The sequence below is a fragment of the Podarcis erhardii genome, assembly GCF_964252035.2.
Source record: "Podarcis erhardii genome assembly, chromosome: 7".
NCBI classification, from domain to species: Eukaryota; Metazoa; Chordata; class Lepidosauria; order Squamata; family Lacertidae; genus Podarcis; species Podarcis erhardii.
Window position 1 is genome coordinate 74,220,893 of NC_138511.1, and position 50,810 is coordinate 74,271,702.

At 43.8% G+C, this 50,810-nt stretch overlaps 2 protein-coding genes across 4 annotated transcripts; one reads left to right on the forward strand and one right to left on the reverse strand.

The window, feature by feature from the left end:
* The first annotated feature begins 472 nt into the window (after positions 1-472).
* Positions 473-17,854, forward strand: HCST (hematopoietic cell signal transducer). Of its 3 annotated transcripts, none has more exons than XM_081869898.1 (4): positions 473-710; positions 13,281-13,304; positions 15,948-16,085; positions 17,780-17,847. In XM_081869898.1, the coding sequence occupies exons 1-4, from the start codon at positions 671-673 to the stop codon at positions 17,818-17,820; spliced, it is 243 nt and encodes an 80-aa protein (XP_081726024.1). In that variant the 5' UTR covers positions 473-670; the 3' UTR covers positions 17,821-17,847. The 3 variants fall into 3 exon arrangements, 2 of the variants coding, with proteins under 2 accessions (XP_081726024.1, XP_081726023.1); XM_081869897.1 differs by having other exon boundaries at positions 482-710; positions 17,777-17,854; XR_014158413.1 differs by lacking the exon at positions 13,281-13,304 and having other exon boundaries at positions 490-710; positions 17,777-17,854.
* Positions 17,855-25,739: 7,885 nt separating this feature from the next.
* On the reverse strand, positions 25,740-39,148 carry TYROBP (transmembrane immune signaling adaptor TYROBP). The gene is made up of 5 exons (XM_081869885.1): positions 38,921-39,148; positions 32,515-32,535; positions 31,911-32,042; positions 27,820-27,857; positions 25,740-27,064 (listed from the first exon to the last, which is right to left on the reverse strand). The coding sequence occupies exons 1-5, from the start codon at positions 38,979-38,981 to the stop codon at positions 26,996-26,998; spliced, it is 321 nt and encodes a 106-aa protein (XP_081726011.1). The 5' UTR covers positions 38,982-39,148; the 3' UTR covers positions 25,740-26,995.
* Between the last annotated feature and the right edge of the window lie 11,662 nt (positions 39,149-50,810).

Below are 50,810 nucleotides of genomic sequence, written 5' to 3' on the forward strand. Positions count from 1 at the left end.
AAACGGCCCTGTGATCTTCAGATGAAGAATGGTTTAGAAATTTAATCAATAATACTTTTTAAAAAATGTATATAAAAAACCATCTCTCGCCACCAATGAGCAATATATTTTACATTTTGACAGAAACAAGAGAAGAACAAGACTTAATTCACAATTTTGGTATATGTGTCTGCTGGAGATGGGCAGAGAATGCATGTTTGGTTTTTTGTTTGAAGAATTATTATTTACAGATAGGGGTGCCAACTGACCAGAAAAAAGCTCCTCTTGAGTCCCCCATCACAGCGAAACCTGCAGAAATCAGCAGGCAAACCTCTTTTACAGAGCAGCCTGCAGATCCAGCTGCTGCTGCGAAAGACAGAGCCACAGAGTTCAGCTGGAAAGTTGGCAACCCAGTTTGCAGCGCTCTCCTTTCATCTGCCGCATGCAGCCACCGCGGAGCCAGCTGAAGACAGAGACTTGTGGCTTTGGGGAAGTCAGTGGGATGCAGCAACACAGATGGCAGGGATTGCCTGCTCTTTGGCTTCGTGGAACTCAGGTCTCATGATTCTCCATGGGCCATCCCACATCCTGCTCAAGCATCAGAGGATGAGGCAACCCATTTTTTTTTCCTTTTTTAAAAAAAGAACCTCATATCTGGTTGTGCAGTCCGGAGGCCAGTCTCAGAAACACCATGTGGGGCTTTACTGTTTGCATTTTCTCCCTGCTTGCCGGTGAGTGTCTTTGGATATTTTTTTTTTAATGGTTGGAGTTTGTACATATGTGCTTCCAGGTTCCCTGTCCGGGAATCAGCGTGTTTTTACATGAGTAGAATGTGCCCTTTTATTTAAAATGCATCTCTGGGTTATTTGTGGGGCCTGTCTGGTGTTTTTACGTGAGTAGAATGTGTGCTTTTATTTAAAATGTGTTTCTGGGGTATTTGTGGGGCATAGGGATTCGTTCATTCCCCCCCCCTTCAAAATATAGTCTGCCCCCCACTCTAAGGTCTGAGGGACAGTGGACCGGCCCCCTGCTGAAAATGTTTGCTGACCCCTGTTCTAGAAGCTTGGCTACAAATAGTCCCTTCATCTGGTTTGATGCTTGTTGGAGACTCAGCTCATGAACGTCACACTCTCTATACAGTGGTACCTCGGGTTACATACGCTTCAGGTTCCAGACTCCTCTAACCCAGAAATAATACCTCGGGTTAAGAACTTTGCTTCTGGATAAGAACAGAAATCGTGCTCTGGCAGCACGGTAGCAGCGGGAGGCCCCATTAGCTAAGGTTAAGAACAGTTTCAGGTTAAGAACGGACCTCCGGAACGAATTAAGTACTTAAACCCGAGGTACGACTGTACTGCCTTGAACAGGTAGGGCCATAGCTCAGTGGCTCAGTACATACTTAGGGAAAAATCCAAACCCAATATACCTTGGGATGAGTGAAGTTTGGATAGCAGAGATCTCAAGCTGGGCTAAGCCAGGGCTATGCCAGCCAAAGTCCTTCATCCTAACTCAGCTAGAGATTCACTGGTTTAAGTCCTCCATCCTGGTTCAGCCTTCTCAACCAGGGCTCAACCAAAGCAGGGCTAAATCTAAAAAAAGAAAAGAAGGGGGGGGGTGTTTTAGGGGTGTGGCCAAATAGGACAAGGGGAGGCTTATTTTTATTCCAAACTTGGTTCAGATTGTTCACCTGTAAAGCTCTGATATTGTGATGGACATTGAAAAAGATGTGTTCTGCATTCCTTTCTTTTCCTCTGATTACTTTCCTTGTGTTGCTTGGAAGCTTAAAAATAAAAATTACTAAAAAGAAGCACCTGAAATATCTTGAAAAAACTTCTCTGCCTGAGACCATGGAGAGCATCTGCAAGTCAGAGTATGCAGTATAGGCTAAAGGAACTAACTCAGTATACAGTTACAGATAGGTAGCCGTGTTGGTCTGCCATGGTCAAAACAAAATAAAAAAATTCCTTCCAGTAGCACCTTAAAGACCAACTGAGTTAGTTTTAGGTATGAGCTTTCGTGTGCATGCACACTTCTTCAGATACACTGAAACAGAAGTCACCGGACCTTTCTATATAGTGAGAAGGTGGGGAGGGGTATTACTCAGAAGGGTGGTGGGAATGGGTGATTGGCAGATAGCTGTGATGAGCCAGTTGACGACTCTTAACGACTGCAATAGGTCTAACAGGAAAAAGCAAGGGGTGAGAAGGTGAAAAATGGCTTTGTCATGTATAATGAGATAAGAATCCAATGTCTTTATTCAAACCAGGTCTCTCCATAGTTTTAAGTTTGGTGATAAGTTGCAATTCAGCAGCTTCTCTTTCCAGTCTATTTCTGAAATTCCTTTGTAATAGAACAGCTACTTTGAGATCTTGTATAGAATGTCCTGGGAGATTGAAGTGTTCTCCTACTGGTTTTTCTGTCTTGTGGTTCCTGATGTCGGATTTATGTCCATTTATTCTTTGGCGTAAGGTCTGGCCTGTTTGTCCAATATAGAGAGCTGAAGGACACTGTTGGCATTTTATGGCATACACAATGTTAGACGATGAGCAATTAAATAGTCCCGAGATGGTATGTGTGATGTTGTTGGGGCCAGTAATGGTGTTGTCCGGGTGTATGTGGCAGCAAAGTTGGCATCTGGGTTTATTGCAGGCTCTGGTGCCAGTGTCCGTGTTAAGTCTGGTTATAGTATTATTGTGGGTTAGGAGTTGTTTAAGATTGGGGGGCTGTCTGGAGGCAATGAAAGGTCTTCCTCCCAGAGCTTGAGAAAGAGAACTGTCATTGTCCAGGAGAGGTTGTAGATCTCTGATGATGCGTTGTACTGTTTTAACTTGGGAGCTGTATGTGATGACTAGAGGTGTTCTGTTATTTTCTTTTTTGGGTCTGTCTTGCAGCAAGTTCTCTCTGGGTATCAGTCTGGCTCTGTTGATCTGTTGTCTAACTTCATCTGCTGGGTATTTTAGTTCTAAAAAGGTTTGCTGTAGATCTCATTCTCATCACAGCTATCTGCCAATCACCCATTCCCACCACCCTTCTGAGTAATACCCCTCCCCACCTTCTCACTATATAGAAAGGTCCGGTGACTTCTGTTTCAGTGTATCTGAAGAAGTGTGCATGCACACGAAAGCTCATACCTAAAACTAACTCAGTTGGTCTTTAAGGTGCTACTGGAAGGAATTTTTTTATTTTGTTTTAACTCAGTATACGGCAGCCATGTGTGAATGCGGCTGATGTCTTTGCCCACTGTCTACTTCTTGTGCTCCAACAAGATATTTGGTGGATTGTTTTTAATGATAATTGATTCTGAAAAAAATATGACCATTCTTTATTTGGTGCTAGAACCTATTTGTTTATTTCATAAAAATTATACACCGCACAATAGTTGCTAGGTTCATAGCAGGGGCAATCAGAATAAGGGCCACTAACTGACGGCAGGACTTTAAATTGTGCTCTTATATCAATTCAGGACTTTAAATTGTGCTCTTATATCAAATTTCCTTTTCTGCGTATACTCTAATGTTTTACTGTTGCTACGGCCATTGGCTAATGCAAATGAAGTCTTATCTATCTATCATCTCAAAATGGTTTACAAAAGATGAAACAGTAAAATCAAGAAAAAAATGCAACCCTACCTTAAAACATACAGAAGTTGGAATACTAAAACAGATTGAAATGACCTTGACTTTCTAAGCATCTGGGTAGGCTCATCTCAGCAGCAACGGTTTTAGTAGGTGTCGAAAAGAGTACAGCGAAGGCAGCTGCTTAATCTCTCTCTCTTTTTTTGAAAATAATATTTATTAAAGTTTTAAAGGTTACAAAAAGAAAAAAGTTAGGCAAAAACTAGATAACACATCACAATAAGAAAGAAAAAAAGAAAAAAAGAAAAAAAGATTATAAAAAACAGAAAACAGAGAAATAGGAACAATTAAAAAAACACAACAAACCTTCCCATAACTTATCTTTCATTTGCTTGTTTCCTTGATCTTCTCACACCTCCTTTTTTTGTATTCTAGTTCAGTTAGCTATTTCAGCAAATCCTTTCCATCTTTTCCAATTTTTATTATAATTTATCTTAATAAAGTGTAACTTTACCTTCCCTCCTTTCATCCATTAACAGTCTATTTTTACTTAGTCCTTTATAACATTTCTGCTAAAGCCACATAACTTCATTCCATCCTCCTTCTAACATTTCTTAATTTTACAATGTTTCTGTAAATAAGCTTTAAAATTCTTCCAATCTTCTTCCACCGACTCTTTTCCCTGGTCTCGGATTCTGCCAGTCATTTCCGCCAATTCCATGTAGTCCATCACCTTCATCTGCCATTCTTCCCGGGTGGGTAGATCTTGTGTCTTCCAGTACTTTGCAATAAGTATTCTTGCTGCTGTTGTAGCATACATAAAGAAAGTTCTATCCTTCTTTGGCACCATTTGGCCGACCATGCCCAGGAGAAAGGCCTCTGGTTTCTTCAGAAAGGTATATTTAAATACCTTTTTCATTTCATTATAGATCATCTCCCAGAAAGTCTTAATCCTTGGGCATGTCCACCAAAGGTGAAAAAAAGTACCTTCAGTCTCTTTACATTTCCAACATTTATTATCGGGCAGATGATAAATTTTTGCAAGCTTGACTGGTGTCATGTACCACCTGTATATCATTTTCATTATATTCTCTCTTAAGGCATTGCATGCCGTGAACTTCATACCTGTGGTCCATAACTGTTCCCAGTCAGCCATCATAATATTATGTCCAACATCTTGTGCCCATTTAATCATAGCTGATTTCACTGTTTCATCCTGAGTGTTCCATTTCAACAGCAAGTTATACATTCTTGACAAGTTCTTAATTTTGGGATCTAACAGTTCTGTTTCCAATTTTGATTTTTCCACCTGGAAGCCAATTTTTTTGTACAAATTATATCTACCAAATTATATGTACCAAATTATATTTGGTAATAATGGAGCCAGTCTCGCACTCTATTTTTTAGTTTTTCAAAACTCTGTAGTTTTAATCTATCTACCTCTTGTTCCAAAATTTCCCAATATTTCGGCCATTTGGCCTCCATATTGAGCTTTTTCTGAGCCTTCACTTCCATTGGTGACAACCACCTTGGGGTTTTATTTTCAAGCAAGTCCTTATATCTTATCCAGACATTAAACAGTGCTTTTCTGACAATATGGTTTTTAAATGCTTTATGTGCTTTGACCTTATCATACCACAAATATGCATGCCACCCAAATACATTGTTAAAACCTTCTAGATCCAACACGTCAGTGTTTTCAAGAAGCAGGCATTCTCTCAGCCAGCAAAAAGCGGCTGATTCATAATAAAGTTTAAAGTCTGTCAGGGCTAATCCACCTCTTTCTTTAGCATCAGTTAATATCTTAAATTTTAGTCGGGGTTTCTTGCCCTGCCAGACAAATCTAGAAATATCTCTCTGCCACTTCTTGAAACAATCCATTTTATCCAAAATTTGCAGTGTTTGAAATAAAAACAGCATCCTAGGCAATACATTCATTTTTATCACAGCAATTCGGCCTAGCAATGATAGCTTCAGATTTGACCATATTTCTAAATCCTTTTTCACTTCCATCCAACATTTTTCATAGTTATCCTTAAATAAATTCACATTCTTGGAAGTCATATTAACCCCTAGGTATTTCACTTTCTTAACCAGTGTTAATCCTGTCTCCTTCTGAAACCTCTCTCTCTCAGTTACAGATAGGTAGCCGTGTTGGTCTGCCATAGTCAAAACAAAAAATTCCTTCCAGTAGCACCTTAAAGACCAACTAAGTTAGTTCTAGGTATGAGCTTTCGTGTGCATGCACACTTCTTCAGTATCTGAAGAAGTATCTATCAGGTATCTGAAGAAGTGTGCATGCACACGAAAGCTCATACCTAGAACTAACTTAGTTGGTCTTTGAGGTGCTACTGGAAGGGATTTTTTGTTTTGACTCTCTCTCTCAGTCACTGTTAGATTTTTCTCGGCAGCTGCTTAATCTCAAGAGGCAGGGAGTTCCAATGTCTAGGTGCTGCCACACTTTTTAGCAATGTGGAACGGGTATTATGGGGTACCTATAACAGTGCCAATTCAAGTTAATACATAGAGAGGAAGGGCACCCTGACACAGAATCATACTATTGTCGAGTTGGGAGGGACCTCGAGGATCATCTAGTCCAACCCCCTGCAATGCAGGAATCTTCCACCCAACATGGGGCTTGAACCCATGTCTAGCTGTCTTCTAGTGGTTTGAAAGTGCATTAGCTTACATCTCAGCTCAGCCCTTTACTCATGAGGTGACCTTAACTCCTCCACATGCAGCTGCTGGGTGACCTTGGGCCAGTCACACTTCTTTGAAGTCTCTCAGCCCCACTCACCTCATAGAGTGTTTGTTGTGGGGGAGGAAGGGAAAGGAGAATGTTAGCCGCTTTGAGACTCCTTCGGGTAGTGATAAAGTGGGATATCAAATCCAAATCCAACCAAGCTGTCTCCCTCTCAGCCTCAGCCTCTCCCCTGCCACACCCGAGTATTATGGACAACTTTACACTAGTGTTATCAGGATTAATGAGATATCATATAAACAAACACATTTGAAGCGCCCTCTGCCCCTGGTCCAAAGAATATTGGGAACTGTAGTTTTTTTAAGGCTGCTAGGGATTACTGCTTGGTGAGGGGCAAACTACAGTTCCCAGGATTCTTCAGACAGGGAGTGTGTTTTAAATGGGATTGAAATGTGTGATATGTATGGAGCCATAGTTTAAGAGGGATCTTGTTTCAGCAAGTGCTTGTCCTTATGTAGCTGAAACAGTGCCAGCTATGTCAAAGAGGGAGGTAACTTCTTCAGGGGAATCCCAAGGTTTACAGAAGTACAAAAAAAGAGAGAAACCATAAGAGGAACCTTCCTCCCCCAACCCTTATTGAGGACTGAGCATGCTCAGTGACTGTTCTAGAGAAGTGGGGAACCAATGGAAAGCTAGTGCAATGGGAAAAAGGCCAGTGTGCCAGCCATGAAAAAGGAGCTCCCCATGCTGCAACATTTTGTTGCAGGTCCCGCTTAGTATTCATCACACAATGTGCCTTGTGGATGAGTGGGGATCCCAACCCCTGTCTCCTCAGCCTAAACCCAACACCCGAATCACTACTCTCTTGAGACCGTGCATGCAAACGGCTTTGAACACCCGTGCAACGTGCATAAAGTCATGTTGCTGTTATGGGTGGCGACGATGATGTCATGTGCCTTCGGCTTTGTGCCAATATAGCTGTGCAAAGCTGAGGTTAAGCTGAGGGGGTTGTGGGTCTGTCTTACGTGGGGGGGGAGAGGGTCCCCTTCTCAAAGCTGTTCTTTGCAGAGTGTGACGGGGGGGTTGCCCATGTGTCGGAGGAACTGAAACTGCTAGCGGTGTCTGTATTCGTGTGTGTCTGGTGGGAGGAAAGGGGTGGGAATGCAAGATGGTGTGGCAAGAGGAAGTCGCAGCAGCTGACAGGAAAACTATATGCACTGTAACCACCACTCTTTCAGCCTTCACACAGTCTAGCGTCCCAGATAACCTCTCCCTTTCCTTCAGTGCATCTAGTCCCCAGAATTCACAGCTTGCCTTAATCCCACAAAAAAATAGAGGCGAGGAACCTCAAGCTCAGGGGCCAAATGCAGCACTCTGGGCCTCTGTGATGGCCTGGGATTCCGATTCAGAGGCTGAACCAGAGGAATCCTAGCCTGCACAGGAGTCCCCGCCTCCAGGGCCGGCTGAATTGGGGCAGGGCCTTGATGCTGAAGCGCCTGCACCTGTGTCGGAGCCTCAGGAGCAGGCACCAGGTGATCCCACTCTGGCTTCAGAGGTGGTTGAAGACTCAGTGCCTGCAGGTGAGTCTCCCCCTGGGCCCAGTAACCCTTTAGCCTCTCCTGAACTGCAGAGACTCAGGGCAGAGAGGTGAAGGGAACTGGTTGCTCCCAGGAGGAGTGCTCGCCTTAAGGCCAAGAGAGGCGGGTCTCCTGGGGGCCGGGACCGCCCCTGGCCTCAGAACAGATAAAGGCCAGTTGGCCCGGTCCCAGGTTGTGGGAGCAACGTCGTTGTTGAGTTCCTGTTCCTGCCCGGACCCAGACCTGACTCTCCAGTGCTCCTGTCCCCACCCGGCTTCCTGTTTCGGACCTCATCCCGCTCCTTGTGGACTGATTCCAGGCTAGTGACTCAGGACCAGACTTTGACTACGCCTATGGTAACCTTCCCCCCGGGATCAGCACAGCCTCTTTACCTGAGCCTCAGGAGTCTCCACAGGTGAGACCTCTTCTTCAGGCCCCATTCTCTCTGCCTAGGCCACCCCCCTCACTTGTCATGTTCTACGATCTTGTCAAAGACCCAGAATTGTGGCGATGCGTCTCATTCGGTGGCCTGCATGGACCCCCGGCTCTTGTCATACCATGGATAGCTCAGTCGGTTAGAGCATGATACTGATAATGTGGGAATGTTCAGGGTGGCAGGAGAGGATATATTGCTTATTAATATCCTTCCGAACTTGCGTTACCAAGTTCCTTTACTCAGCAGAGTTTACATTCCCCTTCTAACGCACAGCAGATAGCTGGTTGCAGGCTTGTGTAAGCCTCTCACTATCGTACAGTTCATTATTGAATTGTATGTTCCTGGTAAGTTCCCTTTTATCCCTCTTAAAAAGAATAAAGGCACAGCAATCTTATTTAAAGCCAGTAAAAGTTGTTTACTCACATCAGCTCACAGTTGGATCCCTGAAGGCAGACTTAGTTACAAATATGTACATGTGGATCTGCCCCATATACATGTGCTTAATGTTAATCCCAGTGCTTCTGCTAGCTGGGAAGCTAGCATTTCTAGCTGGTCCAACGACGAAGAAAGTGAAAAAGAAAGTGGCAGCATGCCTTGGCCTTTTGTTACCTGGGCAGGTAAGGTCACGCCCACCTCTAGTCACATGCAAAAGGAAGGATGTTCCAAACCAGGAGGAAACAGGAAGTTCCGACTGGCTGGACCAAACATCCCTTTGCATGCCCACTCTAGGAAAACAAGGAATGTTGTATTTGACTGCTCCCAGTGGATTACATCCCACAGATAATGCCAGCATTGCAGGTTCTGTCCCTGACAGCTGAATATTCCTGCATTGCAGAGGATTGGACTAGCTGGTCCTCAGGGTTCCTTCCAACTCTATGATTCTATGAAACAGAATACTCTGAGCATGTTTTTGCCTTTGGCCTTGCCAGCCAATGATATGCAGACCCCAGAAGGATGCCCAAGAGGGAATGCAGGCCTCAAACTGAAAGTGCTTCCCCATCATTGCATGAGAAATTAACTACTTGCAACTGCACCCCACTTTTCCTTCAGGGAAGCGATGCATGAGGTTACGACCCATTTTGTTTTCAACAGAGCCTTAGCGAGAATGACTGGCTGTAGGGCATGCATGGAGCTTCATGGCTGAATGGGGATGTGAATCCAGGTCTCCTTCAAAGGGATGGGGAGAAATTTGATTCAGTTCACATTTAAAGCCAACTTTGTCACATTTGCACTTTCAGAAACAGTGGGGGAACCGAAACACAGCCACCCTTTGAAATTTGCGCTCCTCCGAATTTTGCAATGACTTTCTCCAACCAAATCATCTTTGCAAAATGCATTGATTAGGAGAAAGTGTTCCCCCAAATGAATATATATTTGAAAATAATATACAAAAATGTGTGTGTGTGTGTGTGTGTGTGTGTGTGTGTGTGTGTATATATATATATATATATATATATATATATATAGCTTTGCAAAAATGTGTACATGTGTCAAAACTGCATAAAATGGGGTAATTTTGCAATAAAATGATATATAAATAGAGAGAGATATACAAATCACTCCAGAAATGTGAAGAACCAACATTAAGATTAGAAAAATGAGAAACTGAGAGACCCAAAATGACAGATCCTTCCATCCTTGTTTCATCCCAATGTACCACACCACGCTGGGTATACCCAAAATAAAGCCAACCTTGTTTATTTTCATGACAGTTCATTCAAATTGCTTATTGTGAAAGTCACACATTTTTCCTTTGAATATATACAATTATTCAAATTGTCTAAGGTTGGCCAGGAATTATTATTAACCCTTTCCCCACTTCCCCTCAAATACTGATGTTGATGTTGATGGAAAGTAGCATTCTGAAATCATCTAGCAAACTCAAGTTTTAAACTGGCAAAAACAATATAGGGTAATACCCAACGTTAGTCACACTCGAAAGCAAACCCATTTAAATCAGTAGACTCTGATAACTTGTCCATTAGTTACAGTGGGTCTACTCTACTTATGATAGAACCAGTCCTCAGGCAATCTTGTGACACCTTAACAACACACATTTTAATTTTGATACAAACTTTCAAGCTATTATGAACCTGTTAGTTTCTAAACTGCCACGAGACTTCATGATATTTTTGCTGCAGCAACCTATTTCACTACTGTTTTGGAAGGTCTGTGTCTAGGCATTCCTGATTTCGCACTCACAGACAGTGCTATCCTATGAGTCACACGTAGGTCTGCGTAAACACCATATATTTAAAACACATGCCCCCCCCCAAATTCTGGGAACTCTAGTTAGTTAAGAGTGCTGGGAATTGCAGCTCTGTGAGGGACAAGCTACACAGTTCCCAGGATTCTTTGGAGGAGATTGTGTGCTTTAAAATGTGTTTAAAATGCATGGTATGTACACAGCTTGGACCCTATTAAGTTCAGGCTGAATCCCAAATTAATGTGCTGTGTATAGGATCTCAGCATCAGTCTCTTAGCTACTACACAGAGATTCCTCTCTGTATCAAACCTCCCCACAGACAGAGCCTGTTCCATCAACCAATAATATAGGGCGGTATATAAATTCAAATAATAATAATAATAATAATAATAATAATAATAATAATAAGGGACTCAGCTACATTAGTCAAAAAACAACGATTTGATTGCGTTATAAACACACAACCCCAGATGGCACCAGAGAGCACAAAACATTTCTATAGCTTTTTTACATAGGTTTTCCCCCTTTTCATTCTAACAATTTAATTTCTGACTTATTCATAACGTTTCCCCCCCTGTGTGTAGTTCCACCCTTGGTTGCCACCATTTTGTTTTATTCTATTTTAAAATGTCCTTTACAAGTGACACTCCTTTGCACAAACATGATGCTCATATATATCTTTTTAACAACAGACTGTGAGCCAGCCTCCCCTCTCTCTTCCTCAGAGGTGATTGGTGCCTATCCATCTAGGGACATATTTTCCCCTTAAAAAGGAGAATTTACCCTAAGAATGGTAAAAGTGATGATCAGAGTGCCCTTCAATAAAAGTTCTCAGGGTGGTGTATGGCACGGTCGGAATGGGATCATACAAGTAATTCTTGAATTATATAAGTGTTGTCCAAAAAACTCAGGGCAGTATAATTGGCTTCTTCCCCCATCTCACTTTCTGTGGTTAACTCACCGTTTAAAGTTGGCAAGGCAGCATAATATTACCAAAAGCCTAAGAGCATAAAGGAATTTTTCCAAAATGCTTCTGATAAAAAGCTTTCTGAAGGTAGCTGACAAACTTAAACATAAAAAGCATAAATAGTAAAATATGTGTAAAATACAATTAGCTAAAATAACAGCTGATAGGCTATACAAATTTAATCCTTTGAGTTGTGTGGGAGCAGAGGAACTGCTTGCAACTTGATATTGATTGGGGAAAGGCTAGCAGGCTTCTTCCTCTCTAGAAAAAGCTGAAAGGAACCTATTATTATTATTATTATTATTATTATTATTATTATTATTATTATTCCATTTGAAGATGTACCAAGGAAGTTCAGAAACAAATAAAAGTCAACAGCAAAATACCAGGAATAAAACCAAAACCAAAAAATAAAATAAAAACACAACTACCAATAAATTAAAATATATAGTAAAACAACAATAAAACATCCATAATTAAAATACATAATAAACAAGCCCATTAAAACAGCAGAACAGTTAAGGCCATTATGGCTGTGTTGTATACTTATCAGGCTATCTATGTTGGGTCAGAAAATGCGACAGTAGTTGCAAGTTAGGAAGCCACTCCCTTCTTACGAGAAGCAAGTTTGCAGTGCACAGAGAACCCCTTCAGGCGCAGCTGGCCCTGTTGTTACCAAGAGGGAGGCAGCTGCCTCAGGCAGCAAATGTGGAGGGCGGGGAGCAGGAGCGAGGGGCTGGAGGCCAGCTCTGTGGGTGCCACGTGGCCTTCGCCCGTGCCCTGTAAACTAGTCTGGCTCCGGCATTGGGGAAAGATTCAACAGGCATTCTGGGCAACTGAAATGGGGGGAGTGGGGGCAGCTATTTTGTTATTCGACACAGGCAGCAAAATGCATTTCATGAGTCACTCACCCCTCTCTCTCTGCCATCCCCGCAAGCAAAAGGCAAAATCAGAGTTCAAGGACACGTTCCAGCCAGGCAAATACATCGAAAGCAGGGCAAGCAAAGAGGAGTTCCAACGCTGACATTCAGGGACCTCCAATGAAGCTGAACATTGGAGGAAGATTCAGGGCAGTACAAGAAAGTATTTCTTCATACAGTGCCTAGTTGAACTCGGGAACTCACCCTAGTGGTGGTCACCAACTTGGATGACTTTAAAACAGGATTATGGAGTAGAAGGCTATCAGTCAGAAGCAGTAAAGCTTCTGAATACCAGCTCCTGGGATCCACAGGAGGAGAGCGTCTCCACCCCGATTCCTTCTGGCGGTTCCCTCACTGCGAGAAGCCAAGTTACAGGGAACCAGGCAGAGGGCCTTCTCGGTAGTGGCACCCGCCCTGCGGAACACCCTCCCACCAGATGTCAAAGAGAACAACTACTACCAGACTTTCAGAAGACATCTGAAGGCAGCCCTCTTTAGGGAAGCTTTTAATGTTAAACAGACCACTGTATTTTAATACTTTGTTGGAAGCCGCCCAGAGTGGCTGGGGAGGCCCGGCCAGATGGGCGGGGTATAAATTTATTATTATTATTATTATTATTATTATTATTATTATTATTATTATTATTTGGTCTTGCTTGCAGTGGCTGCTGACCACTTTGAGAACAAGATTCGGGACAAGTTGGGACATTGAGCTGATCCAGCAAGCTCTTCTTTTGCGTTTAGGCATGGCTGGGAGTGGTGCATGGCCTTGGGAAAGTCCCGAGGGCCTGACAGAGGGGCTTGGAGGGCCACATTTGGTTCCTCGCCCCTGGGAGATGGAAAGAAGGCTTGCCTTGTGGGAAGGGATTGTTATACCTCTGGAGTGACAGCGTTGTTTTCTTTCTCTCTATCCTTTTCAGCAAGCGCTGCCACTGGGACAACAGGTAAGAGATTTCAGCACATCGTCACGGGGTCCGGAAGGACGGCTTCGTTTTCTACAAGTGATTCACACATATGGAAACAGCTATGCAGCCAAGCGTGTGAAAAACAACAAGTGCACTTGGGCCTTCGAAACCACTGGGTTTCCCCACCCCAAACTCAACCTGTACCCCTGGGGAATTGGCCTTTGAGTCAATGCTTTCGAGCTGGGAAGGTTAACCCGACTTTGCCTTTGAGCAGCAACTGAGGAACTCTTTGTCAGGTGCCACACCAAAGCAAGACTCACTGGGTTTCCCCTCTCCCTCTAGGCACCACTCCTTGTTGTGATACGGTAGTCTGATTAAGGCATCCGTGTTCTTAAAATCTGGGGGAAGTACGAGGGAAGCTGCCCACCCAGAAGAGAACTCCCCTTCATGGGCACATGTTAGTCTAAATGCATCCCGTTGCGTACTGTCAGAGGTTAGGGAGGGAGCCACAATCTGACATCTGTATTTATGCACGGCTATGCAAAGGAAATGGGACGCGGGTGGTGCTGTGGGTTAAATCACAGAGCCTAGGACTTGCCGATCAGAAGGTCAGCGGTTTGAATCCCCGCGACAGGGTGAGCTCCCTGCCCCTGCCAACCTAGCAGTTTGAAAGCACGTCAAAGTGCAAGTAGATAAATAGGTACCGCTACAGCAGGAAGGTTAACGGCGTTTCTGTGCTCTGCTCTGGTTCACCAGAAGCGGCTTAGTCATGCTGGCCACATGACCGGAAGCTGTACGCTGGCTCCCTCGGCCAATAAAGCGAGATGAGCGCCGCAACCCCAGAGTCGGTCACGACTGGACCTAATGGTCAGGGGTCCCTTTACCTTTACCTTTATGCAAAGGAAGCTGCCTTATACCAAATCAAACCATTACTCCTTCTAGCTGAGTACCATCAACACTGACTGACAGTGGCTCCCTGTGGTTTTAGACAGGTAGTCTCCCCCAGTGCTACCTGGAGATGGCACGGTTTGAACCCGGGACCTTCTGCATGCAAAGCAGATGCTCTACCACTGAGCTATATGGGGTGTGTGTGTGTGTCCAGGTGAACAGTGGATAGATCATTAGCAGATGTAAAGAAGTTTTATTTCAGCAGGTGCTACTTTTTCCTCCGGAACCCACACACCAATCTTTTGTTGCTCTGCTGAAATTTCCCTTTACAAGACAGAGGACAACTCTGATGTGAAGTTACTTGCTGCTTTGCTAAATATTATTTGGGGCTGAGCAAAAAAGACCCCACCCCAGTTCTGTGCCCTGTTTGCAGGTGGTGAAATTGGGGTCAAGGCATTTTGTTGAATTTTGTTGTTTTTGGTGGTGGAAGGATTCATCAACAATTTCTTGTGAGGGTTCACCATTCACACCTGTGGCAGGCAGTTTAATTTCCTTCTTGTTCTCTTGGTTTTGTTATCCCTCCACCACAGGTTACAGCAGCAGCAACAGCAGTTTAGGGCAGTCTGGCAGCCATTTTGCGGCCCTCCCTTCACAATACCCTCAAGTAATTTTGTTTGGGGGCATTGTGTGGGATGGGGTGTGTGTGTGGACGGCCTCCACTATAAAAATGGTGGAGCAAATGTTTGACAAAATGACCTCTTCTTACAAGGGGGCAGGGGGCCGAAGAGGGAAAATCTAGGTGAAAATTGCATTAAAACTCTTCTGAAAATGCTTGGTCTATGTCTCCTTCCTCATGAGGTCATCATGAGCCTCTGATACAGGCTTCCTCAACCCCAGCCCTCCAGATGTTTTGAGACTACAATTCCCATCATCCCTGACCACTGGTCCTGCTAGCTAGGGATCATAGGAATTGTAGGCCAAAAACATCTGGAGGGCCGAGGTTGAGGAAGCCTGCTCTGATACCATGTAACCTGGAGATCATGAATAGGGGAGGGCTATTGTATTCACATTTGCGAGTGGGAAAGGGTTATCATGCTTTTCCATTGAGATTGGCCTGGTCACTGTGAGAAGAGATTGCTAGGCTAAATGGGCTTTTGGCCTGATCTGAATCAGAATCATGGAACTGTAGGGAAGGGACCACAAGGGTAATCTAGTCCAACCCTCTGCAATGCAGGAATCTCTTGCCCAGTTTGGGTCTTGAACCCATGACCTTGAGATTAAGAGTCTCATGCTCTACCAACTGAGCTGCTCATCTAATGAGTCCCATAAGATCTTAGGGCTTATACACACTTTTGTTTTTTGCACTATATTTTCCAGTCACAGCTCCACATTAAAAAGCTCCGTCTCTGAGTGCCCACCCCCCATTCTGGTGTTCCCCTCACGAAAACCTGCTCTTTAAAGCTGAAGCACAACAAACGCCAATTCAGGTTTTCTGCAGATTACCGTTCGCTCCGATTCAGCAGTAAAGAGTGGGATTTTGCGGGGAAAGCTCTGGAGGAAAAATAAAATAAAGAGTGCTCAGACATGCAGCTTTTAAGCACAGACCATGCCTGGAAAGCATGGAAGGATTGTGCATAAACCTGATTCTCAAAAGGAGGGACAACTTGACGACAAGTGGTGACACAGTGCCCTCTGGTTGTGATCTGGAATCACTGCATTTTGCTGCTGCCTTGACTCGAATGGGAGAAGAGAAGCTGATAGCGTCCATGACTGGTTCTTTCCTCTCACATACAGGGCATTATGAAGACTGCTACCACATCACCACAGGCATCATGATTGCAATTGTGGCCGGAGATGTTGCTCTCACCTTGCTCTTCCTCATCCCTGTCTATTACTGCATACGTCCAAAGGGCAGCAAAAACAGTGACTCTGGTAAGTCAGGCACACTCAAGCTGGTCTCCTGCGAGAAGCAAGACAGGTGAAATGGTGGGATCCGTTCTGGAGAACTGTGCCAGTTTGAAGGAATGGCTCTTTGGAAGAAGGGGCAGAGGAAGGGGGGTGCAGTGGGGGCGGACCGCCCCGGGTGTCTTCATTGAGGGGGGTGGCATATGGCGCACCGCCAGTGACTCCCGAGCCTACTCCAAGCCGTTGGGGGAAAGGGGGAGCTGAGCTGTTTTGCCGGCGGCATTCCCCCCTTCCCCCTTCATTTTGACATCTTGGGGGATGCTTGGGAGTTGTGGGCGGGCAGTGTGCCAAATGTCCGCCATTGGTGACTCGCTCCACCCCTGGCTGCAGGGCATGCACGCCACTCCGTACACCTGAGCGGCTATTCCGCACCTGGGTGGGCACCCTCCGCATCCCACCCCCCTCAGGAGTGTGCCCTGCCCCCCCCCCGGGAGCGTGGGCATATGCTCCGCCACTGTTTGGAAGAAGGGCAGATTCATAGCCCTTAGCGTCCCACAGGTGGTTTCTGAATCCTGTTTTGCGGTAGAGTAATTTTTATTGATTGACCTCCCACTTTTCGGCCAAGGAGTTCAAGGTTAGCAGACTTAGCACCTCCTCTTTCATTTTCCCCGCACAATAACTCTGTGGAATAGGTTAGGCTGAGAGATCATGACTACACTAAGGTCGGCCACTGAGTTCCATGGCTAAGTGGGAATTTAAACCTTGGTCTCCCAGGTCCTAGTCCTTTGCTCTAACCTCTACACCATGCTGGCTTTCATAAAAGGTCTGATTGAAAGTGCTAATAATTAACACACACTCCCCCCCAAAAGGGTAGGATAGATCCAGGGCAGAAGTTATTCTCATTTTTTCTTTAATTCATACGTTTCAAGTTTCTACATTTCACTAATTTTACAATCATTTTGACATTTCAAAACTTGACTTCCTTTCCCCTTTTTCTGTGGTTCCTTAAATTTGTTTTTAATATCTTCTGCATATCCAAATTAACTTAATTTACTCATTTATTTGTATTCTTTAAATATATACTCTTATCAAACTGCAGGTTATTACAATAATCCTGTCCATGTTTTTATCTGTTTATAATTTACCTGTAAATAATTTTGTTAAAAAATTCTTTTGTTAAAAAAAGGGTTATCTTTATTTCGTATTCTTCCGGTAAGTTTTGCCATTTCTGCATATTCCATAAGTTTTTGTATCCATTCTTCCTTTGCTGGGAGTTCTGCTTCTTTCCATTTTGGGGCAAGTAACATTCTTGTCGCTATAGTAGCATACATGAATAAGTTTCTATACATTTTAGGTAGTTCTGTCCCTATAATTCCCAAAAGAAAACCTTCTGGGTTGTTGGTTTGTTTTTTTTTTTTTTTACAAAGTTTATTTTAAACATCCTTTTCATTTCATTATAAATCATTTCCCAATATTTCTTTACAATTTTGCAATCCCACCACATATGAAAAAATGTCCCTTCTGTTGTTTACATTTCCAACACTTTCTTTTGTTTTGTACATTTTTGCTAATTTAACTGGAGTTAGATACCATCTATACATCATTTTCAGGGAGGGTAGCTCCTGTGCCCGCTATGCAAACCATTGCTGGTGTCAACCCTCTGTGCAAACTTAGCCCCCATATCCAGCCTAATTGTGAATCTTTCCATCTTTCTCCAGGAGAAATGCACAGTTACGTGAACGTGATTGGAATGAATAAATGACACTCCTTCCCATTTGGAACTCACCACCTCTACAATACATTTGCCGGTGGTGGGGAGGTCCTCTTTGGGTTGGGTGGGCTGAAACATGACATTTTGGGTGATGGAGGGCTTTTGCGTTGTGTCTCTTAATGGGCAGAATTTAGCTCCATCTGTTGATGTGCATTTTATTGTGAATTCCCACTGATACGGTGATTTTTTGTGTATTTTTTATCACTAGCAAAAGCCTTTTTATCCAAGCTTTATATGTGTTTTTGTACATACTGAGCTGTCTTCAACTAAACATTACTCAGAGGAGACCTGTTAAAATTAATAGGCCTAAGTTAGTCATGGTCATTTATTTCAGTTGGCCCTCTTTAAGCAGAAGTTAGTCGAAAACAACCCATAATGTGGCTGGAGCTTTGTATTGCAAAGAAGTGTGAATTTTGAAGAATGGCTGTATTTCAGTTTGTGTATTGTTTCGTAAAGCGCAAATTAGAATAATTGAATAATAGAATTGTAGAGTTCGAAGGGACCACAAGGATCTCATAGTCCAAACCCCTGAAATGCAGGAATCTTTAGCCCAATGTGGGGCTCGAACGCACAACCCTGAGATTAAGAGTTTCTTGCTCTACCACCGTATTTACTGGCACTGACATAATGGGTTGAGGGGAGGGGAGAAATGATGGAATCAGTCACTGATGGAACCCAACCTAATAAGTGGTCTGCTAATTAAAAAGGGAAAAACATCCTTGCTGCTTTTACAGTTAAAGAATTGTTAGTTAACAGACAATAGAACCAGTAAACATGGCCTAAAGGAGATGATTTCTAGACCTTGTAATATAATGCCTGGTTTTGTGTGAAATGTAAACTGACTTGATACCTGATCCCCTATCGCATGTACAAATGCAACTAACTGGAAGCTGTCCGCCTGGAGGCCGGGCAAATCCCTGTTAGCACTCGGATATGGATTCTGAAGATCCATTATTGGTTAAAACTTATATTTTTCCCTGTTGTGTTGGCACCCTTAACCCTACTGGATTCCTACCAATCCAAATGGAAAGCTACACTGCATGAAAAGTTAAGAGGCTTGGGGTTTCCCCCCACAGGCCCTGATAGCTGTAGGTTATGAGAAAGCCAAAGCAATAATCCGCCAACAAATTTGGGATGTGGAACTGCAATGCCACGTGAGCGAGATGAATAAACACCCAGCAATAAAAGATAACGGGAGAGGATTTACCCCAGCAAATTATTTGTCAAAATTACAAATACCAAAATACAGACGGTCATTTACCCTTGCTAGATTCAGCTTGCTGCCATCTGCCTTATTGCAAGGCGGATTTGAGGGTAAACCATATGCAGAACGACTCTGCCCCTGCGGCTTGATGGAGGTAGAAACTGTCTCTCATGCCTTGTTATGCTGACATTTCTACGGGGATATACGCTTGGTATTTATTACCCCTGCTATGCAAAAATCTCCAAATGAATCTGAACTTCAATGTCTAAAATACCTGGTAGAGGACAAGGATCCTGAGATCACATTAAGGGTAGCCAAATTCTGTGTGATTGCCATAAAACTTTGGGAACAAGCTATGCTATCATAATGATTAAGGCCTTAAATGATAATTTTAGGTTATATTTTAGTGACTAAGTTTTAATTTATATATTTTTAAACTGTTGCTGTATCTGTATTGTCCCTGTTATACCTAATTGCAAATTCAAATGTATCCCTATCGTGTTTTATGACTTGCTTGATATTGTATGTGAGCTGGAATTGGTCTGTGACCAAAATAATAAATTCATTCATTCATTCATTCATTCATTCATTCATTCATTCATTCAACTACTAACTGGTTGAGTCATAAAGCTGACTTCTGCAATTTCTAGCAGAAACATGTTCTAAAATTCCTTGGATTGAGACTGTTATTTTGGTACAAAAAATGCTTCTGTGTGTTTCCTCTGAAATATAAGGGCACAAGGGGAGTCCAGGTGGATCAGACCAAAAGCTCCATCAAATTCAGCACCCTGCCTCCTGTAGGGTCAGGGCCGACCCGATACATTTTGCTGCCTGAAGTGAAGGGCAAGTTGACACCCTCCTGTACCATCTGCAGAAGCTCACTTGACTAGCAGTTAAATTTTCAACACTGGCAATAGGACATCTTCCAGTGTATCTGAGGGCAGTGGGTTGCACAGGCACACACCTCCAGCACCTTGCCACCGCTTCCTGCCTCTCAGCATTTGCCGCCTGAGGCAGTCATTTCCCTCTGCCTAATGGTAGGGCTGGCATATGGATTGGCCTGCCCTGCTGGAAATAATAGTAATTCATGAACAATGTGCTATTCCACCTGAAGCCTCAAGATGGTGGTACTGCATACCTCAACTATGATGATTCGCATTCAGCTTATCTTCCCTTCCTGCATCAGGCTTGCAGTTTGTGGAACTGCATTCTCTTCCACAAGGTCACCTTTGGGGGTGAAGTTAGCAGTCAGACCTCTCTGCAATGCTGTGGGATGTTTATATTCAGCATATGTGATCCAAAGATAAAAACGAGCATGACAAGTTTCTCTGTCTCGTTGCGATGAAGGGTTTTCAGAGGCCCATCTTTTTAGCAAAAGGAAAGCGATGAGATCTTAGGATGCAACATTTAATTGCATCCAGTCTTTGATATACTAAACTGTGTGAAAAAGTCCATAAGAAGGAAGCACAGAGAATTTGTAGCTTATATAGTAACAGGAGCCAGAATAACACATGCAAAAAAAATAAAAATAAAATGAAGGCAGATGGGTATACAGTGGTAGCTTGGTTTGCAACCGCTTTGGATTACAACCGTTTTGGATTACGACCATGTCAAACCCAGAAGTGTGTGTCCCTTTTTTTGGATTACAACCAATTTTTTTTGGAATTACAACCAATTTTGGGGGGGAGGTCCCATTGGCGAAAGCGCACCTTGGGTTACAACCTGTTTTGGTTTACAACCGGACCTCCGGAAGGATTATGGTTGTAAACCAAGGTACCACTGCACCTTCTCATGGTATGAGAAAGTCTGTGAATTGCTACAATGGCAAAAACAACCCTGAAGTAAAAAAAGGGCAACAGAAGCAAGATACTGTCAGGAGGGAAGTTGAGACATTTGTATTCAGTGTAACAGGACTAGGAAGGACATATTGAACATAGGTTATGGATTCATACTGTTTTGAATATAAGTTCCAGTGGTGGCTTCATTGCTGATTTGCAATATAATGCATGCTTGATGCTGCCTGTAGTTTTTTTCCCCTTGTCATTTATTTCTCTTTATAGTCATCATAAAATTAAAAAAAATAATGATACCAGGATCCAAAGCAGTGCCTGAAAATACTGGTTGATGGAAATATACAAACACGGCTTCACAAAGACATCTTTGGTTATGCAAAGCCAATGTGCCATGTCCCTGTAGGATGCGCTGGTCTGGGTTCTGGCAAGCGCAGGAGAGCAGTCTTGTGTTCAGGTGCTGCTTAGGGTCTTCCCATAAGGAATCTGGATGGCTGCTGTGAGAGCCAGATACTGGCCTAAAGAGGCCAGTGGCCTAATCTAGCAAGCTCTTCTTCGTTTGTATGCTTTTTTGCATTTTGGGGAAATGGAGGGTGGCTGCAGCCTTGCCAGGCCCTTCGCTTTCCAGGACGAGCACTCCTGGCCTTTTGCCCTAGTGAGAAAGTTGGGGAGGGGGAGAGAAAGAAAGGGATGCCTGACTCTGCCAGTACCCATCCGCAATCGGCAAGCTTAGCAGGGAGCAAGTGGGTGGTCATGATGAAGAGCACACTTTGCTTATGCACGGTTGTGGTCCTCATTGTGTAATTGGGAGCATTGCTCAGTGGCAAAGCACCTGCTCTGGATGCTAGAGGGCCTCAGTTCAATCCCTGGCAACTCCTGTTAAAAAGAATCAAAGGGTCAAAGAAGCTTCTGTGATCACAGGTAGGGATGGACAGAGGCATCATTTTTGGTTCTCCGGGTTTTTGCTTTTCCCAATCTTAAATCTATTCTCCACATTTCTGCAGTAATTTGCAGGGTGGGTTTGTTTGTTTTTTTAAATCCTCATGCATATTTGTAATCATTCTAATGTGATTTTCTCCCAATAAACACATTTTCATTTGGAGTTTTGACATACCAAATTTGCAAGCAATTTTCTTTAATACAATGCATCTTGGCATGCCATTTTACCAAAATATGCATTCGTATGCACATTTCACATTTTTGTACCTGTTGTCCGATTGGAGAACTACATTGCAAAATTCAGTGCAGCGCAGCACGAATTTCAGAGAATACCTATTTCAGTTCACGTATTTGTTTCAAACATCCAAATTGGGTAATTTCTTGTTAAAATTCTGCAAACAAAATTGAATTTTAACTCCATGCCTACTGTGGACCTCCAGAGGTTGTTGGACTCCCCACTCCCATCAGCCCCAGTCACAAGCGGCAATGGTCAAGGATGATGGGAGTTGTAGTTCCAGCCACATCTGGAAGGCAGCACCTTACAGCTGCAGTAGTGGGTGGAGTGGACTGCTGAGTTTGATCAGTGGAGAGAAACTTTAAAAGGAGCTGAGAGAGAGAGAGACCGGAAGGTCATATGGTTTGAGTGAGTCACATCATGTGCTTCTTGCTGGGCTGTGGCTTCAGCCAGACAACAGGGACTGTCGTGCTGATTTCACCATGTTCTCCAACAACACAGGAAATATGGTAATACTCTAGCTACAGCACACCACACAGCTAGAATGGAGCTTGTCATTAGAGCAGCAAGGAGGCATCAGAAAGCCAGGTCTGGCCAGTCAAGAGGCTTTTTACTGCCAGCCAACTGTAGGCCACAGTTTTTGCACACATCTGTTCTTGGTTGCACTAGCAGAGGATACTGAAGCTTGGATACCCATGGTCACTCACTAAGTAAGGTTCCCATCTCCAGAGCCTTATATATATATATAACCCTGGCATCTCCATATCAAATCTGTGCTTACTGAACCAGCTCAGCCAACACCAGGTTGGAATTTCTGGTCTTTGCCTGAATGTGTGAAAGATTAAACATAGGGATAAGGGTGTGCACACAAGCTCTGCCCCTGATTTCCCCTAGTACATGAAAATACGAAGAGACTTTTCTATTCGTAGGCATATATGGCTTAGGGGAAGCTTTGGCCCTCCAGATGTTGCTGAATGACCACTTCCATCAACCCTGATAATTGCCCATGCTGGTTGCGGCTGATGTGAGTTGGAGACCAACAGCATCTAGAGGGCCACAAGTTCCCCAAATCTAACCTGGGACTGGGTTACTTTACCCTACAGCTAACAGAATGAACCTGTCTGAGATGGGCATCAGGGGCCTTTGTCTCTGGCCTGACATTTGCAAGGATTTGCTGTCCCGCCAGGAAATCTAAAATGCCCCATTTCTCCCTATTTTTAAGAGAGATCTGAAGATGCTTGTGTTCCAGAAGGGCTTTAGCTTTATTCTGGTTTCTTTTATTTCTGTACTGAAGTGTGTGTGTGTGTGTGTGTGTGTGTGTGTGTTTATTTAATTTGCTTTTCACCATAGATTGTTTTAGGTTTCATTTTATTTTTGCTCTTATGTATATAGTGGGCAGGGCTTGCTAAATTTGGGGGACAAATGATTAAAACAAACAAACAGGTCCAAATGAAATGAAATGTTTGGGTCACTGCTGGCGTTGGAGAAAAGGAGATGCCGTTAACCTATCTGGGGTATGTGTGGGTGCGTTGATAGGGAAGGCATGCTATGTTACAAGTTCAAAATATGTCCTTCAGATTGGGGCAGCCTTAAGCTAAGAATCATTTGTTTGTGGAGCTAGGAGCAGGTGGAGTGGGTAGCAAGGATGCTGTTCTTAAAAGGGCCATAGCTCAGTGGTAGAGCAACTAATTTGCCCACAGCAAGTCCCAGGTTCCAATCCCCAAGCCATATCTGGAGAGAGCCACTGTCAATCAGTATTGTCAATACTAATCTAGATGACTGATAGTCTGACTCAGTACAAGGCAGCTTCCTGTGTTAAAAGTGCCCTGCCCAAGCAGCAGCAGCCACTCACTTTGTGCCACTGCCCACCATCCCTCCCACCCAACATAATTCTTTAGGTTCAGCCTTAGCCCAACTGCTGATTCCTCCAAACTGAAGAGCAGGATCCTCTCTGTAGGAAGGAATGAAAAACTGCTTTTTCCACCCCCTCCACAGCAACAAGGCAGCAGGAAGTTGTCTGTGGTCTCACATCACTTGCTCCTCCCGCTGAGAAAGATCAGATTAGAAGCAAACACAGAATGCAATGAATGGTTACCCAACTCTTACTTTGCAGCCTGTCTCAAAAACAGGATAGTTAGCCCACACTAAATCTAACAGACTGGATGATTTTGCATCTTATATTCTGATTTCTCAGCCTTGCCCTGCCACCCCTTTTCATCCAACAACTCTGATGGCAACAATGTTGTAGATCAGGGCTTTGATTGCTTTTCTGCGCTTTCCCCCCACTGCTGAATGTCTGAAGTGTTTGGAATCTGAATGATCATAACTTAGCAGATCTAGACCAGGGGTAGTCAACCTTTTTATACCTACCTCCCACTAATGCATCTTCCTTGATGGTAAAATTTCCTTACCGCCCACCAGTGCTAGATGGAAGGAGGATTCAGCTTGTGCCATAGAACCCGCTACCGCCCACCTAGAATCCTGAAATGCCCACTAGTGGGTGGTAGGGACCAGGTTGACAACCCCTGATCTAGACTAAAACATTCAATCAGTTTCATAGCAGCTTTACCATCAAAGCATCCCCACATAGGAGTTTGGCAGCACGCACTGGTGAGGATGCTTAGAATTCTGTATCCATTCTCTTTAGAGAATCACAGTATCATGAAGGACAGTTGGAGAGGTCCAGAGGGCTACATTTGCCCCCTGGGCCCCATTCCCCCCACCCCTCTTCTTAGGGACATCAAGCACAAAAGAACAGAAGCAATGTGTCATGTCCTGTGAGTGCCTGGAAATAATTTCTCAGTGGCCCTGGTGGATGGGGATTACTAACAGGGAAATCTAGAGCAGGACTGACAAATAAATAAAGTGATCAAATGGGGTGGCTGTCTTTAGTAAAAAAACAAAAAAACACCCCAAACCCTCCTGCCCAACCTGGGTTATATATTTCAGTCCCGGAGTGCCCCACCACTGTACTTAAGGAGTCTCTTGCTTCTTTCACTGTAAATCGGACAAAAGTATCAGTTTACAGCAGGGGTAGTCGGGATTCAGGTTTATGAGATAGACTCTTTTTTGTGTGTGCTCCAACTCCCCAGGTCGATCAGTGAGAGCCAGGAACAAAATACAGTAGTACCTCGCAAGACGAAATTAATTCGTTCTGCGAGTTTTTTTGTCTTGCGATTTTTTCGTCTTGCGAAGCACGGATTTTGGAAAAGCTTCAAAAATCACCAAAGTCTTCAAAAACCTCAAAAAAGGCTACCACACCGCGTGCTATGAGTTGCTCCTCGAAGTCAAGTCACAACTCACCCCCTGAATGCACGGTTTTAAGAAAAAGGAAACAAACTTGCAAGACAAAGGAAACAAACTTGCAAGACGTTTTTGTCTTGCGAAGCAAGCCCATAGGGAAATTCGTCTTGCGAAGCAACTCAAAAAATGAAAAACTCTTTCATCTTGCGAGTTTTTCGTCTTACGAGGCATTCGTCTTGTGAGGTACCACTGTAAAAATATCTTGTGGTGGAGCCAGATGTACAATGGGGGTCTTAGGACTGGGGAACATGCTGTTAGACTATTTATTTTTGGTACTACAACTCTCATCATTCCTGACCATTGGCCATGCTGGCTGAGGCTGATGGGAGCTGGAGTCCATCAGCAGCCTAAGAGAGCTACAGGTTCCCTATCCCTGTCTTATGGTTATTGAGAAGATATGAATTGTGACATATTTGTAGAACAACAACACAAAAGCATATTTGATTTGTTTAATTATTTATTGGAATAATTACACTGCATTTATTACAATATATATTTGGCGTATTTGATACAGGCACCCCCCATTTGCACTGGGGTTACCTTGTGGGCCCCCACACTCATAAGCAAAATCATGTAAATTGGGGAGTGCCCTCTAAAATGCTTCCGAATGTCCATTTCCCCCTGCTCTCCAGCTCTTTCTCCCTGACGCTCTGGGGCTGGCTGAAGAATGCAGAGGAAAGCAGCAGCTGCAGCATTGCTACCTCAAACATCAGCTGCTAGGTGGTTTGCAAATTATTTTTTATAAGTCCTCATGAAAATACATCAGCATCATAGTGCACATTTCTCTGAATAGATTTTTTTGGTATGCAATTTTGCCTAAGATGCCCACTTTTGCAAAGCTAATATCATGCATGCTTGTGCGTCATTTTCACAAATATATGCATTTACATGGACGGCTTCCTCATATATATGGATTTTTGGCTGGAGAACTGCATTGCCAAATTTGGGGAAGTGCAAATTTCAAAGGAGGGCTTTGCTTCCATTCATGCATTGTTTCTGAAATTAGGTAAGTTGGCCTTTAAATGTCAGCCGAAATGGATTTCTCCTCTAGTCTTATGCATGACACAACATTACCTGGTTTGCTGTGGCATTTGGCTACCAGCCAGAGTTTCTATGCTTGAAGAAGGGGGTCCTGGTTGAAGAAGGTGGGCTCACATGTCCCAACCCCCCACCACCAAGAGCTCTGCATTGTGTCTCAACTCGTGGCAGTTCCGACCATGTTGCAATTGATGCATGTGGGTGGGTGGGTGGGGGACGGGACAGAACACGCTCCACAAAAATAGAGCAGACGATCTCTGTGGAGGAAGTTCTATATTGAGAAGAAGCAAATGAAAGTTCACAGTTAGAAAGCTTTCCTTAAAGTACAACTTCTGAGTAGGCCTGCTGAAGAGGAGAAACTGAACAGCAATCTTGTACAGTGGTACCTCAGGTTAAGTACTTAATTCGTTCCGGAGGCCTGTACTTAACCTGAAACTGTTCTTAACCTGAAGCACCACTTTAGCCAATGGGGCCTCCCGCTGCTGCCACGCCGCCGGAGCACGATTTCTGTTCTCATCCTGAAGCAAAGTTCTTAACCTGAAGCACTATTTCTGGGTTAGCGGAGTCTTTAACCTGAAGCGTATGTAACCTGAAGAGTATGTAACCCGAGGTACCACTGTACGTAGAAGCTCAAAAGAGCAGCACAGAGAAGGAAGACTATTTGTAGGTTCCAGGGCCGGGATTTTTGAGGTCACTGTAAATATCCACTCCACGGACTTGGAGCTCCTGTAAGGTAAAAAAGAAGCAGAGTGTCAAGGCATATCTTCATTATTTGGCTGGCTGAATAGTCATTTCTTCTCCTTTGTCAGAAGTGCAACAGCCGGGACAGGGGCCTCTATTATAGGGGGTGGAAGGGGCTTCAGCCCTCTGTCTGAATGAATCTTCTTTTTGATACTTTGCTACTAAGAATGGAGAGTAAGGGGACTTGACTTTACAGTGGGCAGGAGACATGGCCACCGTCTGCACATCCTATGGGATACATACATACATATAAATTAGTACATGGAAATTTTATACCTGACTGTGACTTCCCTTCTGAACATGCATTTCCTCATTTTTTGGGCAACGAATTGGAAGCAACCCTGACCACTATGTGCATATGCATGCTCCATTTTGATTTTCTGCCCTGGCACTATAATTTATTAATTAAATAAATTTCATAAAGTCTATATACTGCTGGACGACAAAAAACAAAACAAAACAAAAACCTCAAAATGGTTTACAAAAAATAGTAAAATTATCAATAAAAATGTTTTTTTTTAAAGCTATTGAAAATGGGGAAAAAATTAAAAACAGCAATAAACTAAAAACAGATTAACACACACACCAGCATTCAACCTATCAGGGTATAATGCCTTGGTTTGCCTTCCCAGTGTGGCAATGATTCAGGGCTCATCGTCATGGCAACTGCTTGGCTCATCACAACCGGCCTGCTTAGTAGGCCTCAGGGTCGAAGTAAGGAATCACATGGTCACACTCACCTCATATGGGGATTCATGTGGAGGGTTCTTTAGGTCCCCTAAGAAGAAGAAAAATAAGTGTTTTCATGTGGGAGAGAAACAGTTCTGTTTCTTATTCCATCTGTGTAGATCAGGTGCTGCTAACCCGTCACCTTCTGTATGTTTTGGGTGAAATAGCTGGAGGATGACAGGCTGACAAAGATGCTATTTTTCAAGCATAAACGAGACTCTGGTATTTGAGAGTTATATCAACATTTGTCAGCTACGTGTCTGAGGGCTTATCCACACTTCTTCTTGTTCTGCTGCTTCCCGCAGCCCCTGGGAAAACCACTCTTTAGCGCTCAATCAGAGCAAACTCCAGTTGGGTATTCTGCATAATGCTGTTTGTTCTGATTTAAAGCTAAAGAGTAGGTTTTCCCTGGGAAAGGAGCTGGGCTTTCTAGCCGTGGGACAAGCAGAAGTGTGAACGAGCCCTTAGTGTGAGCCATTCCTCTCAGATATTTGCCCAGCACACCCCTTAAGGCGAAAGGAGATACAGTATTGAAAGATTCACTGGAAGGGCCTTTTTTTTTTAAAAAAAAAAAAAGTTGCTATGGGGGATCACCTCAACTTTCATCAGATATGCAAGGAGGAAGGTCCTCCCCACCATGCTCCCAAGGTAAATAACCTCTTCCCTCTCCTGAATGCTAGGCACCTTATAATGAAAAACCCTAGTTCACCCAGTGGGGGGATTTTCGTTGAGACTGTGGTGAGAGAGGAAGCATAACCCCAGCGGCTGCTTCCTTCTGCTCCTCCGCCTTCCATGAAGGGAAGGAGGGGTGAGGCAGCCTCTCACTGGTGGCAGCGCTAGGAGGAGGCAGAGAAGGAGCTGTGTGACCACAGTGTCCTGATCCTCCCGACGTCCTGACGTTACGTGCGCAACATCGGGATGTGGCACATGTGTGACGTCACACATGCAATAGTGCCCCCGCATCACCCTCACAAGCCGGTGCCTCTGAGCTAGCATGACAATATCCTGGCTAAAACTTGCTTCAGGATCCTACAAAGCCATTTCTGAGCTAGGGAGGAGAGGGGGTTGTGGGCTACCCCCTCCCACACACGCGGGGGCTGGCCTTTTGCCCCTGCGAGAACAGGGAATCCCCGGGTGTGCCTTCGACCCTGCCCGCCAATCGGCAGGCAGGGGAGGCATGGCCTAGCCTATTTAAGGCCAGGCACGCCCGGGGATTCCCCTCTTTCCCCTTTCCAGCTGAGCGGTTTTCCCATCCCACCCACCCTTTAGGCTTAGCTAGCTATGACCTTGCTATGGACTCCGGTTGGTCGCCGCAAGGGGCCTGGTAGGAATTTTTCCAATTTGGCGCACTTCTAGCCTTTGGGTTTTTTCGCCTACCTCGTAGCAAACGTCACAACTTCCGCGGTATTGGCGGTTAGGCATTGGCAGGGGGTCAATTGTTATGCAAATGAAGGGGGGAAGGAAGCGCCATCACCTTCCCCCAATGAAAAGGGTAGTCCGGTAGAGGACTCCGGGGGGCGTTGCCTTGTCCGAAACCTAGGGAGGTAAGGGCCTCTGGCATGCCCCCGAGCGGTGACACCCGTGGGATCCTAGTTGGCGTACTTCAACAGGACTCCCACGGCTTGTGGATAACCCTTCCCGGTCTCCATGCCGGGTAGTCGATAGGAGCCAATGCCTAAGGCCAATACCTTTCAATTCTGTAATCAATAAAGTTGTGGCCTTTTTATGCCCATTAACCTTAAATAATCTGTCCAGTGTCTTCATTTCACATGGGGGAGGGGATTTGCCACGCAAATGGCTGGCCAAGAATAACTAGGATGGCTCTGAAGTTTCTAACCCTCCCCTGCCAGAGTCTTGTTCCTCAAAGGTAAATAAAGAGGCAAAAAAGGCTGAGCAGGTGGGAGCTGAGGTTACTTTGTCCTCCCTGCTCAAGGGAGGAAGGGTGTAATGCTGGTTAAAGTTTGTGGTTAAAAGGGTTCAGTTAAAACCTCCGGCTGCAAGCTAAGAAGGCCAAATTAGAAGCTAGGCAGAGTTCTGCAAGTCTTTTCTCCTTGGCCTTAAAAAAAGAAACCGAGTGGGACCTGTAGCAAAAGATTGCTGTACACTCTTACATGTCACAGCCAGCTAAGCCCTTCTCCAGGACACTCCATTCCATCCTCCCTTTTCCATTTCCCCCCTTTCCAATTAACATGCAACATCCTGTGGCTACTGAGCGTGCTCAGTCTGCATTAGTCTGTTTCCTCCTCCATTGCAATTTATTGTCTGCTTGTTTACTTGCTTGTGTCTGCAAACCTCTGGTTCTCACAAACTCACTGTGGTCCTGTTTTGACTCCAGCCACAGAGGTGCTCTTGGGGAGCACGACTCTAGCAGTCACTTCAAGCACAGAGTTTCTGGGGCGCCGGAGCAGCTCTGCCACTATTACTCCAATGGAAGACGAGAGGCAGGGAAGGGCATTGGATTTTGGCATTACATGGAACACCACTGAAATATGAGACACCAAGTTCTGCCACTCACCACGTCCATTTCCTATTAAAGGGAGTTATGGGAAATAAGCTCAGGAGCTGCAAACAGTGGCGCAGTTGGGAGGGATTGATTAGTCCTTTCTTAGCCTGCCATTTGTCTGCTTAGAAAAAGATAATCGTCTGCCCAAGCTGCTTTCTCACATCGGTGGGGGAAAGATACTTTTTCCTCTTGTAGAGAGAAAATAGTTTCTTTGCATCTGTTTATTTCTGTGTTTCTAGCAGAGATGCACGCAAATTAGCGCAAAGGAGAAGTTGGGGAGACAATTTCACTCCACAATCTTTTTTTCAGGTAAGGAGGAGAAATCATTCAACAGTTTCTTGGGAGTGGGTTCATGATTAGCAGCGACATTTGCACAATTCCTTCCTTCCTTCCTTCCTTCCTTCCTTCCTTCCTTCCTTCCTTCCTTCCTTCCTTCCTTCCATGACATCAGCTGTAGTAATTATGCTGGCAGCCAGCTTTGCATCCTCCCCAACACATCCTTCCCAATGCCCAAGACCTAATGTCACTCCATGGCATTGTGGGGGACATGAGAATGGTGACTACCACCCAAAAAACCTTTGAATGTTTGGAGAAAATTCTGCAAAGTGGCCTCCTTTTTCTTAGGGGGTAGGGTGAGAAAAAGAAGAATCTCAGAGATTTTCTCAACCCTCGCCCCCCAGTATTTCTGCTCAGCTCTAGTTTACAGTCTTGTACCCATATCCAATCAAGATACACTGAACTTGTATGGCTAGGTGGCTGGGACTCTGCTTTTGGCATAAGCTGTACAGATTTTCCATATATAGGTTCTACACCCAAGTTATGCTAAACTGCAGAGTAGACGGGCAGGGTCAGCAGGAACAATCCCCCACTCCCCGTGAGCATTCAGTGGACACCCATATAGCAGGTTTATAGGCTTCTTGCCTTGTTTACATCTATGCATGTAGTGCTAACCTCTGCCGTTTTTTCAGAAGGGGAATGATCAACCAAGCTCAGGGAACAATAATTGTTAAGTGCAATTCTTTAATTGACATGGAAATGTAAAATGCCTGTATGTGTATTGCTAAGGGTTTTAACAACAGGAAATTCTGTCTGAGTATGCTAAAACAAAGTTTTGTACTTCTAGATGGGCTAATTGTTGATATTCTCTGCTCTTTCACATGAGTGATTAACCTTAGATCATGTGAGTAAGGTATTTGGTTGCAAATTTGCCATTTTGAAGGGAGTTGCCTTTGGTCTTCTGTTCCCAGGCATAGTGGGAAAAAGATGTGAAAATGAGTCTCTCTGGAAGATAATACAGCTCCAGGCTAACAGAGACTATAAGGAGAGAGATACCTTTGATTCTAGGTTTGTTTAGAGTTATTATATTTCTAAGAAGATGCTGAGCCTATGCTTGGACAAGTATATGTCTTAGGAAACTATCTGGACACATTATTGATTTTTTTTTAACCTGTTTTGAATAAGTTCTGGTTAGTAAAGCTTTGAATAATACTTATGGGTCTGGATAATTTTTATTTGAAAATGAGTCATTTTTTATGCATCCATTTGCTTCAAACTGCACAATATTAATATCCGCAATAAGAATGGCTTTTCTCTCCTTACCAGCTGATTGGCGTTGATGGATGCAGGCAGCCACATAGTATACAGCCAATGCGATGAGTAAAGTCAGCAGCAGATCTCCCAGCACCACACCAGCAATGGTGCCTGGGTTGAGCTGGTAGCAGCTGCCACAGTCTGGGGAGAAACAGCAGTGGAATCATGAGATACACAGAACAGCAGCCACTAGGGTTTAAAAAACCCCCACAAACATCTCGACTGGGGACATTGTGAAAGGCAGGATTTAATATTATGAGAAAAAATATTAAAACTCTGGAGGGTTGCAGCTTCCCTGTCCCCACCATTGGGCAACTGTCAGCACATGTGGGACACAACCACCTGACAAGGCTGGGTGTCTCGATAGTGAGAGACTGAAAGTAGAAACTGAAGTGTTCCACAAGGGGCTGTGAGTGGTGCAAGAATCTGGAGGAACCACAGTCAAGGAATTGAAACCTCAAAGAACAGGTGCCCCCATGATGTATCACTGTTAGCAACTGAACAGCCTAAATAAAAGGTCCTTTGTCACAGGCTCCCATATTCTGCTTGCATCATTTATTTAAAACATTAGCAACAGTAAATAATACAAAAGAGGGTGTGAAAAGGTTCTTACCTCTCTGGGCTTGGACAGCTCCTACGAAAAGAAAAGGAAGAAAAGAGAGAGGTTTGAGAAAAGAGAGGTTTGACATGTTTCCCCAGGGCATCCCCACCACCATCCCATCTGCAGTCCCATCTGCACTGTATATTTAAAGCAAGTATCATGCCACTTCATAAACAGTCATGGCTTCCCCCAAAGAATCCTGGGAAATCTAGTTTGTTAAGGCTGCTGAGAATTGTTAGGTGACCCCACAAAATTTTTATTAGAGATGCCTCAGTTAAACTGTTTGGAAGCTTTCTTCTTCAAAAATTACAAGCATGAGTTGCAAATAGATAAATAAAAATAAGAAAGAAAGAAAGAAAGAGAGAGGGGGGGGGAAAGCTGGAATTAGGCAAAATTATACAATTATTGAAAAATGGTTTAGATTACAGGGGCTAATAAAAATCACTATATATAGATTTTTTGTGATGGTGTTCACTTGCCCTGGGCAGCAGAAAATTTTGTTCTGGTGCCTGTGATGTGAGTACTGGCACTACATTTTTGACCAAGGGAGGGGAAGCATTGGATACATCTCCGCCTTGCCCCCGCAACTGAGGGGGGTCCTGGGCCATGCAACGTCAGACTAATGACTGCTTTGCTCATGATCAGTTTCTGTACTCAGAGTTGCACCCACAAAATTACTGACAGGCAATGCAACACTCCACCTCCAGGTGACTAATCTAGGAATCTGGAATCAAACGGAAGCAGAGATGTGAACTAGACCGCAATGCTGAGGCTTCTCTGAAATTAATCTTTTCCTGTTGATTGGTAAGGGCTCGAAAGCATATCAAAGAACAGTCAGATGCTGGACTGGCTGGCGATGAAAAAGGGTCCAGAATAAAAAATCCACCTCATGGTAGGGAAATCAACACCCATCTCTAAGCCTCCTGCAGTCAGCTGGTGCTGTTGAATCCATCTGGTGGAAACTGAGGGTGAAAACTGCATGTTATGCATAGTTCCACAATTCTTTTTTGGGATGTGCTCTTATTTTTTTTACCCAATGCAGCTGCTGATGTTGCCATTTAAAGTAGAGAACCAGCAGGGGTTCCTTAATTCTCTCACCTCACATAATTTTTCTACCAAAAATTGCCCCTCCAAGGTGTTTTCTTCTTCTTTAGAGAACTTCCCCCAGGGGCAGGAAAAACGGGGGGGGGGCATGATTGCATAAGGGGAAAGGGTTCAGAAGCCCCGTTCCCCTATTCTGGCCTTCCACTTCTAACTGCAGCTTCAGCAACTTCCTTGAGTTAAAAAAAGAAAAAGGTCTCCAAAAGTAATCACCAAACTATCTAGAGATGAGACAGGGAACTTTGAATTGGCTCCCGATTCAGCCAAGTATAAAGAGATCAGTCTTCTAAGCTGTTCCAGTTTTCTTCTTTCTTTCTTTGGATCCCTATGGATCATAAATGTAAAAATAACAGGAAAAGCCATAATCTCAGTTACCTTACTAAGAGTCCTGTGCGTCTTTCTCCCCATGAGTTTGTGCAAGTATGAGTGTGCATGTGCATGTGCATGTGTGAATGCATATTAATGTGCCTGTAGATCAGCATTGGGGGGGGGCATGTATGTGTGTGTGTGTGTTTGTGTGTGTGTGTGTGTGTGTGTGTGTGTGTGTGTGTGTGTTAATATGTGTGAGAGTGTGATTGGGTCCAGCCACATCTGCTGGAATAACCATGTGCCTTAATGTATCTGTGGATACTTCTATCTCTTCCCTTCCATCTCTTCCCTTCCATCTCTTCAAGTCTGCTAATTTCTACATGGATGAACACATGTCTCTCTATCCTTCATCTAGATTTGCCAGGGGCATTGTCAAAGTTGATTTATGCAATGCTCGGGGTGTCTAGGGAGTAAGGCTGCAATTCTAGGCGATGGGATGGGGAACCCGTAGACCTCCAGAAGTTATTGGACTCCAGCTCTCATCACCCCCGGCCTTTAGTCATGCTGGTGGAGGCTGATGGGAGTCGTAGTCCAACATCTGGAGGGCTACGGGTTCACCACTTGGTCTAAAGCTCCCCTGCTCCCCCAGTAAGATTATTAAATCTAACTGAGCAACAGATGAGAATGGCGAGAGCATACAGAGAACATGTAGCTCTGTAGTTGAACTGATTGACGGTGCATTGAGGACAGACAAAAGGAAGCCTTCTTCAGGGGACACTTATTGGATTGAGGCACTGGAGCTGGGAGAGTGGATTTTAAGCCTTTTCTCCATGCCATTCCCCTGATCTAAGTTGCCCCTCTGCCACACAGAGAAAGCTGCTTTATAGTGAGTCAGATCGTTGGCTTATCTAGCTTAGAATTTTCTGTTACACAGATGGGCAATGGAACACCAAGGTTTCAGATGGAGGTCTTTCCTAGCCCCACCTGGTGTTGCCAGTGATTGAACTTGGGACCTTGTGAAAGCAAAGCAGGTGTCCTATTAGCTGAGTGACCTACCTTCCCCAAGGAAACTGGAAATATTGCTACAGCAGCAGAAGAAAGACAGGCATGGTATAAGAACTTGTCTTTTTCTTTTTTCTTTGGTTCCCCAGTAGATCTAATAGCAGCTTGGGTGATAATGAAATTTAGACATGAGAAGTGGTGGGGAGAGGTGTGTTAAACAAGCTCTCCTTCACCACAAATGCACTGATCGTGCATGCTGCCAGAAAGTGGTTTTAAAGTGGTTGGAGAGGAAACCAGTTTGGGGGATCTGCTCACAGATCTCACAAGGCATGTTTGCTTTGGCCCTGAATGGCTTGTCGCTTTCAGGAGATGGGCCCTTCAGAAGAGAGATAACGCCACAAGATCAGCCTGGGCTCATGACAACGGTGACACTTAAAAACAAAATCATTATCTTCAGGAAGAACTATCTGACAGGAAGAGTTGTTTGACAGTGGAACACACTCGCAAGAGAAGTGGTGGACTCCCCTCCCTTGGAGGTTTTTAAGCAGAGGTTGGATGGCCACCTGTCATATATGAGATTCCTGCATTGCAGAGGTTTGGACTAGATGACCCTCGGGGTGCCTTCCAGCTCTAGAATTCTGTGATTCTTTCTAAGGCTGTCAACTATCAGGTGCTGCAGAGAAACACAGATCTGCTTCAGATCATTCCAGAGACATCTGGCTGGTCACTGCTGGAGACAGAATACTGGGTATCCTGGAACGATGCAGCACAATCCAACCTATGTTTACTTTAAAGTCTGCTTCACCGCATTCATAGCTCACCTGCCTTAGACTGATCCAGCAAGGCAAGAGGCTTCTTCACACATTACACTGAATACAACTACAAGCTGGTCCGACACATATACAAGCGTTTGGGTGAAATCATTTACACTTGTTGACTTGTACTGCTCAAATCTTCTGTGCACAAGTGTACAGGCTCTGCATTCACTGAACATTACATGTAAAAAACTGTACACCTCTGGTATGGGGTAGAGTGGTACGCTAATTGTATTTGGGTTGACCTTAGATTTGGCTGGATTGGGTTGACGCAACCCCAGATTGCCCTGAGTTGGATAGGGTCAACCCTGAGCAATCTGGGGCTTTGTAAATGTGAGGACATTCTGGCAGCAGTGAGAGCAAGGAGAAAGAGAGGCGCAGGAAGCCTGTGTTTATCTCCTCCTTCCATAGCTCCCTGCTGCATGTGGGTGGAAGGGGGGGTGAAGAAGAAGAGGCATAGCTTTGTCTCCCACCTTCCTGACCACATGGCTGTGCAAGGCCCTCGATAGATTTTCTTCTGAGATCCACTCAGTCCCTGGTCACCCTGGGTCAGATCAGGGCCGTTCCAAAGCTCCAGATCAGGCCTCAGATTTAATCTGGTGTGTGTGAGAGAGTGCAGCCCTGTAGAAAGGACCTAATATCTTACGTAGGATTCGTGCCATCCTCTGGCATTGATGGCTACAACACCCAGCTGGCACTGATGGAATGCTTCTATCAAAGTCAGGGAAAGATCATTTCTAGAGTTCCTTCCTCTCTCACAAGGTGGAAAGGGATAGAAAGAGAGATAGCAGACAAAGGCTGCAATCCTAACCCGCCCACTCCCACCCCAGTGTGGGGTTACGATAGAGTACAGGTGCTTCTCCACTCAAACTATAGTAAGACACCGATCACACAATTAGCCCAGGTAAGTGAGTGTACCTGTAACTCCCAAGTCTACCGCTGATCAGTGGGTGGTCTTGCCTAGTCACTGATTATTTAGGACCAACTAAATAAATGTTGCTGTAGCATTTTTTCTTCTTCCTGGGGTTTTGGGTTAGTGGGTTAATGGGGAGAAACAAACAAGATATGTGTCCTATGGTGAGTTTTTTGTATTGGAACGGAAGGTGTGGGGAGGTCTGGCTGCTTTAGAAACTGTCATACTGATGTAAGCATTTAAAATTTTTAAGTGCGCAAGCGCGGTTACGCACACACACACACACACACACACACGTCAGTTCTCCTTGCTCTGTATTACCGGAAATGGATGTTCAAGAGTTACACACACCAGCTGATGACTCATGTACACCATGCTTGGGAGCCTGACTTGGTCTGCTTCTAACAAACAGATGTCATATCTTTATTTTCTAATAGTACCTGAGTACAGAAGAGCAGTTTTATTGCCTGGTTTTACCCACCAATATCCTAGACAGGACAAGGATAGATGGTGTCTTTGCCCCCATTTGGAGTTTGAAACAGCGTCTCGTGTATTTTGCTACTGTAGATGTTACCAAGGGGATAGAGAACATGTAATTTATTCCCTTATGACGCAGTTTCCTAATCAATCCTTAGGGACCACCTTTTTTGAGTGTCTAAGCAGGTCTAACATATTCCTAAGAGGCGGATTTAGGGGAGCACAACCAGTTTGCCTGCACTGGGAGCCGAGAGGGTGTTGCAGGACCAACAATGGAAGGTGAGAGGTTGGGGAGGGCGCCGGCTCAAACCGGGCGCTGCTGAAATGTTAAAGCTGCATCTACAACACCAGCTGAAGGAGAACTATGCTTAAGCAAAACCTTCCTGCAAGAACAGAATGTTTGAAAGCCTCAGCCCTGTTGAAAGCAAGAGGTAGTGGCCACATATGGACTAATTTTCCCACCCTGGGCGAATGAAGGGGAAAACAGGAACTCTCACAGAAGAACATAACCACCACTGCCCTCCAGATGTTATCTGACTACAACTCCCTTCATTCCCACCCATTGTCCATACTGCCTGGGGCTGATGGGTGTTGGGAGTCCAATAATACCTGGAGATTGCCATGATGGCTGTCCCTGGGTTAGAGGCTGGCTGCTCAGCTTCCTGCACTGCCAGCCCCCAAATATTCTCCAATCTACAACACCGAGACTCAGGCTGCATACACGAAATATATACACGCATTGGAATCACACCTTTTCCCTCAAAGAATTCTGGGCACCACAGTTCGCCTCACAGAATTACAAATCCTAGCAACCCTTAACAAACTACAGTTCCCAGAATTCTTTGAGGGGGGGAATATGTGCTTTGAATGTGATTTAAAAGGATAGTGTGTATGTCGTCTCAGACCTGGCGATGCAATGTATTTAAGGTTACTGCTCAGGTTGGGCTCCTGCCCTGTTCACCCTCTTCCCACAACCACTTTTCTCTCTGCTAAGGAAGAAGATAAGCTGAGCCGCTGGCACCCTGGGGAGTTCTTGTGGGCCCTCTGTTTGAGCATAGTAACAAGGCATGCAATTAAGCTGATTTTTTAAAATGGCAGTTTTTAAACTGAACACGGGAACATAGGAAACTGCCTTATACAGAATCATCTAGCTCAGTTTTGTTAACGGTGACTCGCAGCTTCAGGCAAGCTTACTTCCCAGCCCAGCCTTCAGATGCTGAGGATTGAAACTGGGGTATTCCGAATACAAAGCAAATGCTAAAATGTTGAGCTAGGATCCTTCCCCAAAATAAAATGAGAATGAGTACAAAGCTGATTGAGCAACACGGGGAGGTAGAAAAAGAGAAAGAACGGCTGAAACAGTCACACAGTCATATTGTTCACGTATGTGTCTGTTGCCCCTAAATTGGGGGGAAGAAAATATCCTAGTGAGATTATGGGCACGGGAAGCTGCTAGAAACCGAGAGAAGGCAACAAGTGATGGTCCGATAGAACTACCTGTGAGTTTGTGCGGGGTGTGTGTGGAAGAGGGGAAGATTCAAGTCTAGCTTGTTGTGTTAGTCTGGGACGGACACAATAACCATTGGGCAAAGGTTGGAGACGTACTTTAGGGCAATTTGTCCCAAGCTCTGACAAGAAAAACTATGTAGCCCAAGACAATGCAGAGATGTCACATTTGTTGAGAGTTGTTTGGTTGCTTAAGGGCTGATCGTAGCCAAGGAAGAAGAGTCACAGTAGGCAGAGGAGGAATCAGGAAGTTCAGAGGAGGCTGAAGAGATGGGAAGTATTTGATCCAACTCACCCAGCTGCGCCCAAGCCAAGCCTAGAAGAACATGGAGGACAGGGAATCCTGGACAGCCCATTGTGAAACCTCCTAAATTGGGGATCAATCTGACGCTGATGTCTCCCTGGCTGAGGATGATCCAATTCCGGGTTCCCAAGGGTGTGGAAGCCAAACCCCCAGAGACAGCAGTGGTTCTCTCTGGCTGAAGAGCAAGGAAGGAGAACTTGAAATTGCTTCAAGCAGGAAACCTCAGAAAAGGGGAAGGGAGATGTCAGAGGGGCGGGAGTCAGATTGTGGGCCGTGATCTATAATCTAGTCCACAATCAGAATGGAGAGAAAAGAGACCAAAAGACGAGATGTCTTCACTGCTCACCCACCTCACCAATTCCATCAACTTAAATGGACTTGAAGATGCCTCGGAAACTTCAGCTAGTCCAAAACACATCAACCAGATTCCTGGCTGGGCTTCTCTGTAGAATTTGTGTAACTTCTGTTTTAAGCAGCTACATCACTGGTTGCCAGTTTGTTTCCAGTCCCAATTCAAAGTGTTCGTATTAGTGTTTGAAGTTCTAAAGCTATCCAGGCCCCAAATATATGAAATACTGTTTCTTTCCTTTCTGGTGTTAAGATCAGCAGAGGAGTCTTCTTCATAGTTCGGCTGAGGGACTCACCTGCTGCTGAGGGCCTGAAGGGCCTTGCCTGCCTCCTTCCATCTGGGCAGAGAGGACTCTGTTTTTGTTTTTTAAATTGCTTTTTTTTAATCTATGCCATTTTAAATTGTAATTGACATGAATGCTGTATTCTTAGTTTTAGATTTTATGATTTATGTGGAAATTGTTTTCCATTTGGTTGTGTAGTTTTTGATGTGTTTTATTTATTGCTTATGACTTTTGTTACGTTGGTAATTATGTAAATCTTGTCATGTTGTAAGCTGCCTTGAGCATTGTTTTAACTATGGAAAGGCGGCATACAAATAAAATTATGATAATGATGATGATGTTGTCCTCAGAGGTTTGGGGGCGCTGGCCTGAGAGAGGCCATTCTCTTTGGCACCTCCTGGGTTACAAATTCCCTCCCCGCAGAATTGTATCTGGCACCATCACTTGCTGGAGATGCAACTCTTTCCCTTGCCCTTTGACACCTGAGATATATGAGGACCAACCCATATCTTGTGGCTGTAATTTAACTGTTTTCAATGGCTGTGAGTCCCACCCAGGAACCTGATAGCAAAGGGTGGGTAGTAAATTGAAACAACAACTGAATTTTAACACCAATGGGATGTTTTCTACCACACCGGAGAGCAACTGGCTAGCTAGGGGGTAGAGCAGAGGCCATGTGGCACACACAACGTTGTCCCCAATATCTTGCTGTCAGTCTGGGGGCCCACCAACTACTGCCTGAGGTCAGTGAGAGTTTAATCAGAGGCTGAGTAATCCTGAGCCAGTTGCAGAATTTTATTAAATTCAGTGGACTTATTTCACTGCAAAGGTAGGGTTGCCATATTTCAAAAAGTAAAAACCAGGACACCCTGAGGTCAGTGAGAGTTTAATCCCATGTAAATGAGTCAAAAAATGCTGCCTAATTGTTTTGCTAATGTATAAATATTGACCGTCTTTATTAATGCATTTAGAATTTTGTTAAGACAATTGCTGTGCTTGCTACCTGTTAAATCCTTTGTGTCTGTTTCAAGCAGGGTGTGGACCTGTGGCCCTCCAGATGTTTTCACACTCCAACTCCCATCAGGCCCAGCCAGCATGGCCAATGGTCAGGGATGAAGGGAGTTGGAGTCCACCAACATCTGGAGAGACACAGGTTCTCACCCCTTATTTAAACCACATAGAAAGGACATGCCGTTTCTGGTGTAATCCTGGCTCACATGTAGCCATTGAGTGGTGTCCTTCACGTTAATTTCCAAAGAAGAGTTTAAAGAATTGTACCGACAAAAAAAGGAGCATTGGACAAGTGACACTTTGTGTAACTATACACCCTAGTCCAGTGATGTCGAAACTTGGCCCTCCAACTGTTTTGGGACTACAGTTCCCATAATCCCTGACCACTGGTCCTGTCAGCTAGGGATGATGGGAGTTGTAGTCCCAAAACAGCTGGAGGGCCAAGTTTGGCCATCACTGCCCTCGTCCTTTCAAAATGGTAATTTTTTCATATGCTCTTTATCTTTCATATTATAAGATAATTTCATTTGGATTATGACACACCTGTCCTAATGGTACTCTCAAGTCAAATGTCACAATGCGTTCACTTGGTTGTTTGATTTTTTTTTTCTGTTCTGGATATATTTGACATCCAACACATTTACAAAAGCAAATATTTATTTATTTATTTTTAAAGTAGCATTGGGACTGCCTTTTGCTACCAGGGATGAGCTTCCACTAGAGGTTTCTTACAGAACATTTTAATCCAGTTTTTGTTGACTGGTTAGTTTTGTAATTGTGATGCATTATCTTGTATAGTTTTTGTTTAAAACTGAAACTAATTTTGAAGGAAGATTCACAAGACGTGTTTCCTAACTCAAAGGCACTTGCCACAATTCAAATGTATTTATTCTCCTCAATCAAGGCACCTCCAGACGGTCATTATTTTCAGGTGGGATACAATCTCTGGCAAATTCAGGCTGCACAATAATTGTTGGTTGGGAGGTGTTGTGCAACAAACCCACTTCCCCAAATGATTGATTTTTTATGTGATAATGAGAGTGGGGGAAGGATGAGATGCGAGATAAGTGGAAATTGTGAGATAACACTCGCTTGGAAGCAACTGCCACCTAAATTCCCGGCAAACAAATGAGAAATATTACTCATTAAATAGTCAAATCAGGATTAATGTTCAGTAAACTGGGCATCTGAAAACACCCTCAGTTCCCCCCCATCAATATCAGGGATTGATGCATTTAATAATTTTTGAGATTTAAGTGTTTTTTTAAAATTAATAATAATACAAGTTGCAAAATTTAGCAAGTTAATATGTCACAATCTTCCTCTTAAATTCCTCAGCAAGAGTTAACATTTTCATTCATTATTATCCCTCAGAATTTATATATCAGAAGCCAAAATGTTAAAATTGTAGTCAGATTTAAATTCTGCAATGTCGTAATGGGGACCTTAACTGTTTTATTGGTCTTCCAACTGTAGGTGGCACTGTGTCTGAACTGTGCCAGTCAGCAAAGCTGCTGTTCTAGACCGTTCTTAGCAATAAAGCTGTTCAGTAAGGGCTGCATTTTGCCCTGGCCTTTTCTCAGAAATAACTTGACATGGTGTCCGACGTCTAAGCCTGATACCAGGGATGGAGGACCTTTTTTCCAGCTCAAGGGCCAAATTATCTTCTAAGCAACCTTCCAGGGGCCACATGCCATGGTGGTTAGGCCCAGAAGTAAAAGTGGGTGGAGCAAAAATGTTAAGTGTGTTGCACATCCCTATCTGTTATCCATTCAGGCAACAAAGGCCATATTCCAGCTAGGAATGGAGGGTTACAAAGCAGGGCCCGTGAGGGGCTTGGCCTGAAGAGAATATTGCGATTGCAGAGGGGGTGGCCTGGGGAGAGTCCTGAGGGCCTGATTGAAAGCTCTGGAAGGCCACACTGAGAGATGTCTGGACGGCCACATTGATCTCCCCACTCTGAGCCTGCCATCCCTACCTTAAACCTTTTACAAGTTGCTTGTCATGGCGTAGTGGACAGACTGGATGTAAATATTTCGTCATTTCTGCACAGCGACAAAGCTCCACAAGGAAGGGAAGTTCCCCCGTCATGTTACGTGGAAAGGAAGCTTCACATCCTTCATCCTTGCCGTTAATGTGAGAGATAGGTAAGGTACAGTGGTACCTCGGGTTACATATGCTTCAGGTTACGGACTCCGCTAACTCAGAAATAGTACCTTGGGTTAAGAACTTTGCTTCAGGATGAAAACAGAAATTGTGCTCCAGCGGTGCGGCGGCGGGATGCCCCATTACCTAAAGTGGTGCTTCATGTTAAGAACAGTTTCAGGTTAAGAACGGACCTCCAGAACGAATTAAGTACTTAACCTGAGGTACCACTGTACCTTATTTTAAGGAATGTAAAGGGAAAAAATTCTGGGGTGAGGGACTACTCAACAGCCCAGCTCTTCAGGGTGCAAGTCCCCCACAGGTCTATGCAATCAGTAAAAGAAGGAAGTTCCGGCCAAGTAATTTAGAGCAAAACAGCGGTCAGTAGACCATGATCTTTACTGTTGTGCAACAGGTCCCCACAGGAGTAAGAACCCTGAGCATTGGGCGACATCCTCTTTTAAAACTTCCCTCTTTCCCCCAGAATAGACTTTGAGCAGCATCATTGATACATCATCACTACATCACTAGCATGTCACAAATGGGGAGGGGTATACAAGTTCAACATTGGGTCACTTTATCAGACACCTTTCCCAACACCTCTTAAGTACTCATCACTGAAAGAACAATAAAACTCTTGCCCTCAAGACTTGTCTTGAGATGGTTAAGAACACCTGATTTGCTAAACTGCCTCTGCGGATGTCTATTGCTGTCCCCTTGGTCACTCCCTGGTTGGGCAATGAGTATGTGCTCTCGAGCTCGGGAATTATAGCGGGATGCCCTGTCCCTGCTGCCTATGTGACTTCCTGCTTCTTGGTTCATGAAGGGAGTTGGAGCCCCAATTCACCTTTCTTTAAGGGTTAAAATGGCATTGGAATGAGGAGAGTTGGTTAAAGTATGGATTTTCTACGAATTTATAAAGCGCCGTATTTTCCCTGAGCTGCCAAGTCGAAAGGATACATTTAGGCATAATATTTGTAACATTGTAACAACTTTAAATATGTGCCCCCATCATTTCCATAACAGGAATAATGATAATAATGTTATTACAGTGGACACTTGGGTCGGGAATATGATCCATGCGGGAGGCACGTTCGCAACCCTCAGCGTCCGCAACCCTCTGCGTGGGTTGCGATTTGGCGTTTCTGCGCATGTGCGAAGTGCAATGTAGTGCTTCTGTGCATGCGCAAGCGCCAAAACCCAGAAGTAACCCGTTCCGATTCTTCCGGGTTTCGGTGAGTCCTTAACCCAAAAATGCGTAACCTGAAGCGTCTGTAACCCAAGGTATGACTGTACTTCAGGGTCAAATTCAGGGTGGCTTATGAATTTGTAACAAGAATTGCCCTGGATTTTTTTCAAAAAATGTAGTTCCTTCCCATAGCACGGCTACCACCTTCCTCGCCACCATCTCCACCATCGCTGGCATGCAGTGACAGCGTGCTCAATTTGCACCACCTCCCAGAAGCAGATGGCAATGCAAATGGAAGCTGGTGATCTCGTTTGCATTCTTGGAGACGACTGGTGGACAGGCTGCCACCGCAATGTTCAGGAAGAGGAGAAGGGTGGTGGTGGCGGCAGTTGGCCCCTGTCATGATTCAGCCCCACAAAGCCAGCCCCTCACTCTGCTGCTTCTGCCTCGAATCCAGTCTCTAGGGATGGGACAAGATCAATACACTAGCAAGATGGTGACTCCAAACTGAGTACAGCCAAGCCCGCTGCAGAACTCTTTGCCCTATGTGGAGCAAACATGCATGCAGAGCTTACACCGAGGATGTTTGTGTGACACTTCTCAGCTTCCCTGCTTTCCTTCTCCCTTGCTAAACCGTCGGGGAGATTGATTAGCTGGCCAAACCAGTCCTTGTTTGGAAGCCAACCATTTCAAACAAGAAAAGTGGTTTCTGCTTAACAACAGGCAGCGATAAAAGACTTAGGGGCATCTCAGCTGGAGCCATGCAAAATTACTTGCACACTATAACAATGGCTGACGTGGGTGGCGCTGTGGTCTAAACCACAGAGCCTAGGGCTTGCCAATCGGAAGGTCGGCAGTTCGAATCCCCGCGACGAGGTGAGCTCCTGTTGTTTGGTCCCAGCTCCTGCCCACCTAACAGTTCAAAAGCATGTCAAAGTGCAAGTAGATAAATAGGTACCACTCCGGTGGGAAGGTAAACCGCGTTTCTGTGCACTGCTCTGCTTCGCCAGAAGTGGCTTAGTCATGCTGGCCACATGAGCCAGAAGCTGTCTGTGGACAAACGCCAGCTCCCTCAGCCTATAGAATGAGATGAGAGTGTAATCCCAGACCTAACGGTCGGGGTACCTTTACCTTTATAACAATGGCTGCTTCTTGAAATGTGTTGCTGTCAAATGTTCTTCTGGGCTTTCCAGCTACTGGACCTCTGCTGCTTTCCAGAGGTATGACTGGCTGTTCTTGGAAACTGATTACTGCTGGACTGGATAGAGCTACGCTCTGATGTAGCAAGGTTTTTGTTGTTCTTTTACTTTCACGGTGAGTGTGAGGCCAGTGGAAGGTGGCATCATGCCAACGAAGAACTGAGCTAAACAAGTTTCAACAAGTTGGAGCAGTCATGAGATGCCACAGTGTGGGTCAAATTACTAATCCATTGGCAGCTTTTGATTGAACTTCTGTGGGTAAAATAGGAAAATTTGATAAAACTCAAAGTAAGTCAGACAACCTTAGGCAAGTGCATATTTAAAGAATTTAATCAGGGAATGCAATGGGAGGATCGGAGGTCAAGTTAAACTGAATTACAAAACGATGTATAAAGCAAGTATCAATTAAGGAATGAGAGATTGTATACTTTTATTTTTATTTTATTTTTTTATAAATAATTATTAAAGTTTCCAAATTAATACAAAAAACAAAAAAACAGAATTACACAAAAAATGACAAAAATACAAAATTAAAAAACAATTAAAACAAATATAATTTCCATTTCTTATTTCCATCAACTTGTTTCCCAGACCTCCTCTCACCTTCCCCTTTTGTATTCCAGTTCAAATTCTTAACTCAGCAAATCCTTATTATAACTTATTATAACTTATTATAACTTATTATAACTTATTACTCAACCTTTACATTACAGCTGGTAACCACTTAATTTCTATTCAACATCCCTCTAATGTCCATTGATTTTACAATGCTGCTGTAGATAGTCTTTAAATTTCTTCCAGTCTTCATCCGCCGACTCTTTTCCCTGGTCTCGGATTCTGCCGGTCATTTCTGCTAGTCCCATATAGTCTATCACCTTCATCTGCCATTCCTCCAGAGTGGGTAAATCTTGTGTCTTCCAATACTTAGCGATGAGTATTCTTGTTGCTGTTGTTGCATACATAAAAAAAGTTCTATCTTTCTTTGACACCAATTTGCCGACCATACCCAGAAGAAAGGCCTCTGGTTTCTTAAGGAAGGTATATTTAAATACCTTTTTCAGTTCATTATAGATCATTTCCCAGAAAGCCTTAATCTTTGGACACGTCCACCAAAGGTGAAAGAATGTACCTTCAGTCTCTTTACACTTCCAACATTTATTATCGGGCAAGTGATAAATTTTTGCGAGCTTGACTGGGGTCATGTACCACCTATAAATAATTTTCATAATATTCTCTCTTAAGGCATTACATGCCGTAAATTTCATACCGGTGTGTTGGAGCCAGCCATCAAAAGTGGTTTAGCATAGCAAAGAAAGAAGACACAATGAAGCAGCGAGTATTTTCATAATACTGGAGGGAAGCTCCTTCCAGCCTTTCTCATCCGGCAACTTTTTATTATCTCCTTTGTTCTCCCAGCCGCATGGCCGTTTTCCAAAGTCTCCTGTTACCTCATCCGGTCAAGGCTTGACACTCCCCTCTCCCTATAAGGTAATCATTGCCCAGAGGAATATCAGGGGGCACCCTGCAGTATTTACAAGCCTCTGCCTTAGCTGTATGACTCCCACATGCCCTCTTTCTTTATTTTATTAATCAGTCATAATTGTCCGTTCCAATACGATTATATCGAGTGCAATAAGCGACTCTTGTGAAACCGGAAGCGGGCCGCGGACTGGAGAACCATGCAGAGATTAACCATATAGAGATTAAGGAAGGAATACATTGAAGACAGCAACACAAAATAATGCAAATAACTACTATAATGATCACTAAAATTAATAAATGTCGAAGCCAACTTCCATCCGGAAGCCAAGAATATAAGAATTCTGATTCCAAGCTGCATGGTAGGCTTCCTTTGTAGTTTATAGCCATGCACTTGTGTCACTCCTACAGCACTGAGATTGGTCACTGTATGTTCCTGTAAGAGAACAAGAGCTATTAAACATGAATTTCAATGTATATTGACAGTTTGGATATATGCCCCATGATTCTTTCCCCTCTCTAATTTGAAAACAAATGGGGGCAGGCTCGTGGAGGGTCAATTGTACTGGAGGCCAAAAAGTTTGGTTAGGTGATATAACATTTGTAAATTGAAAAGATCCATTAATAGGCACACCGTGAAGCATTATGCCTGAATGGCTGGCAAAAGGGGGCATGTGCATATCAAATGCATACACGGCCAGCATCTAGAAACATGCAATAAACTAGTAAACATAATCATATCTTGTACAAAAGTATTATCCCTCCATATCTTATGATAATTTTCTCCCTTAAAAGTCTTATTCAACAACACAGTTCTTCTAGTTCGAGAGTGGCTGAGCCGTGGATGCTGCCAGCCAGAGTAGGATTCTGATGACTGCAGCTTGCCAGCCGATAGGGTGAAATATGGTGGTTTCAACTGGACTGTGTCGTCTGCTCCTCTTCCTTGTATAATGGTGCAGGAAAGGATGGCAAGGCAAATGGTGAGGAAGGCAAACACTTCCAGATTGCCAGATGCAGTTCGTGTGTAGCACCTCTAGGTGGCGCATGCGGAAAGGTTTCGATGCTTCGTCCACAAAATGCTGACAAAGTGTAGGGGAGTTCCGCATGCTGTGAGACAGGACAACCCACTGATATCGCTGGGTGGGCTGCAAATTGTTATATATTGGCAATGTAAAAGCAAACCATTCCTGTCTGCTGGGGCCAGTGGGATGAAAGTGGTTCAATGTGGCCGAAAGTCAATTGTTCAGAAATAAGCTATTCAGAAACGAGATGGTGCCATTGCTGCGGATTTTTCTTTTGGTGGAGGCCACTCTACCCACACTGAGGTATCGGTGATCTTGGTTTGCCACGCTGGAAACGTTGTATTGGTGGCTACCGGCTGGTTTTTATTTTGCGCTGCCACCAGCAGATGAGCTGCTGTACCTACAGACTGACAAATGCGAAGCATAGCTGCTGTGTCTGTGGCAGGATTGTGTATTATCAGGTGCAACGCAACCTTACAATCCTCATTTGCATTTTCAAAGGCCAATTGTTTGATAATTATTTGTTTGGCTTCAGGATTTTCAATTTGTCTACTCACTGCTGTAATCAGCCTGTCCATAAAGGAAGAATATGATTCTCTAGGTTCTTGTCTGATTGAACCCCACCTAGACTGGATACTGGTGGGTTCCGGGATTTTTCTCATTGCTTGTTGAGCAGCTAGAGCAGTATCCCTCAATAAGATCTGCAACAGTGTGGCTTGTACTGAGGCCTGATCAAGGGGCCCACGCCCCATCATGGCGTCCATCACATCTGCAAGGGTAAGATTAGGATTATTCCCTCTTGCTTGTTGCAGTAAAGCAGGAGCATAAGCACGACAGGCAATTTCCCATTCATGGGCAAACAATACACCTGCTGATGGGGGTAACACTGTACGTGCCAAAAGCTTGATGTCATCTGGAACCAACAGCTGGGCTAATGTAGCTTCCAAAAGAGCTTGTGTAAATGGAGCTTGCAGTCCATTTGTCCTAACTGACAATTGCAGTTCTTTCAAGATGTTAAAGTCAAAAGGTTGGTGCTGGGCTTGAGTTCCTGCTGGAGCACCAGCAGGGGGCACAATAACAGGGAATGCCATGGTATCCTGTGATAAGGAACAGGCAAGTACTGCACGTTGAAAGGGGGTCGCTTGTTCTGCTGCTGAAAGAGCAGGGTCATTTCCAGCCAGACCACTGTATTTTTGCAGGATTGGGTCCTCTGGTGAGGCACTGTAATCTGGAGGTTTGGGGTCTGGGGCTGCTGGCAAAACAAGTGCTGGAACACATGGCATAACAGCATGCTGAATTAAGGAAGTTGAAGGTTGTTTTGGCAATGCAGCCATGGAGATATTTTTTGGTGATAAAGAGCCCATAGCATAACGAATCTTGCACCAAGCATTTAAAATTCAAACACCGAAACTGGGATGTCCATGAAAATGTGCTCCAATCTTATCCCATTGTGTTAGTTCCCATGTCCCCTCTGCTGGAAACGAAGGACAATGCTCATCGATGGCCAGAATGAGCTGTATCAAATCACCCTCAGGAACTTCCAATTTGTTGGAGGAGAGGAGAAATTGTAAGTCTCTTAAAAATTTCTGTTGCGGAGATGACAGGGAATTGCCCATATTTCTAAAATCAATATAAAAGGGATCGAACTCACCAGGGATCCTTAGATGAAATCAGCACTGTGTAACCCTTTCCGGGCGTGATGAGTCGATGATCGAGAAGCCTCTTACAGTTTCCTTTGAAGTTTGAAGTCAGCCTCAACTGCTTCCTTTAGCCTTTGAAGTCCGTCTCAACTGTTTTCTTTAGTCAGCCTCCTTTCTTTTAAGTTTTCCTCTTCTTTTAATTGAGCCTCACACGGGGCACCACTTGTTGGAGCCAGCCATCAAAAGTGGTTTAGCATAGCAAAGATCAACTGATCGTCTTTGTTATGTTATGCAGTTTTCTTTTATAAATTTTTATTAAGATTTTTCAACGATTTTTAACATATTCAGAAATTTAAATTGCATTTTACATTTTCAATTACCTCCCCCCCACGACTTTCCCCAACTTCCCTTTCTGGTTTATAATATATTTATTTATTCTGTTCATAATTTTGTATACCTTATATACTAAAACTAATATTATATTCTTAATCTATTCTTGACCTTTTTACCTCATATTTGTGTTTTCTGTTTATATTTGTCAAATCCTGCAAGTGAGTTCATTTCAATGCATTGTTTCTGTTTGTATATCTTAAAGGGTTCCCAATCCTTTTTAAAGTCATTATTGTCTTTATCTTTAAGTTTGCCATTTCTGCATATTCCATCAACTTTTCTTGCCAATGTTCTTTCTTTGGCATTTCCTCGCTTTTCCATCTTTGAGTTAATAGGATTCTGGCCGCTGTTGTCGCATACATAAATAGATTCTTTTTCTCTTTTGGTAACTCTTGCCCCACAATGGCTAATAAAAATGCTTCTGAACTTTTAACAAAAGTTATCTTAAACATTTTTTTCATTTCATTATAAATCATATCCCAATAATTTTTGATTATTTTGCAATTCCACTACATATGAAAAGAAGGTACCTTCCTTTACATTTCCAGCACTTATTATAGCTCATTCAATACATTTTTGCCATTTTTACCAGTGTAATATACCATCTGTACATCATTTTCATATAATTCTCTTTTTTTAAATAAATATTTATTAAAGTTTTTCATAATACAACAAATATCACACTCAGAAAAAAGAAAAGAAAAAACAGAGAAAAAAACAATCAAAAATAGCACAGCAAAAACAACAAAAAACAAAGAAAAAATTATTCCTTGCTTACTATCTTTGTAACCCTCTTTCCTGACTTCCTCACATCTCCCTTTTCTGTGTTCCCCTTTACACAATCAAATTCAGCAATTTTCTACCCTCTTTCCAATCTTGTACCCTATTTATACATTTCAACCTATTATGCCTTTGGTTTCTTTTCCTTTCCTATTAAGCCGTTTATCACATATTCTTTATAACTTAGTCCCTTATATCATTTGTTTAGTCACGACATAACAATACTCTGGTCTTACCCCTTTTTTTCCAAATTATTTTTACATATTTCTTTTTACCAAATCACTAATGCCATATTATCTTTATATCCAACATCATTTTAACATTCAAACATTTTACAGTGTTTTTGGAGGTATTCTTTAAACTTCTTCCAATCCTCTTCCACCGATTCTTCTCC

Excerpts from the sequence above, each read along its gene's own strand:
- HCST (XM_081869897.1), top strand. The coding sequence starts at position 671 with ATGTGGGGCTTTACTGTTTGCATTTTCTCCCTGCTTGCCG. Across the intron at positions 711-13,280 it reads CATTTTCTCCCTGCTTGCCG|CAAGCGCTGCCACTGGGACA; the intron begins GTGAGTGTCTTT and ends TATCCTTTTCAG. Across the intron at positions 13,305-15,947 it reads CGCTGCCACTGGGACAACAG|GGCATTATGAAGACTGCTAC; the intron begins GTAAGAGATTTC and ends TCTCACATACAG.
- TYROBP (XM_081869885.1), bottom strand. The coding sequence starts at position 38,981 with ATGGGCTGTCCAGGATTCCCTGTCCTCCATGTTCTTCTAGGCTTGGCT. Across the intron at positions 32,043-32,514 it reads AGCTGTCCAAGCCCAGAGAG|ACTGTGGCAGCTGCTACCAG; the intron begins GTAAGAACCTTT and ends GTTTCTCCCCAG. Across the intron at positions 27,858-31,910 it reads CCATCAACGCCAATCAGCTG|GGGACCTAAAGAACCCTCCA; the intron begins GTAAGGAGAGAA and ends TCTTCTTCTTAG.